Source organism: Phaseolus vulgaris, chromosome 9 (genome assembly GCF_051622355.1).
Source record: "Phaseolus vulgaris cultivar YP4 chromosome 9, ASM5162235v1, whole genome shotgun sequence".
NCBI lineage: Eukaryota > Viridiplantae > Streptophyta > Magnoliopsida > Fabales > Fabaceae > Phaseolus > Phaseolus vulgaris.
This window is the reverse complement of record NC_143506.1, coordinates 33,345,889-33,417,977: the sequence shown is the minus strand read 5'-3', so window position 1 is coordinate 33,417,977 and position 72,089 is coordinate 33,345,889. Positions and strand designations below refer to the sequence as shown.

Sequence of the window (72,089 nt, the reverse complement as noted above, 5' to 3'; positions counted from 1 at the left end):
TGCTCAACAGTTCTACGCTCAGAACTTGTCCGCGCTTCAGGTATTCTCTTCCGCATTTCCTTTCTTTTCGAATTTCTCTGTTTCCACGTCTTCAATGCAAATTCAACTCCTTTAATCTGCTATAAAGCCTCTTGAGCCGTGGTTCTCTACTTGTCTAGTACTGTCTGTGCCTTTTCCCTCTGACCCACCACCGTGTGGTTTTCATTTCCACTTCTGGAGAAACTGTTTCTTCGATCTGCTCTAGCTTGTGAGCACGAGAGGTGTTTGTGTGATTTTATATCCTAAGTAGGTTTTTCTTTAGTGTTCTTTCACCAAATTTTTAATGGTGGCATGGATGCTTGTGCTGTTAGAGTAAAAAGTAAGTTGCTTTTCATTTCTCTTGAGCTGCACTTGTGTTGCAATCAGTAATCTTTTGTTCCTTGCAGCATTTAGACAACGCTTTTTTTCCCATTTATGATTTATCTAGTTTTCATAAAAGCTTTTAAACTTTCTGAACGATGTTTGGGGTACCTCTACCTTTTTCATCTGATCTTTCTCTTTCAGTTTCTTTTCCATCAGAAATTTCACTTTTTGTTTCTACTTATACCTTCTTTCTCGTTCTGCACCAAAAAATAAGGTGTAAATAAACCATTTGTTTTTCTTTGTTGTGTATGATAAATTGAACTGTTACTTTCGTTTGTTTTGCCTTCTATTGAATTAAAAACTGAGAAAGTAACAAGCTCCTATGTTCACATTTGGCCTTTACTTTTGCACTATGGAGTATGAAGTCATCATCTTCGTGGTTTTTGAGCCAATATTGAATGAATTGGTCAAGTGATTCTGAACGGTTCTTCTTAGCAGGACTCATAATGAAAAGTAGGAACTGACCTATACTGAACATGATGACTACCCTTCTTGGAGACTAGTATTAGAATAAATGTTTCATACTGTATTTTGTTAATTTAACCTTTAATTACCACAACATGCAAAACTGTAGTTGATTGACGACCTTTACACGTTTGCTTTTGAATCTGAGTTGCTCAGCGCAGTATATGTTCTTGGCATGACTTAGAAATTTTAGGTCTCATGGTTTTGCACTTGTTGTTTTGTGCTTCAGTCCGGGTGTTGCAAGCCATCAGACAGCTGCAACTTTGAGTACCAGGGTCCATCTGTCTGGAATAAGCCTGAAGGTGCAAATTATACCAACTCTGACTGTAATGCTTGGGAGAATGATCCAAATGTTCTGTGCTTCAATTGCCAAACATGCAAGGCTGGGTTCCTACAGAACCTTAAGACTGACTGGAAGAAGGTGACAATTGTGAATGTCATATTCCTCGTCTTCCTCATTATTGTGTACTCTGTTGGTTGCTGTGCATTCCGGAATAACTTGAGAGATAATCGGAAGCACTAGATGCAGCGATGTATGTTAGAAGCATGTAAATGAGGCAAGTAATTTGTTTTTATTTTCCTGGATTCTGTGATAAGGTATGTTATTTGTGTAGTTAGCTTCTACAGTTAGTTTCTAAGCTATGTTCCTGCTCCCACCTTCTATTGCCGTTTCCTAGTTTGATCACCTTGGATTGCCGTTTGCCGAATACTTCTCAGCTATGGTTTGTTTATTATCTGAAGCATTTTGTCTACTGTGTTAGGCGTAACCATATGAATCAAGTATTGGAGTGGAGCTGTGGTTCCTTTTCCAATTGAATAAGATGATTCGTGATTTGTTGTTGAGGTGTGGAGATAAGATATCTGTTTGGAGAACGTGTCGAGAATGAGTGGTATGGGTCTGCCACTCGTTTTATCCTCCTTTTCCTCGTTGTATCATGACTAATCGTTTTGGTTTAGACCTCAAAATGTGGGGACACGTTAAGATAGACATAGATTGTTTGATTTGATTGTAGCAGCTGTTCTTGTCGCAACTCTATGAGGCATCTTTTTCACAACGTGGAATTGAAAAGAAATAAATGCTTTGAGGGTCAGTATTCTTGCCTCTATCACCACTATTCTTGTCGCTACTCAGCTACCTCTTTCTGTGCTAGAATATGGAATCGTAAAAATTTCAACTTTTTAAACATTGTGAAATGAGACACTACTTTACTTTCTGAGTTTCAGATTATTGGAATGGATGTTTTCAGTCTACTTTAATCGCATCATATTTATACTTTTTCTAATGATAAAGGAAAACGAAGGGCATGATCAACACCTCCTTTATCATATTTACACGAGTGAGAGAAAAGAGAGTGAGGTTTAAGGGTAAATGAAAATGAATTTATGGAGGCTGGGAATAATATGCTTCCAAAGTGGTAGTAACACCTCCTTTTACTTGCTAAACTCACACTCTCTAAATTCTCTGGAGGAGAAAAAGAGAACAAGTGAGCGAGAGAAGAGGAAATATGAGATTTGAAGGCGAAGGAAGATGAATCTTTGAAGGTCCACAAATATCTTAGAAGGCTGATCAGCAACATCATTGTTAGATGGTCCACAAATATCATGCTCTCACATTTTGTTCTTATCACTTATAGCTAGTTAAAGTGAGTCTCATCATCTCAAACAATTGTAGGGTTGATGTATCTGTTCTTCTTGATCTGCTAGCTCCTGTTATATGATGCTCCAACTGCACTTTTGATGCCTCTTTGATGAATCTACTTTGGCATACTTTTGCTTAGCCCTCACTTTGCCTTTTTTTAAATCTTCCTCTAATAATCTTATTAAGATTTTATTCCAGAAGAGAATCGATTACAGATTCCATAGAACTTTTAACCAGTACATCAACGAAGTTGGTCATATAATATCAAACTCTAACCATCTGGTTCTTTCCTTTATCAAATAAGTCCTTTTTCAATATTTTGATTTATGTCAGGTTTGAAGCTAAGCCATATCATGCAGGTGACTTCAAAATTATAGTTACAAAAATCCATGTGGGTATACTGATGTGTGTAAACAGAGAGTGATATGATGATTTAACATCATTATGAGTCCATCTAATTCATTTCACCCAAATTTGAAAACTATCCACCTCTGCTCTAGTATTTGCTTAACTGAAATGTAACTGAAGCTTAAATCATCCCATATTTATAGACTTTAATACTGTTATAATTGTATCACAGTGAGAATTAAGAATTCCATACAAACAACAATATTAGTATTATATATATAACTTCATATATTAGGAGTGAATACGAATTCATGCATATGATCCATCAAATTTCTTGAGAACTATCACCATCAATATCTATTGAAGCATATGAACCAATATCCACCCATAGCATTCAAACTATTGTATAAATCTAAGTATGCAATGTAACCGATATAAATTATAATTCATCATATCTAATTAATGATTGGTTATAATATGCAGCATGTCATCATCACCTAGTCAGAATGAATCGGCTCACACCAAATAATGACTTTTTTCAACTAATTCATTTTATAGACATTGAATTTAAAACACAGATTGGTTGGTGAGCAGAAATCACTATCTCTCCAAGAAATTTGAGATAGAATTAATCTTGTAAATAAAAAAATTAACTAAAGAGAATCAGTGAAACCATTTCCCAATAAAAATGAATTATATATTAAATCGATATTTATTTTATGTAGGGTGGTAAAACATATTATTACGATGCCTACCAAAAACACGATGATGCAATATGCTTTGAAATTAAGTAAGTTAATGGTTTTTTCACGAATGTAGTGTAATTCTTTTTGCAAATTATGATTTTAGGTAAAAAAAAAATTCTACGAAAACGGATACATCGTATCTATGACTTTAGAGTGGAAGTTGTATTCTATGGATACGACTTTAGGTTAGAAAAGACTCCACGTGAAAATCGTATTTCATCCTTACGACTTTGCCAATTTCGTTAAACAAAAGTCGTATGACATCCTGACGACTTTGATTAAATATGAAATTAACTTTAAGGGGTTGTTTGCTTCCAGGGGTGGTACTGTTGTCGACGACGGAAGTCACAACACCACCCCATTTGGATCCATGTATTGTTGCGGGTGAGGGTGGAAGGAAAGAGAAAGAGGAGTGAATTTCGGTTCTCCCCAAAGATGAAGAGAAAGTTGAGCTGAGGAGAGCGAGTGCCACATCATTCATAGTAAGTTACTTAGGTGCCCTTGCTTTTGTGCTGAACAGTGCCCCTGCATGCATGCCACATGAAAGCATCAGATTCCTGACTTGGCTCAGGAATCGTTTGACTGTGTGAAAGAGTGTGAAAGGTGAGTGAATGCAGTGGGTGAGGTAGGTGGGTGTGGAATGAAGCTGGCTATATAAAACGAAGCATGAAGGTGCTTCCTCCATTCACAGAAAAGCAAAGAAAGCGAAGCCATTAGAGTGTGTAGTGTAGTGTGGTTGGAGAGATTCGTAAGCCATCATAGTTTGTGGTAGGGGCTTGAGTTACGTATAGCTTGTTCATCTCACGTCCTGGGTTCATCTCTGTGGTTCATCTGTGGGTTCCTCTTAGGTGAGACCATGTCTCTAAAGGGTGCATAATCGATTATGGTTGAATTAGAACTGGTAACATAATCGATTATGGTGAAGATAATCGATTAAGTAAAGCTAGTAATCGATTATCTGTAAAAATTTCAACCCATAATCGATTATGTGAAGTGTGAAAAAAGGGAGATAATCGATTATGCATTGTCATAATCGATTATGCTTGTTTTTTGCCTACTAACATAATCAATTATCCATGGATAATCGATTATCCTATGTATATAACTGAAGGGATAATCGATTATGTTCTAAATTTTCTGAAATTTGTTTCTTAATTTGTTTTATGTGATTTTCAGGCACTCGTGGTGGTGTGTTCTTCATCCTATCAGTGATCCTATTGTGATGTTCTTGTTTATATTCAGGTTTTTAAATGTTTTATGTAAATTTATTTTTTTATTTATTTCTGTTTTATATTTATGTTTGGATGATTATGGTTTTGTAATATAATTTGTTTAGAATTTATTTTAGTTAATTATGTTAAGGAGTTAGTAAATTAATGTTGGTTGTAATATAATTTGTTTAGACTTTAGTTTAGTTAATTATGTTAAGGAGTAAATTAATTCCTTTATTTGATTTATTGTTTTAATTTTTGTAGATAGTTATAATTTTTATAAGATTTAAGAAAAATATTTATTTGTATGAAATGAATGATTTACAGAATGGAATTTTTTTTTTGTAAAGTTTAGGTTTTTGATTATAGTAAACATAAATTATTAATGTTATAATTAAATCAAATAAAAAATGTTGTGGTGATTAAAGAAAACTGAAAAAGTTTAGATAAATATTGTTTATAAGAGAATAACTTTATTTAAAATTAATAAGAAAAAAATTAATGTTTTTAAAAGGAATATTTTTACAATTGGAAATAGAAATTTGTAATTTGTAGGTTTTTTAAAAAGTAATTGATATTTTAGAAGTGGTATTTTGAATTGATATTTTAATAATAAATGTAGAAAGTAATTATTTATTTAAAAATGAATTTTTTATAAAAAAGATTTAATGAATTTAATTTAGACAGAATGGAATTCAAGATTTAATAAATATTTTTGTAGGATTTTAATTTTGTAGATTGAACATAATTTATTAATGTTATAATTAAAACATTATAAAAATGTTGTAGTAATTAAAAAAGACAGTAAAAGTTTATTAATGTTATAATTAAATCAAATAAAAAAATGTTGTAGTGATTAAAGAAAACTGAAAAAGTTTAGATAAATATTGTTTATAAGAGAATAAATTTATTTAAAATTAATAAGAAAAAAATTAATGTTTTTAAAATGAATATTTTTACAATTTGTAGGTTTTTTAAAAAGTAATTGATATTTTAGAAGTGGTATTTTGAATTGATATTTAATAATAAATGTAGAAATTAATTATTTATTTAAAAATGAATTGTTTATAAAAAAGATTTAATGAATTTAATTTATACAAAATGGAATTCAAGATTTAATAAATATTTTTATAGGATTTTATTTTTTAGATTGAACATAAATTTATTAATGTTATAATTAAAAACATTATAAAAATGTTGTAGTAATTAAAAAAAAAACAGTAAATATTGTAGTAATTTACTCAAGATTTGTTTATATTTATTTGTTGTTTGATTAAATTATGTTATTGAATGATATAGTACTTTTTATTAAAATTAATTAGAAGTACGTTTTAGGGTAATTGTATTGGTGTACTTTTACACTGATACGGTAACCGCGTTCGGTATGAATTCGGAAAGAAATTATGACGAGGTAGAGATGGTACACTTTGAGGAAACAATTGCAATTTATGACGATCTTGTTGTGGCGAACATGAATTTAATTTCACAAATCGAAGAATAAATAAAAAAAAATAATCAAGGTGCATCAGTCATGATTCTTTGTATGATTGCTTTTGGATTGAAATTGTTACGCACGGTGCCTACTACAAACAACTGTATCAGTGAGTCTCAACCATAAAACGAGCGTCACAGACAAGAATTGATGGAGTACTTGGTTCACACTGAACAATCTCGTCACATTATTCGCATGAGACCGGAAGCTTTCATTAAATTATGTGAACGAATACGGGGAACTGGACTTGTTAAAGATGCATATCGATCAACCGTGGAAGAACAAGTAGCGAAATTTTTGCACATTATTGGGCATAATGTGGATAATCGAAGTGTGTCATTCTTTTTCCATCGGTCTGGAGAAACAGTTTTTCGTCACTTTCATAATGTTTTGAGTGCAATTTTAAGGTTGGAGGGGGAATTCTTAATTCAACCAAATGGAACGGTTGTAGAACCACACATCCTTAACAACAGTCGATTTTTCCCCTACTTTAAGGTTTGTTGATAATAACATTACTTGAAATTATGTGTAATGTGTTTTTTAGTTTGTGTTTAATTAAAGTTATGAATTTTTGTTTACATTAGGATTGTTTAGGGGCCATAGATGAAAGTCATGTACATGCTAAGGTTGCACGTGCTGATGCGCCTCGTTTTCGAGGGAGAAAAGATTGACCAACCCAAAACATATTTGCAGCTTGTGACTTTGACATGAAGTTCACATATGTCTTAGCCGGTTGGGAAGGAACTGCCTCCGATTCAAGGATATTGAAAGATGCTTTGGTACGAGGCGATCCTTTGGTTATTCCAGAAGGTTAGTTATAGGGGATTGGATGTGCAGAAGAATTAAAAGGTTGTAGTAATATATACTAACCCAGCTTTCCACAATCTTTGTAAGAAAATACTATCTTGGTGATGCAGGTTTTATGTTAAAACGAAATATAATAATAGCTTATCGCGGGGTGAGATACCATTTGAAAGAATATTCGCGAAGAGGGCCACAAAATGCAAAAGAGTTGTTTAATCATCGACATTCATCACTTAGGAACGTAACTGAGAGAACCTTTGGGGTGCTGAAAAAACGTTTTCCAATTATAGTCAGTGGGACTGAGCCACATTTTGATGTGGATATTATGACAAAAATTGTTTTAGCTTGTTGTATTGTGCATAACTTTCTACGCGGGATCGACAATGATGAGTCTCTGCTTGAAGAAGTAGATAATGAATTGTTAGAACAAGATGTCCAACCAAGCACCACCCATGCTCGTGAACATGATTACAGGATAGGGTGTGATATTAGGGACGCTATAGCAAACGAAATGTGGCAAGATTATGTAAAAAATTGATTCATGAAATAATATATTTTCTACTATTTTTCAATGTTTGTCATCCTAACTTTATTTAAGTTAATTAGATGGATTGTGGAAAAAATGTGGCTTCAAATTCATCAGGTTCTTATCGAGAGTTCACCAAGTGGACGACGGAGATGGACCTAATTTTGCTGAATGCAATGATTGACGAGGTACGAAAAGGGTGTAGAATTGATGGTAGCTGGACCACTCAAGGATACACTAACATAGTTATGGCTTTAAATGAGGTTGGTTTATCGGGTCTTAAGAAAAATAATGTGAAGAACCGGCAGAAAAGCCTGAAGGACAGGTGGAGGGAAATCCATGATTTTTTTTGGTGGATTGAGTGGTTTCGCATGGAACCAGACCACCAAACTTTTTGAAGTCGAGGACGAAGTTTGGAGTGAGCTGATTAAGGTACAATGATAAGTACTTTTTTACGTAACAATTACATTTAACTTCACATTTCGCATCATATACTAATATGTGAAATGTATGTAGGCCAAACCATATGCGGCAAAATGGCGTTTCAATCCCATTCGCCATTATGACCTCATGGAGGAGTTGTGGTCTAATGATAGAGCCACGGGAAGTCGGGTCAGGACAGCCCATTACATCAATTCACCTCCTGACATGACCAATTTCAGTGTCAATCTTGGGGAGAATGATATGAATTATATCCCCAAATAACCGAACTTTGAGGAGGCAGATGACTACGTCCCACGATCACCTGCTCCTCAATTCCAATCTAGTGACACTTCTTCAGACACACCATCAAACACTCCTTCTATGCCATCTGCTGGCTTTGCGGGCACATCCTCATCTCGAGGATCAAAGAGAAAAGGCCCCACTATGGACGACATTGATGAACAATTTGCAATTTTGAATACTAATCTTCAACAATGCGTGTCATCAATGAAGGATGGAAATGAAAATGCCTCTTAGTTGGTGAATATTGCTCGTGCATAGGCAACGACAACTCAAGATATAACTGCCGAAATTAGACGAAGAAACGACCTATATGATGAGCATGCACATCACCGTCGACGCCATGCCTCATACCAGTACTCAGAGTCTGATATTTAGGCAATGCTCGTGGAGCTAAACATTCAAGATGAACAACTCACAGATCAATGCTACGAGTTTTTATGTGACCATCCCGGAAGAATTAAGCAACTATTTGGGATGCCATATGAGCGTCGAATGACAAAATTGTTTGGATTTATGACTAGGCATTGATTTCATATCTCTGTGTGGGGATTACCTTTAATTATTATTAATGTAATATTTGACTGGCTTTGTTAGTTACTGGACATGTAATATTTGATTGTCTTTGTTAGTTATTGGACATGTAATATTTTGCTTTGTGAACTTTTACTTTCATTAGCAATGTAATATTTTGCTTTCTGAACTTGCACTATTGCTTTATGATATTATGTTAACTTCTGTTTAGTTATTTATTGTAGTAATTGCATTATAGATGACATCATCATCCCACAAGCGTAACAGAACCCGTAAGGGTAAATCTCGAGTAGAAAATGTTGACGTTCCTCCTCCAGCAACGAGGATTCAAGAAGTTCTTGATTATTCAAGATACTTTAGTATCAGGCATCAAATGGTGGTTTTTGAAAAGAACTTTCACACAAGAGTAGTATTACCACCAAAAGTGATGCATACTCCATTTTTTGCTGGTCCAGGATTTGAATTCCAAAATCTTCTGAATTGGCAAGGTTTACAACCTTTCCTTGGAATTAATCTTCCGTATTATGAGGATTTGGTAAGAGTATTTTATACAAATGCAAAAATCACACCTTTTGGTCACCTTGCCATTGAGATTTGCGGAAGAATGATACACATTAAAGAAATGGATTGGATGACCATTGCTCATCTACAGTATGACGGTCTTAAGTTAACCCCTGGGACGATCCCTGAGGAACTGAATTTTGATCGAGCACTAGCATTATCGTCCATGATTCGTGAAGATGTTGAAGGTGAAAATCTCAAAAATGTCGGTAGTCTGAAAATGAATGACCGACTGTTGCATTACACATGGGTGCATATCTTGTGCCCTCGAGGAAGCAACTATGCACAACTACTGAATGAAGATATTTTCATGTTGTGGTTAATCAAGAATAATGTACGCATTAATTGGTCTCATTACATCATGCAACACATCGTCAAATGTCAGGATAACAAGATGCCTCTCCCATATGCAAATTTGATAACGAGGATCTTGCAGGTGTATGGCTTCGACTTGTCCAATGAACAAGAAATAATGCTAGGCTGGAATCATTACTTTGGCAAAAAAAGTATGAAAAAATTAAATATATTCCAGGTCAATGGCATATGGCAACTTGGTAGACCTCACCATGCACACAAAGAAGATGATGAAGAGGATGAATTGCCAGCACAAGATGTTCAAGGTGGTCAACCTGAGGAGGAAAACCCCACTCAAAGGGATTTGTTAACTCAAATTTTGTCCGGCATACAAAACATGAATACCGAATGGACAGAATTGAGGATACTCTGAGTGACATTCGACGTCATGAAGGCCATTGAGTGTGTTATCATTATGTTATTGTCATTTTTATTTTTATTTCTAATTTTCATGTTGAACATTAATGAATTGTTATTGTTATTTTTGACGTTGACATTGACATTGTTATTGTTATTGTTATTGTTAAGGTTTTATGTTACTTTCCATGCTACTTATTTACATAATCATATTGTTTTTAATGAAACTTTTTTACCATCTTATTACTTCGACAACATTGGTTAAGTGTCATTCAATGTCTGCGTATCACAACACGTCGTCATCTAGTTGTACTGGTTGTAGTGTGCAAAAACGTGGTACTTTTACCCATGCTACTGGGAGCACAAGTGCCTTCGTTGCTCCTATTTGTGAATGTGGACAATTTGCTATTTTGAGAATAGCGACAACACAAAAAAATGCTGGAAATTTTTTTTGGGGTTGTCCCAACTACAAGGTAAAATTTATTCAATTAGGTTTGAAACAAACTTAAGAATGTTATTTTAAACTTATTCATTGTTCAATTTTCTTCAAAACAGATTAGAAGTGGCATGATTCTAGGCTGTAAGTTTTCAAATGGTGCATTGAAGACGTTGCCGATGAAAAAGATGAAATTATTATCATACAACGGAATAAGATACGTCTTCTAGAAACCGTTTGAAGGTCTCCACAAGAAGGATTCAAATGTTATTACTGGGAATGTCTTTTCTTTTTCTAATTAACATTATTATGTTCTTCATGTAATGACTTTATATTATATATTTTGACACCTACTTAATATTCATGTTATATTCTAAATTTTTATTTTCTTTTTAAAATATATTTATTTTGCTATTCATAATAATAAAAATTATTATTAAAATTAATTTTATATATATTTGTATATATATAACATAACATAATTTAAAAAATCATTTATAATATTGAAATTATGTAAATAAATTAACTTAAATAAAAAATAATTTTTAATTAATAAAATGTTAAATAATAAAATTATACTTTAATTTAAAATTATAATTAACTAAAATATGAAATAGGATTAATCATTATTTTTTTATATATACAAGGGTAAAATTGTAATCTTACAAACTTTACTATTCAAAATAATTTATAATATTCTTACAACTATCATATCACTCACAAATTTCAATAAACTTTCCTCACACATCCACTCTAACATATCCCAATCCAAACAACCTCAACTTTTTTCACACTTCCACTCTCACTCACCCTCAACTTTCCACTCCCCCACACCCTCTAATCCAAACACACCCTAAGGCTCTGTTTGGATTAGGGAGGGGATGTGTAAGGATTTGAGGAAGTGGATGTGTGAGGATGTGTGAGGAAAGCGTGAAGAAAGTGAGAGTGTTTGGATTGGGGTATGTTAGGGTGGATGTGTGAGAAAAGTTTATGGGAGTTTGTGAGTTATGTGATGGTTATGAGAGAATTTTAATTTTTTTTTAAAGGTGTGAAATGTTACTTTACAGATTAACCCTTGCCTATTAAAAATATTAATAATAAAATTAGTTGTTTTTGTTTAAAAATAAAAAACTTTCACACATTTCGTAGATTTAAAACTAATATTTAAAAAAATATATGTTAAATGTAAATATGTATAATATAAAAACTATAATTAGAAAAAAAATATGTATTCAACAAATTAAACAAAAACAGAACTTCAAGTAATAAAATTGGAAAATAAATCAAATCTTATATAAATAAAAAGATATTATTTTTTAATATTAAAAATCCTCTAGAAATGAAAAATAAAAAATACTACAACAACCGTAATTAACAATAGAAAAAAAATTCATAAAAAATTATAATAAAATAAATTATAACTATATATAGAAATATATTAATATAAACATAACAAAAATAAAATAAAAACAGAATTTCAAATAATTTCTTTAAATATTAAACATATACTATAAAATAAAAAAATAAATCACATCTTATATAAATAAAAAATTACTATTTTTTAATATTAAAAAACCTCACAATAAAGCAATCTAAAAAATACAACAGTAACAAAACTATAACTTAATTAACCATAGAAAAGGATTCCATAAAAAATTATAATAAAAAATAAGGATAAAAACGTATTAATAGTATAATCCAATATAGTTCAATAATTAATTATTATTATTTTGTTTTATTAAATATTTTTGTTAGTTAAATTTATTTAATAACTAATATTTATAATAAACTGTAGTTTTTATTAATAAATTATGTAAAATAATTATATTTTCAGTTTCTAATGAATAATTTAAGTTAGAATAAAATTATTTTAAGTGATGGATTGTTTTTAGGGATTTTTTGTATTAAATAAATTAAATATTTAGTATAAAATAAAATGAAAAATGTTTAGTATAACCTTTTGGTGATGACCATGATCCAACCCAGGTAATATTTTCAATTTTAATTAGATATAGTATATTCTTTTCTTTAAAAAAAAACTAAATCCAATCACATTTAATAAAATATCTTATTAGAACTTGAAAAATAGGTATCATCTGATCTACTCTAATAACTAATATATAAATGGAAGATTTTATTTAACTATATTTTTTTTACACTGATTTATAATATTTTATAAAATAATAAACAAACTTAAAACTTCTTTCAAAATTTATTATGATTTGTTTCTTCATTTTAAATATTATATATATATATATATTTTAAACATTGTACAATAATTTTTTTAAAATACTAATACATTCAAATGAAACATTGTGATACATTCAAATGAGGGTAAATATGGAAATAAGGGATGCTGACATGGCTTTCCCTCAACATCTCTTCATTTTGAGGGGAGAGGATATTTACTGTTCACAGGTATATCCTCTCCTTCACTTCCCTGCACATCCCTTGATCCAAACCATGGATATCCACTCACATCCTTCCTCTTGAACAGTACATCCATAGAAGCAAACATGGGGTAAGTGAATTCGTAGAAGACCTGTATAACTTCAATGTAAAATAATACTAAAGTCATACAATTTATATACAACTTCAATGATATTATTTTACATTAAAATTGTACAAACCATGTCAACTTTCACTCTAAAGGCATTCACATTGTATATGACTTAACCATCTTTGTAAAAAAAATATTTAAAATTGTAATTTACAACAAAAATAGCACTACTTTTGTTCAAAAATTCAAGTTAACGGTTGACTTGTCTGCCAAAAAGTTTTGGTCCAACTCTAAGTTTTTTTTAATATTTTGTTGTTTATTATTTGAATATATATAATTAAAAAATAAATTTAATCATAGAAATATTTAGCTTTGTATTATTTTGAATTGGCATAGTGGGGTATGACGCAAAGTTTGAATCCAGTCCACAATTAGCTGAACATAAAAAGAAAAGACAGTGTTTTGGTGTAAAGAAAGAAAAAAAGGCGAAGGTGCAACGTTATTTAGTTGTATTATATTGGCCAACCTAAAAAGGACAAAAACAAAAAAGAGATCCATTGATTGTAGCCCCACTAGAGTTTTGGTTTTCAATTTTCCATCTTGAAGAATCAACACACGCTTTTATAATCAACTTTCATAGTCTCCTTCATTTCTGGCCATGCAATGAACCCTAACACCCTGAAAATCAAATTCATTGCACGTCTGAAAGCAACCCAGGAGATAAGTACCATTCTTAATTTCAATTTTTTCATGGGACCCCATTTTGAAAACATTTTTCACTAATCTTTTCTTTCTTTTCTCCTAAGTCAACCCAACTCAACCAATTTGTCTCGCACTTCATTCTGACCCCACCAGAATGCTAATGACTTTATAGAGTGAAAATTATGAAGCCTCGTTAGCTAGAAGGATGCCTTTTACCAAAGTTATTACTTGAGTATCAGCTGACCAAATGAAAAAGTACAAGAATGTACATGTGTTTCTTATACAATTTATAATATAGAATGAACAATTTAGATAGAAAGAATGATCTTCTTGTAAATCCTTTGAGTGTATGAAATTATAATTATCTCTTATGATAGGAGTGTTTGTATTTCATATCCATTTATTTGAGTGTGAAATCATTTTGTGTTTTTGTGTTGTATTGCTTGGAGAGACTTTGTATAATTTGTGTACTTTGTTTGAAGAGACTTTTTTTTCTCATGCTAAGGAGAAAAGATGTACATGTTCAAAGATGCTAAGGAGATGTTGGATACTTTGTTGGTAATGTATGTGGGTTCCATGCAAGTATAACGAAATAAGTTATTTTTTCTCACCTACCAATATTAGTTGTTCAATATGGAACCAAATGAAAACATACATAGTATCTTTAATAGATTTCACACCATATTAAATGAACTCGGGTCTCTTGGTAAGCATTACAATAATTAGAATCATATTGATAAAATATTGTAGCTTGCTTAGCTTTTAGAGACCACAAGTTCGTACCTTCAGAACCTTTAAGAGTTTGGATAACATATGCATGGAGGAACTCATTAGCATTCTAAAGGTGCGTGAGTTGAAGCAAGATAGAGTTATCAAAAAAAGAAAAATCCATAACACTTAGGCTCCCAACTTAAACTATATGTCCACCAAGGCACTAAATGTAAAAGAACGATAAGAAGCACCTTCAAACGAAGATGATTCTAAAATGGACAACCAGATTTTCTTCACCAAGAAAGAAAAAAAAGTCCAAATATGGAAAATAATGTAGGATACAGAGGAAGAAGCGTTCAAGCTTAGCAACGTAAGGGTAAAAAGACTCATGTTGTATGCTATAAATGTAAGAAACCTAGGCATTTCATATTAGAGTGTCTAAAGGCTACTAAGAGCCAAGAAAAACAATGAAAAGTATTTAATAAGAATGTTAGGAATTTTTTGATGTCTACATAGGAAGACTTAGATGACACAAAAAGTAAAGAAGAACAAGCAAAAAAAACTATTAATCTCTACCTTATGATTGACACCTTGTTTGATATCTCATCAGATAAGGATAAAAAAGATGTAAACTTCATTGATTTCCACTCTATTATAGAAGCATATCGTGAACTCCTCACATATTCCAATCTCTTATCCGAAGCCCATAGAAAATTGAAGAGATCAAGACATTAAAAAAGCAAGTTGAGTCGTTGAAAATTAAATCTATTATGATAAAAAAGTTATATTTTAAAAACCAAGCTTGCTGATTGAAATAAAAGACTAAACTCGGAGCTTAACAACTTGAAAGACAAATGAAAGACTAAACTATTGAGGTTCAATTTTTGAAATTAAGAGCATACATGCTAAATTGAGTTTTTTTTTTTTTTGATAATTTAATGTTATGAGTTTATTATTCTCTCCTCCAATTTCAGATTTGCACTTTATGATTGTAACTTGTGTTTCTGATTTTAGAAATTAAATTAGGAATTAATTGCATCTTGATTTGATCATATCATACAAATTATACTTAATGATATTTTGATGTAATTCATATTTATAGTTCAGAGACATTTTTTTATTGAAATAATTAGTTGAACCGAACAAAATTTCAAACTTGGATCTAAAATTTTCATAGAATTATGATAAAAAGATTATATAGATCTTGAATTTGTGAATTGTCCTTTCATCGTCTAGTTTTTCGTTTTTCAATTTGTGTTTTTCGTTTTCAATTCATTTTCATTAGAAAAAACACTAAAGTTATTTTGTATGGGAAGTATATTAAATATTGAATACAATCAATATGTCTCCTCTAAGAATCAACTTAGGTTGTACTTAATATTACAAAATTTTAGAGAAATTTTTTAGTTTGATTTCATTACGATAGTTAAAATCAGTAAGACGTCTAAAACTTGAGTCATTTAATGATTCTTGATGTAATCTTTACAATAATGAGAGGATCTTGATCAAGAGGTAATGGAAAACTCAAAACCCATGGAAGAACACATATTAATGGTGGAAGCAAAGAGATAACATATGGTTATGTTTTGGCAATTATAATACCAAAAGGAAAACATGACAAGTTGTACAAAAAATGGATTGAAGAGAGAAATGTTGTAAGAACACGCCACCTTCAAGATGATGCCCAAATGATAAGTTAAAGGAGGATTCACTACTTGAAATTTTTTTTGAAGATAATAATCAAAGCAAGAGAAGAGAACTCTCAAGATTCTCAAAGAGATATTAGAAAGTGATTTTCATATATTCTTCAAAAGTGATTTACAAGAGGAGATTTGACTCTCTTAAATAGAACATAGTCATGACCAAGAGCATGAAAAGGCATCTTTTTTTTTCACATAAGAACTGAATACATCATTCACGAAAAGGCATCTCACATGTGTCTAAAACAATTAGAATCCTATGTGTAATCATAAGATTACTTAACTTAAGTTGAGGCAAGCAGGAGGCTGGAATAATAATCTAGAGTGGATTTGGAATTTAGGATGGAGAAGGAGCCTGATTGATTGGGAAAAACATTTAAAGCAAGAGTTGGCTATGATGTTGGATACAAAAAGCATTTTTGAAGAAAAAAAGGATAAGTGGGTCTGGAAGGTAAGCGTTGCAACAGAGTTTACAGTCCAATCGGCTTACAAAGTTCTAAGAGGTGAAGGCCAGGAGGAAGAAGTTGCTATGTACGAGGAGTTTTGGAGGATTAAGGCTCAACCGTCAGTGCAATTAACAACATGGAGGATGTTAGAAGATAAAATAGCGTCTAAACGGAACCTGGTGAAAAGAGGGGATAAGCGTGGAAAGCAGTGTATGTAGTATGTGTGGGGAGGGTGAGGAAACCACGTTTCATCTCTTTTGTACATGCAGAGTTACCTGGCTGGTATGGTCTAAGTGCTACGAGTGGGTGGGAAAAAAATTTGTTGTACATCAGGAGTCGAAGATGTTTTTCTCACAGTTCAGGCTGATTGAGGAAATTATAGTTGTTAATCGGATTTGGTTGTGTGTGTGGATAACATTTATAGGAGAATTGTGGAAGTATAAAAATAAGGAGATCTTCAGGAACGGGCGCGTAGATCACTTGGAGATTTTCTCAATGGCACAGTTGAAGGTTTGGTCATGGGTGGCATCGAAGGTACGCCTAGCATGTTTTTCTTACTCAGATTAGTGTCTTGAACCTTTGGTTTGTATGAGGTCCATCAAAAAATTTAAAGGTTAGTGGAGAGGTAGGAATAGTAGTTTTGCTTATGGGTAGAGGATGTTACTAGTTTGTTTTGTCTACTCTTCCTGTATAAGGGTTGAAGTATTCATGAAATATCTCTATTTTTACTGGTAAAAAAAAGGATTACTTAACTTAATGATTAACTCAATTAATCATATATTTAAAACTCCTAATTAAACTATGTATATGGGTGGTTCTATAAATTAGGACAAAGAACATGTTAATTCCTAAATTTAAGGAGAAATTCATAATTACTCATCCAAAAAGCAAATGTGGTGCATGAAATAAGAAAAATTTATATGAAGATGTTACAACCATCATTGTACTTTGAAAGTGACATGTGTTAGTTAGAAACTCTCCATGTATCTTTTTCATATGTTCAATTCCCCAACATGTGTCCCTTGGTGTCTTTTGAATTGTAGAATATTCTAATAAAATCAATGAATATTTTGTGATTTGAGAGTTTTACAAAAAATGAGTGTTTTTTTATTTCTTCTTCTAATTCTTTTAATGTGCCTCTTGTGAATCTTCATTATAATTTTTTCTTGATTTCTTCTTCTTTATTTTTCTTTGTCATTCTTCTTGTATTTAATCTTATTTGTTCTTCTTCTCCATCCTTAGCATACTCTTCCTTATCTTTATTTACACCATCCCTTAGTGTAGGAGGGAATTCATCCACGAATTTGGAAGTCTTGAATCAAATAGAAAAATTTATGATACATTGAAGTTATGACTGATACTATATTCTTCGGGGATATCTAATAGATATACATTATTACTTATTTGTTTTATGACTAAGGTCATCACCCCTGTCCCGGAGTTTGGATTTCCTTGGATTAGGAAACCTATGTTTTTCAAATAACTTATTTTCTTTCTTTATTTGCATTACATGCATATTTTTCTACATTCCTTTCTATTTATTGTTTTACTTTAACATGTAGATCTTTTAAATGTTTCACTCTTTTAGAAACAACTACTCTATTGTATGCAAACTAAATATGAGTTATATGTTCTTCCCACTCCTTGAGATATTTAGTTATCATGCATCTTAAAAGTTGAGACAAAATTATATATCCACTTATGTTACCATCAGTTTGGGGATGAAAAGTAGATAAGAAAAATAAGTTGAGTGCCCAACTTGCACCTAAAGAGTCTTCCAAAAATGGATAAGGAACTTTATGTGTCCGCTTTAGATACAATGCTTCTAGGAAGTCCATGCAACCTAACTACTTTTTTGAAGAATAAATTAGTGGTAAGACATGTATCATCAACTTTGTGACATGATATAAAATGAGTCATTTTTTAGAATTTGTCATTAAACATGTCATGTTCATTCCTTATTCTTGGCATTTAAAGTAAAAAAATTCATTGAAATATCTTTCCAAGGAATGTTAGGTATTAAAAATGGTGTGTATAATTCATGATGTAAGACATTAATTTTAGCCCTTTTGCAAACATTACACTTTTAACAAAAGTTTGAAACATATTTTTGTGTGTAAATTAAGCGAATAAAATGTTCCTTTAAAATATATGAAGTCTTATTAATACTAAAGTACCACTTAAGTTCACCTTATGCTTTCTTTATTAGAAGTGCCATCAAGATTCTTCTACTACAAAAGGTCTTTATCTTTAATTTGACGACTTTATTCTTCATTTTCATAACAAAAACTAAGAAAAATTTAAAAATTCTTAAATTTCACCAAGTTTCTTAAGAAGCCTGGTTTGTTCCTCTTTCAATGAGGATTTCTTAAATAAGAACTTAAGGAGAAAGTACTCACGAAAGCAATTGTAAATCTTTTTCATTCAAAGGTGATTTTTATAAAGGGGTAAGAAAGTTTAATTATGATGACAAATTATCTTATGTGAGGGTTAGATTATATTAGGAAAAAATTACTTTAGAATTTTTTTGTCACAATTCAAAAAAAGCCTTGAAATTAACTGATGCGAGACTTCTATTTTCAAGCCTTCTCTTCAAGATTTGGGACATCATTTCCTAGACTTTGGACGTAACTTTCTTAACCCAAATAGAGGACCAAATGTATAAACATTGTAAAATGTAATTTAAATTGTCAAATAAATAAAGTATATTAGATTTAACATGTAAAATATCTATATTAACCCCTATCTATATCTTTGGTAAACGAGTTGATCTCAACTATACAATTTACAACAAAATTACAAAATAAAAAAAAAATACACTTAATATAAAAATAAAAATAATGACAACTTAAAGTGCTCTCACCTTAGAAGAAAAATAATCAGAAACATTAAAAGAAGTTTGTTCATCATAGTGTTTCAAATTTGAAGTTGAAGATGATGAAGAAGACATGTCAATCCTACTAAATATGAAGGCAATAAAAATGATTATTTTAGTATATTTGATTGATAAAAAGAGAAAATACTATGACAATTTTATTTTCAAAAGTTTTAAAATCTAAAAATGCAAGTTCAACAAAATAGACTCAAATTTAATTGAGACAACAAGCATGTAATGAAACAAGAATTTGAAAGTGGACAAGTTTGAACTCTAAAAAAGGTGCAAGGAATCTAATAGCAAGCCGAAAATAGTTTCAATATAGCAATAAGATTAGTAGGAGCATGAAGCCAAAAATTAGAGTTTCAACACTTCAACAGTAGGTGCAAGAATCTAACATGTCATTTCCAAGATTGTTGCAATGAGGAATTTGCATACTATAATTTAGATCCCATGCTTTAAAAGTTCTACTAAGATTTGTTTCTGATTTGCTATTTTATTGTAATTTCTAACTCTCTTTTTTTCTGAAGTATCTGAGTTGTTAAAACATTTCTAGATTGTTTTGCATATCTCAAAGTTTTATAATATCCTCTTTTTCTTCTATTAATCTTTACTTAAGCTTACATTTCTGTTTGATATTTGCAACAATATGATTTTGTATGTTATTTTATTTGATATTATCTTTAACCTAATTTTATCTAAAATGATTATATATGTTAATTATATGCCTAATATGATAATTATCAACTATTTTTGTACTGCTATTTCGTTAATTTACATATCTTTCGTTCTAGTATCAAGGAGTCAATTGTCTGAAAATTATATATGAATTATAAACTTTCTAAGTATTAGGGTTCTCTTTCTTTTTTTAGCAAAATACTATGGTGAATAAGTGACTCTAATTTTCCATTGATAAGAATGACTTATGTTCCAACATGGTAGCTTATTGTTAGGCAAAGGACAAAAAAATTTAAGACAATTTTTTTTAAGAATAAAGTCTATTTTTTTAGGTTTAGAAAGTGAATGATTGATTTGAAGTGATTTAAAGATAATAGAAATGTAAAGTAGGTGGTTTGATTTAATAGCTAACTTTTCAATTCGAGTACAAAGTTTATTGGTGTATATAATTGATTTGATTGAATTAATGGTCGGTAGATTATTTTTTTAGTGTAATATAAAAATTGTTGTTAGGTATTTTTTAAAATATAATCAATTTTATTAAAAAAAAATAAGTTGAGAAAATAAAAGAACTATTTCATAAAATATATTGTTTATTAATTAGTAATAATAAAAAAGAAAGGAAAATCTAATAAAGAGATTTTTTAAAAATTAAATTTTAAGCATAAGGATAAATTAATAATTTACCTAACAATTTCCACAAATTCATCCATTTTTTCTCCTTTGGCACTTTATTTACTCTTTTTAAAATTTTCCTTGAAAATCATCATAAATCATTTAAACAAAATAAAGACCATACTCACAATTCATCTCAAAGCAATCCCACAAATAGTAAATTATCCACACAATTTTATTTGTAAAAGTTTATATATAAAGTATTGAATATAACACGTAAAGTTATAGATGAGAAAGAAAAACATCATGTGGCTGTTCTTGAATTTTATTTTAAATAAATTGTTTTAGAAAAAAATAAAAAAATGTAATAAATTTGGATGGGAAATTGATTATCATGTGGAAACATAAAAAAATAGTTTTTAAGATAAAAAGGGATAAATAAAAAGTATACATAAATTCTGTACGCATATATAATTAAAAAAAAACTATTATAGGAAAACATCGATTCTCAAGAATATTTTCTACATTTCTTGTCAAAATATTTACATAATGAGGTGAGAATCTATCCATGGTATGAAAATGCCACAATAACCTTATTAACTCCCTTAACACACGTATATAAAATTTGAAATGTTTTTATTAAATATAATAGATTATTACATTTAAGAATAAAACACTAATAAATATTTTTAGTACATTTTCAATATTTTAAAAAATATTTTATTATATTCATAGTATTTGGAAGCTATAAAACTATAGTTTACCTTTTAATATATTGAATATTGTATTTTTTATATACTTTTTATTTTTCAAATCTTTAAAAAGTCATCAAAGATCCCATTAAAAACTTATTTAAGAATATTATCATTGCAAAACCCAAAACAATATTACAGTGAGGACTGTAAAGAAAAACCTTAACTAGAGAGAATGAAAAAATTTGTGATGCTCAAAACTGAGTAAAATAAAAATAATTGAGCAAACATATTGTATAATTTACATATTTACACAAAAGTAATGTCAACAATCCAAGCCCGTAATTTGATTAAATTAAAATTTTAAATTTTTCTTATTTTATGTGCTAGAAAATATTTTAATATATTATTTACAAATGTTATTATTTGTATAAATATTGTGTGCACAGTATGCATATAAATAATTGAGACAAAGTGAAAATAATTTGCATGAGATTATATAAGAAATGAAAATATAATTTTAAATTAATAAAACTCTTATAAACCGTTAAAAACATGTTCATAATTTTTATTATTTAAAATTTGTTTTAGAAGAAAAAAAGTGATACTGAAAAGGATTTTATCTGTTTGGATATGTTGAATATAGTTTCACGTTTTTTAGAATTTGAGATAAAAATAATTTATATATCTATGATGAAATTCTAAACTTCAAAATAATAATATTTCAAATATAATTATATGATAACTTTACCTTGTACCATTATCCAATCAAATATTGGAATAATAGTATTAAAAGTACAATTCTATCCATTTTGTAAGTAAAAAGAATTTAAAAAAGATAGCTAAAAGAAAACATAAACTAAGAAAGAAGATAGAGAAGAAAGTGGCTAGAAAACACGTGCCTAGTATTGAGTCGGAATAGGTAAGGCACATGTGGAAGTTGTTGGTGGGGTTGGTTTGGACTAGTATTAGAATGAGAGAGTGTATCTCTATGTTCTGGGAATGATTCATTGCACTTATAAAACTTCTTTGCACCTTCTTTTTCCATTATAAAACCATTTTTTCACAACACCTATATATTACATTGCACCCATCACTTCCCAAACACCATTGCTTTCATTCCATTCTCCCAAACACTCTTCCTTCTTCCTCATCTCATCATTTTTGCCCTGCCCTGTGGGGTTTCTTCTCTCAAATGCTCTTGACCCTTCTCTTCTCCATTCTTCTTCTTGCTCTTGCTCTTGCTGTGGATTTTCAACTGCTTCCATTCCTATTCCTGTGCTTCTGGACTCGCCTTCCCTACTCATCATGCCTGCCCTTGTCAATTATAGTGGTAAGTCTTGCAATATTTCTACTGTTTCATCTTTTTGATACTGCTGCAGGGCTTAAATTTCTTACATGTAAGATAAATAATGTTTACTTGGATCTTGGAAGTGGTGTTTGTTAATTTGGAATTTGGATTATAGAAGTTTGGATAGGAATTAGAGTTGGAAGAGGCTAATATCTAGTTGGTTGCATATGTATACACGTGGAAACTCATGGAGATTGTCTTTGTTCTAAGATAAATGTATTTGAAACTGGGATCACGGATTAATTTTGTCCGACTTTTGTTTTGGGTGGAAGTAATGTATGATTTTTTTATGATTTCCTGTTCTTAGATATAGGTTTTGTTAGTTTGGAACAGTTTTTGATGGAGATGTGTGAATGTGTTTTACAGGTGATGATGAACTCTATCCTGGAGCTTCCTTTGGTCAAAATCTCATTGATTTGGGTCGCATGTGTACTTTGGGTTCAAGTGTGGAAGGGTACTACTGCACTCCTAACAAACGAGCACGCATCAATGCCCCGGATATTTTTGAAACTCTACGGCTCAGGAAAGATCAAAAGCCTGCCATTGAAGTCCTTCCTAATGAATGTCTTTTTGAGATTTTCAGACGGCTCTCTAGTGGCAAAGAGAGGAGCTCTTGTTCCTGTGTATCTAAGCGGTGGCTCATGCTTATGAGCAGGATCTGCAAAGCTGAAATTTACAAGTCCGAGAATTTGACTGAGGGATCTGCTTCCTGTGATGTTGAAATGGCCTCAGTGGATGAGGATCTGGTTATTGAAGATGATGGTTACTTATCGCGGTGTTTAGAAGGGAAGAAGGCAACTGATGTGAGGCTTGCTGCAATTGCAGTTGGGACTAGTGCTCGTGGAGGACTGGGAAAACTATCTATCAGAGGAAACAATTCTGCTCGCGGTGTCACAGATGTTGGTCTCTCAGCAGTTGCTCATGGTTGCCCTTCTCTTAGATCCTTTTCTTTGTGGAATGTTTCCTCTGTAGGGGATGAGGGTCTGTCCGAGATAGCAAAAGGATGCCATATGTTGGAGAAGCTTGACATCTGCCAGGCTTCCTCCATTAGCAACAAAAGTCTAATTGCAATAGCTAAGGGCTGCCCCAATTTGACCACCTTAAATATTGAATCGTGTCCAGAGATTGGAAACGAGGGGTTGCAAGCTATTGCAAGGTCTTGCCCCAAGTTAAAGTGCATCTCTATCAAGGATTGTCCTCTTGTTGGGGATCATGGAGTATCAAGTCTATTATCATCAGCTAATAACCTTTCAAGGTTAAAGCTTCAGGATTTAAACATTACAGATTTCTCTCTGGCTGTCATTGGCCATTACGGAAAGGCAATTGTAAATTTAGTGCTCACTAGTCTTCAAAATGTCACTGAAAGGGGGTTTTGGGTCATGGGTGTTGCTCATGGTCTGCAGAAGCTCATGTCACTTACAGTTTCTTCATGTCGAGGGGTAACAGATGCAAGCATTGAAGCCATAGGTAAAGGCTGCATCCACCTGAAGCAGATGCTTATGCGAAGATGCTGTTTAGTGTCTGATAAGGGCTTGGTAGCATTTGGCAAAGCTGCAAGTTCTCTTGAGAGCCTGCAGTTGGAGGAGTGTAACAGCATCACCCAGTTTGGGATTATTGGTGCCCTTTCAAACTTCAAAACAACATTGAAGTATCTCACCCTTCTTAAGTGTAAAGGAGTTAAAGATATAGATGCAGAAGTATCAATGCTTTCTCCTTGTGAGTCTCTCCAACATTTATCCATTCGTAACTGCCCTGGTGTTGGAAATGCTAGCCTGACTATGGTTGGCAAATTGTGTCCCCAACTTCAGTGCGTTGATCTGACTGGACTTTATGGTGTAACTGATGCTGGCCTTCTCCCTCTTCTAGAGAATTCTGAGGCTGGGCTGGTCAAGGTGAACCTTGCTGGCTGCGGGAATTTGTCAGACAACATAGTTTCAGAATTGGCCCGGCTACACGGTGGAACCCTTGAATTGCTAAATCTTGATGGATGCAGGAAGATTACCGATGCAAGCTTGGTTGCAATTGCAGATTACTGCCATCTGCTTAAAGATCTAGACGTGTCAAAGTGTGGAATCACCGATGCTGGAATAGCTGTTCTTTCTAATGCCAGGCAGCTCACTTTGCAAGTGCTTTCTTTGTCGAACTGTTCTGGTGTAACTTGCAAAAGTGGACCTTCCCTAACAAATTTAGGCCAGACCTTGGTTGGTTTGAATCTTCAGTATTGCAATTCAATTGGCAGCAACACAGTTGAGTTGCTAGTGGAGAACTTGTGGAGATGTGACATTCTGGCTTAATCATATGATCTTAACCAATTCAATTGTCATGTCAGGGAAGGAGATATAATTGAAGTGGTTTAAGGACAGATAGTATCAAGCTTGTATAATGAACTCAGAGGCGGTGACATTCAGCGTGCTTTTTGGGCAGATTTCCCTACCTATCTATCAAGGGTAGATTGGGTGGTAGTTTGTTAACATAGTTGTTTTCCAGGGAACTTTGGTAGACCCTTTCTTCAGCCCTTTTTTTCAAGCATTTTCCATGAAGAAATGCTTGTAACAACCCTTTTGGCCTTGCTACTAGAGGCCACTTTATGCTATGGTTCCCTGAGAACGCGTTTACTATGTCCTGGTTGGTTGATGGCTTCCACTGAATAGATAGTGTACATTCTATATTCTCTTTTTGTCTTGCTGGTTGTTTTGTTCTAAGATGTTATAGTTTCTGATACTGATATATTCACAGTCAAACAAACTTTACAATCACAATTTTTTTAACTAAAGAAACTATCCTGCTACTTTCTTTCTACTCAATCCATTCTCATACATTTTTACTATCAAAAAAATTATCTTTTCATAGTTATGGTGGTTCCCAATTCTTAAGATATAATTTTCCTTTAGCTTCTTTGCTTAATTTTAGAGTAAAACATATTGCTCATATATCACATGTATACTCGATTTTTACTATTAATACAATAAAAAAAATCTGACTGATCTTTGTACAGTTGTGTTTGAGTTTTATTCACACCTTAATTGTCAATTATTGTTTGTATTAGAATTAGAAGGAAAAAAAATGATTGGTTCTAATATAATAATTATAATTTTGATTGGGTTTTACTCACCTATTACCTAGTCAGGTAAATGCTTATCTGGAATGTTTAAGGTGGAGAGAAAATGCTTTTACCTAGTCACCTCCTTCTTCAATTTAGTGCAATGAAAAATATGATTAAAAGGCGATGGACTCAACGATTAAGTTCTAAAAGAATGGGTTTATATAGAAATTGATTGGATATAACAATATCATTTGCATTTAAAGAAACTATTTTGGATCAAAGTAATACAAAATGGTCATGTGGTTTCATGTGAATAACTAACAATCACGTTTAATATTTAATTTTTTTAGACTTTTAAAATAAGTATGGATTAATATTTATAATATAAAGATTAAGTTCTTAATTAGGAAAATTCAATCTATGAAAAGAAACAAATGACTTTCTTTTCAAAGTTAACTTTAGTAAATTCTTTGAAACACTAAGAAGAAGAAAATGAAGAGTCTTACTTAACCTTGACTTTTACATTTTTAATAAACCTTAATTAGTAAAACACAATATATGACGAGCACAAATGGTATCTATCCCCGACATTTTAGAAAGTTGAATTTGGATCAATTCATTGACTTTTGATTATAATTAATTCAATTAGAACCTAATATTAATTTCACTAGCCAATTGGGATCTATTTTTTTCTAACGCTTAATTGAATAAAAATAATTATTAAAGATAAGATAAGATAGTTAATTAAGGAGTTAAAGCTTAATAATCAACCTAGGCATGAGAAGTTTATACTCTACTCTCTCCCATGTCCTCTCTCCCTCTCCCAAGAAAATGGATTTTCTTATCTCTGTTTATGTTGTGTTTCATGATTATTCTTGAATTTGTTTGTTGCACCTTTAATCATGCTTATCATGGCAAAGGGAAATTGTCTCCAATGTGTTCAAATAATCTCTTTCGTGCCATTGAAAATTCCATTTTACAAAGAGTTATGTTTTCCATTTTATTTGAATTTCTATACTTGTGTATAATTTTTTTCTAAAGCATCTCACTTAACAAAAAAACTTAAGAGACATAAGACTTGACCTTCATTTAATATTGGAAGGATTCTTACTAGGAATGGAGACTTGAATCATATAAACGAGGACTGAGTGGATTTAGAATGTTATTTTTTTTAAAAAAAACTTTGTTATGTTATAGGCAAATCACAACTTAGAATCACTGAAAAGATTTTTCTTGAAATAATTATTTTCTTAACGTCAGCAACACTAATTAATCAATAGTGTCGAATTTGTGTTTTATGTGTATGTGACTCTAAAATTGTTAACGCTAATTAGTGTCAACATTTGAAAATTGACTATAAGTAATATTGGTTTAACTAATTTTATTTTTTCACTAACTTTTAAATTAAAGTAATTTAACGTGAGTTTGATCGACACTAATGTTTTTATTTTAAAGCTAGCGCTAATATCTTTTATTTTAGAATTTATTTAATTTAGCGTTGGTTTGATCCACACTAACGTTTTTTACTTTAAATTTTATTTAATTTATCTTCAACTTGGTTCACGGTAATGTTTTTTTTTATTTTAAAGTTTATTTAATTTAGAATCAATTATTTTTAATATTAATTTAATTTGTTGGTTAATACCAATGAGAATAATTTAAAAAAAAGAGTTTTCTGTAAAACGCCTCATATTTAACAAAATAAAATATAAACAAAAAAAATTTAGTTGATGAAGGAGATAAGTGTTGAGGAAGAAGATGAATTTGAATAAAGTAGATGAATGTGAATGAAAGAATTAAGAGAAGAGTATGGATGAATGCGATATGTGTGGATGGAGGTGATAGATAGAGATATGAGTGTGAGTGAAGGAGATGATTGTAGATGAAGGAAATGAATATTGATGAAAGAAATGAGTGTGAGGAGATTTGAGTGTGAATAAATGAGATATATGTGAGGAAATTTATATAGAAAGTGAGAGAGAAAAATTGTGGATGAGAAAATTTATCATCTTTAAATTTGAGTCGTTAGATTAAAATAATTTACGACTCTTGTTTGTTGTCACAAAGACACACAAATTCATAACATATATAAACGAGTGTTGACTTAGCCGATACTATTTAAATAAATATAAATAGTAAAAATAAATAAAATTAGTATCCACTAAACCAACTATAACTTTATTTATTTTAGTTAGCGTCGTTTAAGCCAACACCAATATCTTTTATTATTAAAATTTATTTAATTTAGTGTCGGATTGACCCACACTCATATTTTTTATTTAAAATTTATTTAATTTAGTGTCGGTTTAGTTCATGCTAATGTTTCTTATTTTAAAATTTGTTTAATTTAGTTAACGTCAATTTAACTAGATAAATAATTTTACTTATCAAAATATTAAAAATATGTAGTGTCACCGTAGAGTTAGCTAAAGTAACTCCAACATTAAGTGTACTACTCTATTAAGATTGGCTAAGCTAACATTAATAATACACTAACACAAATAATTACTTATTCAAAATTTTAAAAATAATTTTATATTTTTTTATTTTAAAAAAACTTTTGTATTGCAACAAAGTCGGTTAGAGTTGCTAAACCGACCCTAACATAAATATTTATTTAATTAAAAAATAATTATTTGTTTACAATTTTTAATAATTTTTTTAAGAAAATTCATTTAGGTAACTAAAAAACAACCAAGCTTAAAAAATACACAAATAATTATAGAAAAAAATATTTTTTTAATGATATGCCATTTTCTCATAACATAATATACGTTTAAGGAAAAATATTATCTTTTGATAAAACCTTTATAATAAGACAACTTAATCGAAAAATTCGGTGAATTACAATAATATAAAATACACCTAGAAAAGTAAAATTATATAATTCTTTAGATTTTTTTTTAAAATTTCACCTTTCACTTACTCATCGAACAATATATTTTTGGATAAAAATGTCTACTATAGATTGCTATATATAAAAAAAAAAACTAATACAAACATGTTGATAATAACACTACAATAAAATATTAAATTAACTTTCAAATATTAGTATCATCCAAATTGTGACTCTATTATCGATTAAGCTAACTAACTCGAAACCAACCTTCTATGTCCCAACCACACCACCGTAATAACTATCAAATTTGTTTTTCAAGCCCCTATCAATAATAACGAGGTGGAGAAAATATTACACTTGAATTCTAGCATATAAAACGTTGTGTTTTGCATCATATACATTTTATAACAAAAAATCTTTACAAATTGGTGTTCATCTCACATTTTTCTCTATTTTTTCTTATAAGTGTTATTTATATACATTGGTATACCTTGATACAAATATTTTTTACATATATTTATTTTTACTTGCTCTTTTATTCAAAAACTCATAATATTTGTCATCATAAAAAAAGACTTTTTAGACCATACAATTTAATAATACAAACATGCAAAGGGATAAGTTCATTACTCTTCCAAGTATCCACCAAACAACTTATTAGGCCTTTGAAAATTATTGGTTTTGGTTAGCATGTTGATCCTTTGTTTGTGCAATCTAAATTTTCCTTCTTATCATGCTTTTTTTGTACTTGATTATCCATTTTTAGCATAGGAGTTTGACATTTTTTTACTGTAGGGAGATCATTGTGTCAGAATCATCTTCAACATTCGTGCAATAAACTCTGATTGCAAAAGGCAATCTGATGAATTTGAGTTTGTATCTTATATGTTGAATGTCTAACTTAGGTGTATTTGTCATTTTTGTATTCAAAGAAAATGTTAGCTTTAAAAATGAGGCTAGAATAATTGAAGATTTTTGCAAGTCTTCTTATTGGATGCTTAAAAATATCATCTAACGATTTTATAAAATGATTTTCCGGATATTTTTTTAAAAATGAGAATTTGATTTACCAAAATATTATATTATAATGAAGTTTAAATTTTGTTTAATATAATCTATTTAATTAAGTAACAATTTGATAATAAAATATGAAAATCCTTAATATCATTTTTAATGTATTTAAACTCCATTGATTTAAATTAAATCAAATTATCCTTTACATTTAATAAAGGTGGTAAAGTATTATATATATATATATTATTACTATAATAGATAGTAGATTTGGAATTGGGCTAGAACACAAAAGACACGTGTGGACGAGCCTTCAACACTGTAGTATATATACGTACGCGGCTACATGCTAGACCCAAGTAAGTGAGCGCAGTGTTTTGACATACGTCTCAGCTACAGTATATTTGCCTTTACCTCGGCTTTTCGTTTTTAACTTTTCCACAGTTGCCGATTCGGCCACTCTCATGGCCTCTGAACAAATCACGGCGTCGGCGCCTGAGGAGAGAGGGGCCGGAGGCAAGCTCCGAAAGCCGCCGCAGAGAAAGCCGCTTCCTAGCCCTTACGCACGTCCGCCGGAGACCACGAGCCACCGTTGGATTTCGAAGCTCGTCGATCCTGCCTTGCGCCTAATCGCCGGCGGAGCCACTCGTCTTCTCCCTTCCCTCTTCTCCCCCGCGACTCCTCCCTCTCCTCTCTTTTGCCCTACCTCTGCGGCTGAAGATCAAGGTTACATTCCTTTTTGTTTTTTTCTCTGTATTTCTCTCGTTTAATCTGTTGCTCTCTTTGTTTGTTTTAAATTCTTGATTGATTTGTTTCTGTTATCTGTATTAGCAAATTCACATTTGGCTTGTGGCAACATGCGTGACTGTTGTTTGAATATATGGTTATGTTTCTTTGCCATTAGTTTGAAATTAATCAATGAATAGACATTATTGTAAGCATGGACATTCGCTGTGTAGTGATTAGAAAGAAAATAAAATGTGAGTGTTTATAGTCGATTTAAATGGCGAATTTGGTTTGCTCCAGAGTTGCTGCGTATATATGTTACGGTTCCTAGAAGATGCAAATTCTGCTATTCTTTTCCTCGTCAGATAGACGTTGTTTGATGTCGGATGATAGAGTTTGGATTTAGAATTGTTAATTTGTTAGTCGTACTGTAGTTCTTTCTCTCCATTGTTCAACCCGTTAAACTATATCAGTTTTGTTTTAATTTTAGTGGCAAAAAGTGTATGAAGCCTACTTAATCACTTAAAAAGCTGTAGTAGTTAATAGTCTCAAGGAGCAGTTGCCCCAAAATAGCTAAAGTGGAATGGTCAAAAATAAAGAGAATTTCGTATTATTAAAAGCATATTCATAACGAAAAAACAAACAGAAGAAAGAGAGATGTGTCTTTGAACTCACTGAAGATTGGCCGGGAAACTCACTGGAAACTGGTGGGTTAGCACCAGAAAATGAAGAACCAACCTGTGGATATCAGAAAACTCACTGGAAAGTCGTCTGTGAGCAGCTGTAACAAGGCAGAAACAGAACAGACGAAGAAGTTGCAGGTGTTAGGGCAAGGAAAACAGAGAGTGACAAGAAGCAAGCAAGAATGAACACAAAATGCTTTAGATTTATCAGGCTGGGAGTTCTACAAGTTTGCCCCCTAAAAAACTCCTGATTACATTGGATTTAGGTGCAAATTTAACTTCCAGCATTTCCTTGCTGTTGCTCTAATTTTGGCTGCAATATGTGCTGCATCACAGCTGTGAAGGCCAGTAACACATGCGACTGCCCTTGGAGTAGTGGTAGGGTGTCTCTTCTCTAAACTCTATGAAATTGCAAAGCTATAGTGCACAGATGATAACAATGCTTAAAGCAAAGGGTAAGATGGTTGAATTAATGAGAGAATTGAATGTTTAATGTCTATCTCTATTGTTTTCACGAAAAGGATCGTTGAGTTTAACTTAAAGGACTGTTTGGTCGGTTAATAGGAGGGAGGTGATAGGGGTTTTACCATTTGATATACTTTTTTATCCTTTAATTTTAAATTTCAAAGCATTGATAGTGATATTTTAGTCATTATAGTTGAAATTAGACAGGGAGGGATTTTGCTAATCTCTGCTCTCCTCCTAAAAATTAAACCAAACAACTTTCCTGCCTTCCATTCCTTTCAACCAAATACTATGTAAGTGTCCATATCTGCGAAGCTACTAAGCTACTAAAAGTTATACTTTCTCATTTCTACCAAACATTTTTTTTTTATTGGAGTGACATTTATTGGAGCTACAATGTCGTTATTCCTAATCTTGGTTACTTCATGTTTCGTAAATGTCTAAAGTTTTGGAGATTGGTGAGTGAGTATCTATTATCTCATTCAGCTGTTCAACATGTTAATGAAAAAGTAAAATCTGGTGTTGGTATTTTAGCAACAGGAAGGGCTTTGTTTGAGCATTTACAATGCATTACAATGCATGGAAAAGAACATAGGTTGCATATTTCTTTATAGATGGCCTTTGGATGATTCAAGATTGTGAGATAGTGTTAGGAGCATGATAAGACATATGTTTTTCCAATCTTAAGATGGTGGATTTTGTGTTCCTTTTTCAGTTAGTTGTTTTTATGAGAGTTTTAGATATATATAGAAAATTATCACCATGTTGTACTACAATTAATTTTGTTATAGTATTTTGTGTAGTTCCTTGTATAGATGTAAACATGGTAGTCAAAATCGTGATCCAAGTCGTAACATCATACGACTCTACGATCTTCAACTCCATCTCCGATCTCCGATCACTTGGAAAGTGTGATTCCGGTGGATGGCGTCGTATTGACGTTGCAAATTGCAACTCACATGGGAGTGGTGAGTCTCGCGATGTTTCAAATTGCCTCTCTCAACAGTTCTCACAGCGGCACCTCTAGCGGCGCCTCTTGTTGTGGTTCTCGTGGCGGTGCCTCTTCTTGTGGTTCTCGCGGTGGCGCCTCTCGCTGCGTTCCTCACAACGTTGATTCTCGTGCCTTCTTACCATACCTTTCGACGATGCTTCTCACGTCAGCATGGTGGCGCCTTTGGCGACATTGTGGCACTTGCGGTGGGTGCTCCTCACACTCCTCTCTCGTGGTGCTCAACATCCTTTCTTTTTAGGGTTTATAAATAATAACTTTATTGGGTTGAGATGGGAGGCAGGAGTCATGCCGCGTGGCCAATTAAGTAAAGCCCAATTGGTATTTTTTAAAGCCAATTGCCACAATTTCCATTCCACATGACTCCTCCTTCTCTTCCAACTTCCAAGTTCAACTACTGCGTTGTGACTGGATTAAGAGAATCACAACTGATTTATTTCACGAATCCCTCTCTCCTACAATTGTGATTCACTCTCTTCCCCATAAGCCTATAATTATGACTCACTATATTCCCCATAAGCGCCTAAGAAACTGGGAATAATTGAGTTAGATATAATGATTTTATGTGTATATAATTTTTTATAAAATTTGTAGGATCTTACGAATCCGTGTTACAATCTCTCAATTTACAATTTATATTTCTCTTTCTGATCTTGTGTAAGATCTCTTTTTTGATTACCATGGCTCTAAAGGTTTTCTCCTCTCATTGTAAAATCAGAAAAGATTGACTGGTCACAAATTTTTCCTCTCTTGTATTCTATAATTTTCTCTTTTCTCCTGTCATAACTTGGTATGAGCTTTGACAATTGAGTAATAATATATTGAAAGAGATTATTCTCTAGTTCCCCTGAACCTTCTAAATTTTCAATTTCTCAAGCATATTATCCTTCATTATGTCTATATTTATGTTCTATATTATGTGTGATCAGTGTAAATCATCTTATGCTTGACAAGTGTTGAATATTTATTCGGTGCCCCTTGTGCTTTCAGCTTGTGGACATAATGAGCCCTTTTAATGGGGAATTAATTCTACTGCCTATTCTTCTTATCTGTTTCATATATAATATAATTTTCTGATTAATCTATAATATGGTGACTCACTCAACTTTCTGATAAACTTTTTCACTGACAATAGATATACGGGAAACTGGTGACAGTCATGGAGATGCTTCACGCAAAAGTGATATACATGTAAGAAATGTTTACGCTTCTCTGAAACTTGAAAAAATGCTTCTAATTTTTGCAGATTTACCCAATCTCTATAAATTTTTATGGAGTTCAACCACAAAATTTGCCAACCAACCAAAACTATATACTTTGTTTGCTTGGATATTTTTAAATCCTAAATTATATAAAGCTAAAGAAGTTGAAGCTACTACTTGTAAAGTTCTAAAATCCTAAATAAGTTTTAGTCTCTGTAAATAAGCAAAAGGAACTGAAACCAAATTCTAATTCAAAAACTTATCCATACCATTTTTAATCTGTGATTCATTTTAAATACTATTGGTTTTTGCATTGTGTTTGTTTGTGGAAAAAGTGAGAGGAATAGATTAAAGAAGAGAAAGAATATAAATAACTATACACTTTCTCTTATTTGGTTGATGATGATGTGGAAAAGAAGAGACAAGTTGACTTTAAGAAGCAGGCCTCAACTTTCTTTCCTCCTTCTATTTCTCTTCAATTTAAATTTCAAAATTTTTTATCCCCTAATTTTTTCTCCATTCAAACAAATGGTCTCTCTCTTTATTCCAAATCTGTACACCCTTTTATTCATTCCTGTCATGTGATTAATTGTTGATTATCTGAATTTTACCTTATATGTCCTTGTATGTATATAATCAATTTTCTTTTTCTCTTCATCATAAAACTTATATATGTTTATATGAATCTATTTTCAATTAAAATGATTAAACTATTTTATCTGTCTCAACTATTTCTGTACTGAGTGTCACTGTTCATAATGTTGGTTTTGTATCTTAAATATCCATCTTGCAGTGGTCATTTGCCTTGCGCAAATATATTTTTTGCATATTGCTTAGCTGCATTCTCCAACCTTTTCCTTGTTCTGTATAATCTAGTGGAGTAGGATGTTACTACATTTTATTTCTTTTTCTCATCTCCATATTTTTATAGTTTGAGTATGGTTATTCTTTTGAAGCTTTTGGCATCCAAATCATCTGAAATGGCTAGTGCTGATGACATCAGTGGTAAAGTGGAAAGCAGTTTAGACATGGCTGTTTCCAGACAACATGAAAAAGTAGAGAAGTCTGATAAAAATATTTCTGATATTGAGCAGATGGTCAAAGGGAAGAAATTCTCTAGGTACATTAGTTTATTTTTTATAAATTAAATTTCTTTTTCCTTGCTTGAATTACTCATTCCTTAATTCTACTGTGAAAGTTATTCATGTTGTACAAAAAATACTTTGCCCTAATATCCTGGGCCTTTATTTTCATCATTCTTCAACAGTAATAAGTGTTTTTGTTTGGCTGTTGAAGTAAAAAATGTTCATCGTTATCATTCTTTAGTTAATTAATTAATTTATATTTTTTATTTACACTTGATGTGTGAATGTCGTAGAGAACCAAAACATGTCACATTGCATTGGTATGTTATTAGCAATCATTTCTCCAATTTGGTGAAGCTAGGGATTATTAAGCATTTTGGGCCAATGAGTTAGGTTTAAATTTGTTACTAAATAAATTCTCTCATATATATATTATTTTGTTTAATGGTACTATAATTAGACAAAAAAGTCTTTCTTTTTCTTTTCACATCTTGCTTCCTAGTTGAAGTGGAGGTTTGATTTTTCACTTTTTAATTGAGTAGAGACTGTAGAGTATTGTAAAATGTTTATAAATAGTAATAAACATTACTTAGAAGGTTACATTGATAATCTTTCATTCTACCCCATTTTAGTTTTATTTTCAAACAAAAGAATATTTAATCAAAAAAAGGGAAAATTTACCCTTTCGTACTTTCCCTTCCAAGATTTCCCTTCGTGAAGAAAATATATTTTTTGTATTCTATTCTATGGACTATGGATGTACCATGTCTAACAATCTTTAATCTCCGCATGTAGAGATGAATTTGATCATTTAGTGGCAGTAATAAATTCAAGGGTAATGGACCTTTCTAATGTTAAACAAGGTAAGGAAAATACAAGTTTGACTTCTAGGAAAGATCCTGAGTTCCTTGCAATGGCGCATGGGCTTCCAAATGTTTCAAATGAACAAAGGCAGGAAGAGTCAACTGGAGCTATGTGGGGGACCTCAACACCTTTTGGTGTTTCAAAAGTGAGTAATGTAATATGATATCATTCATGGGGGTTAAACTTTCCTTATATTCTTCATCTCCATCACTGTTGTATCTTTCTGATACTGATCTAAGCATGGGGGAAGTATCAATAAAAAAACTTCTATTCATTGCTCTAATTCTGGTTCAGTCCCAATATGGAATTTGTTTGAGACAAATTAAAATTTTTTCGTAAACATTTGCAAGCATTGTTCTTTAAATTTCTGTCGTAAAAGTGAAGATGGAGTTTTAAATATTGAATCATCTTAGGATGTATTTGCATTGTAGAATATGCCTCTTTTGGGTCAGGCAATTTTACTTTTCTGAGATAGTCAAATTAACAAATCTCCAGGTTCAGGATCAAATTGCTGCTTCACCAATAGAGATTGCTAGAGCTTACATGGATTCTCGTGTATCAGAGGCAGGTCCCAGTTCTAAGGATATGATTCATGTTGTTGAAAACACGGTGTTGCATGGTGTTGATGGTGCAATAAAACCATATGATCCATCACCATCAAAGAAGTCGTCAACATGTTGGCCAGGTGCTGTGGTGCGGGATGCTTACATAACACCACAAAGTCAGAGAAGATATGGACTTCAAAATTTCCCCCGTACTCCTTATTCTAGAACTCTTTTAACAAAGTCTAAATCAAAGGTACTATTTTTGTTTTCTTGTACTTTAATCCTTCAAGTTGAATCCATACTTGTAATGTTTCTTTTTCTCTTTTTCTTTTTCACCAGTTCATTCACATACAAGGAGAAAATAACCACGTTTCATCAACTCCCATCTTTCAATCAAGGACTGCTATGTATCTACAGGTACCTTTCAGTATAATGATCCTTTCATGATTGCATATCACTTGTAATTTGTGTAGTACATCAATTCTTTTAACAATCTGTAAATTACTAAAAGTGTAAATCACTCTCTTGATGCTTTCATGTCCTGTGATTTTTTTTTTCATCCTGCTGTATCTTTGTACCTGTTCTTGCTCAATACTTAAAGATATTATGGATATAAACATGCATGCATACATTTAAATAATGATATTTGTTGAAAATATTAGTGATAATACAAGTCACGGAGGATGGTATTGCTTTTGTACCATGTTGAGAAGAGAGAAACCAAGAAGAAATATGATTAATTCTGTGTACTGTGTACAAACGAGTGTTCTTATTTATAATGAAGAAGAGACCAATAATACGAAACAAAGTCAATATATAATAATGAAAAATATTTGGCAAGATATTTCCCTATTAAATCGTATCATGTCTCACTATTTGATGTAATCAAATTATATCTCTAACATAATCAAATTATACTCTTAACACTCCCCTTCCAAATGTTATCAACACAAGACCCCTGAAGAGACTTTGTATACATGTCGGCCAATTGGTTGTTGAAGTTGAGAAAGTAAATTGACTTTCTATATGTTAAAGTAACCGTCAATCTCCAATATCCTTCTTTCTTTCTAATCATATCTTCAACATAATTGTTAACTATAGGACATAGAGAGTCATTGAGATGAAACCACGTGTTTTTGAGACAACATATATGGAGAAGACAAACTCAGTACAATCAATAGAAGAGATATGGTATCCTCTAATAATAATGATGTGATGCAGTAATAAATAAAAGCATTCCTAGATATTTCTGATTCTGAAAGATTATGAAAGATATTCTTGATTATAAAAGATTTGTCTTTTTTCTATCATTATAACACTTAACGTCCCTGTTTCTCCTAAAAGGTCATGATCATATTCTCTTTGAGAGATGACCAAACCATCCTTGGACTGTGCAACTTGTATACCAACGAAATAATTCAAGTGTCTTGAGATCTTTTGTCTGGAACTTTTGAGTGAAATATTCTTTTAGTTAGACAATACCTTATCACTACCTTTGATAACAATGTTGTCTGCATATAAAATGAAAGTAGGTGCATCTATGGAAAGAATCATGATGAAATAGAGTGATCAACATCACTTAGTATCATTCGAAACAGCTATATGACAGTTTGAAAATGCCCAAACCATGTACATTATGATTGCTTGAGGCTATATAGGGACTTATGAAGATGACATACTATATCGGGTAACTCCCTAAGAAAAAGATCTAGGAGATTTATCTATGTAGATCAATATCACCAAGTAGAAATGCATTCTTGAGGTCTAGTTGAAACACAGTTCATTGATGAATATATGCAATGGAGAAAAAAAGTATGATGTGTCATTTTGGCAACAAAAGAGAAAGTGTCGAAATAATCTTGTACTTAGATTTGTGTGTGTGTTTTGGCAACCAGACGGGCTTTATAATGATCAATTTTACCATCATCCTGTTTTAAGTGCGTAAAATCATCAACAACCAACAATTAATTTGCCAGTTGGAAAATGAACCAATTCCCAAGCACCACTACTTTGAAGTGTACACATTTCATCATTCATCACTTGTCGCCAATTTGGGTGAGATAAAGTTTCACCTGGAGATGTAGGAATAGAAACAGAAGATAACGAGGACAAACAAGTATAATGTATGGTAGAAATTGAAGATAGTGTCGGGGAAGGATCAGGCATGGCCTGAACTATATCATTATTTGTTGATGATGGGTTATGCATTGGAATGTCAATAGGTTGTGGGCAATGTTGATCAATGTTATCGATATCAAATAACGGAAAATATCGAGGACCCTAAAAATTCTTTATAAAGCTATAACGGAAACCATAACGAGTTATAGTGGAAGTATTGGCTGCTGTGTATAGAATATTACTAGGTTAACATTATAACTTTTCAATTGGACAGGGTATGGTATGACCGAATTCATTTTAGGTTTTGTTTTGCTGTAGGTTTTTTTTTTTCGCAAATCACTCTAAGTCATGCCTATAGGCTGCTGTTTATGGGTTATTATTAACATTTCAATTGGGTCAGGTATGGTGCGGCCCAATTCATTTTAGGTTTTGTTTTGCTGTAGTTTTTTAAAAAATATTAGAGTTCCTCACATGCCACTCTTGAGTTGCATCACATTGTTAAACATGGTGCTCATATTTCTGCTATCGCTGTCGCCGCACACCTTCATTGGAGATTGTGCTGCTGCTGCCCACCCACATCATATCTTGTATCGTCGCCACACAACCTCCTTCTCTCATTTTTCGTTATCCCAGTTCACTGCTAGCATACCGTGATGCAAAAAGCAGCCACCACAGGCCACCATGAAAAATTCGCCTTGCCACCGCTATGTTGTGGCAACAATTATTAAATCCGCCACCGGTTTCCATCATGTTGCCGTCATAATCGATTTTGGATAACATTGGTGTTGATCTACCATTAATGGTGCTGGAGAAGCATCTTGAGGTATGGTAGGGTCATTTGGTGATGAAGGAAGATTGACGAAGGTGGGAAATTGACTACATATATCTTGGTTAGAAGGAAACAAGTGAAATACGAGACAAACTCAAAGAAAGAGATATGAAAAAAAATATCAATTAAGTTTAGGAGAGAAACATCAATACCTTTTTTGAGAATGATGATATCCTAGAAAAGACATTTGAACAATTAGGGAATGCAATGCGAGCTGGCCTGTCCCGCATTTGGTCCGCAAAATGCGGGCTGGGTTGACCTGTCCCGCATAGAATATGTGAGTTGATTTTATTGGCTAGCTCCGCATAAAAAATGTTTTTTTAAAATTAATGAAAATAAATTTTTAAATATAAATTGTGAATAAATTTAATTTTTTTTTTCATTTAGATTAATTAGGTAGATGGTCTCACAATATTATTCTCACACATGCGTAATAAGATATTAGTAAAATTTTCGTGATGTGAAATTCAGAGACTTTCGGAGTTATAGAACTTGGAAGTTAAAATTTGTGTTTTGGATTGTACAATATCCCAGATTTCACAATCCAGAATACAAATTTGTATTTTAGATTGTAGAATTTGGAATGGATAATTTTAGAATTTTTAGAATGAGGTTGCATGAAGAAAATGGGGGTGTAGAATGAAATTTCTAAATTTTTAAGTATTGCATGTTATGCAGGTTAGCTCGCCTTTCCCCCCATGGGCTGCGGGTTATGCGGGCTTACATGGGCCAACGGGTTGGAATAGGCAGCCCGCCCCATGTTTTTCTAAGTGGGCCGCTGGTAGTCCCATCCCTAAGAACAATCGTGGAGAAAGTTTAGCTTGACCAACAGTAAAGTTATGTATAAAAACATGTGGAGAAAAAAACGCATGGATGAAGGTGGTATAGATTGGAATGAGGGAAAAGGATAGGGTGAAGTATCTTATCATTAAGGATGGATGATGACATTCAATTAACGAGATAACATGCTCTAAGGACAAAATTCTCCCAAAAGCAACATGGAGCGTAACTCTAAAGGACAAGGATTTGAGTAGTTTCTAAGATGTCCATTTTTGAGTTTAGTTACTTCATTTTGTTGAGGAGTATAAGAATACGAAGTTTGATGGAGAATATCATTGGATACCACGAATTGTTGGAATTTGTGAGATAGGTATTCATGTGATTTTTCACTTCAAAAAGGCAAACTAAATCTCTTAAATTAGTTTGTTAGGTGAAGTTTGCCCCCTTCTATACTATAATTTGATCATATTTATAGTCGATGTTGGATCTCCAACAATTATTAAATAATATCTTCAACAATTTTACAAGAATTCATTTATTTATTTTTTCACATTTTACCATCTATTTGTAACTCAAAATAGAAATTTTGATTATACTAGCCAACTTTCCAAAACTTTGCTTCTGTAACTTTTATATTTATAATTTTGTGTGGCTATAGAAGTAATGCATTCTATTATTTTTAGAGGTTGTGATTGCTTCCAAATATTTGGTTATAGCTTATAAAGCTTAAAATTATGGCTGTGTAGTGTAGGCTGATACCGATAATTGAAATAATCTCATATAGCAAGTTAAAGGCATTCAAAATAAGGAAAATATCTTATCATGCAAGTTGGATTTGATGTTTTCTTGCTTATTTTACTGTTTTAGACATAAGTTTTTTGACACTAAATTTCTTAATCTGTTGTTTAGCTTATTTTATTTGTTAATTTTCCTTCATTGGAATTATATCTCTTAAATTTATCTTTTGGATTTTTCTCTTTCTTTTGGATCCTAATTTAATTATGTTAAACACAGGATAAATCCACATCTGGAGCATCAGAAAGTGGATATGGATCTGTTGGACCTGTTCGTCGGACTAGGCATAAGTTTGGTGCACAATCTTCTTCAAGAAAACCAGCTTATTCATCTCTGAATGGTCCTTCACAGAGAGAAAGTTCTGGTTTTGTTGATGGTTTCACTCCTGTTGCAAAGAGCATGGAAACTATTGGGGCAGGCTCCACTAATAAGCCACTGGGCTTTCCGGCTGGTGTTCCAACAGTTCACTTGCATACTAGTTTGATGGCTAAGAAAATATTAGACCATATTGATAGAAACATTCCCACACCTAAAGAGAAATTTGCTGAGCTCAAGATGGCACCAAAATGGAGGAACTCTGAATCTTCTATTGAGTTCAGTACTACCTTTTCAAATGAAGATAACGACTTGCATAAATTAAATGATTTTAGCCCTTATAAATATGATGGGCTTGAAGGAAAGAAATCTACTTTATTGATTGAAGGCAAGGGAAACTACCATATTGATACGCAACTGAAGGATAGTACTGATAAATCTACCGAAGTTAGAAAAGAAGAAACCTTGGTGCCTGATGTGAATGCTTATAATAGCCGCAACCCCAGACTTGGAAATGATGTAAGCTCTATACAAATTTTTTATATTATTATATATTGGCTGTAAATGCTTCACATGTATTTTTGCTGTTTGACTATCTAAATTTGTGTTGATAATCTTATTGAAAAATGTGAGAAGGGGAAGTAGTGTCCAAGGCTGAGGTGGGTTTGAAATGCGAGAGAATGATGCATATGATTTGTTAGTGGAGAGATGTGAGGGCAGGCTGGAATTGGCTTGGGCATTTGAGAAAAGCTAGGCACGGGTTACTGCAAAGGATATTCTCTCTCTCTGTTACATTTTCTATCATCCTCAGTCTTCTATATTCAGGCACTGCGTTATCCTAATGAGTCAGATTTCAGCACTAATATACTGAATTTACTCTGGATTTCTTTCTTTTCTTTTCTTATCATCTGGTGTAGTGGTATCAGAACTCCTGATTTTGGGAGCTTTTGACTGTCAACGTGCTAGCTGGAATTGTGTCGTGGGTAGAAGAAACCTTGGAGAAGTGTTGCCACAAATGGAGGAACATAAGCTAAATTCTGTAGGGTGTGTGATAAGGTGATTGCTGAAAAGGAATCTTTGGGGATGTACCACACAGACTGGTTTTGGTGGTGGCATCAAATGTCTTTGAACTAGAAAGATGAGAATGACAGCCATGGTGAGGGGATGACAGTTGAGTTAGTGAGAAGAGTTAGAAATGAATTTTGGATTCTTGTTCTTGGATACATGAGTCTCTCACCTCCTTGTTAAAAAAAGGTATAGAGTTGGAGATACTGGTCTTCTCCACGGACAACATCTAAGGATGGATTGATAGGGTTGATTCTTATTTTAAAGGTGAATGCTGTGAAGCTGGAGGAAGAGTTGGGAGCTCTTAAAGAAAGGTTATTACTCTGGTTTCATTGGTTGGAGGAACAGAATCCATCTCCAAGTTGGGAGCAGTTCTAGGATGTTGATTTGACACTTCCAGCCAGGTTGGTGTTTGTTCCAAATCTGTTTGGGCCATTGTCAAATGGTTATGGAGTATCATCAGCAGTTTGTTATTTGAACTGATGTCTTCTCCACCGAAAGTGCAGATGGAGTGATTTTAAAAGAGGGATATTCCTTTCTGAAATGAAGGGGTTTTATTTAAAGTCAGCCATACTGTACAATTAAAAAAGGAGGGGCTTTGCTAAAGAACAGTTCAAATGAGTATTTTAAAAGGGATATGCCTTCCTCAACCGGTTGCTAGAGGAATTCATGGATAGAGCTCAGCTGTTTGAGGAAACAAATTTGGTGGCAGCAACGACAGAGGCATATCAAACAATCAAAAGAGAGAAGGGACTTTGTTTATAAACAGTTCAAATGGGGGACATGGGGGCTGGGGGGTGAAGTGCAGGACCAGCTAAGTTAATGGAAGGAGAAGAAAAGGTACTCGGACTGGAGCAAAAGGAGATGAAACTGGCTGATGAAGTGGTGCTTGAAGTACATGGTGTGTGGGGATTAAGAAAAAGTTTGTGGTTCAATTTGGGTGGTTGTGTTTGGAATAGATTGGTCTAGTTTGGGGACATGACTCGTGAAGCAAACTTCTGATACTTATAAATAGGAACCAGGAGAAAATAAGATAGCTTTGAAGGGAGATCCTTTTCCTTGTAATGCGCAAGCATCTTGGAAAGCTACGAACAAGGGTTTAGGTGAAGTGTTTATAGAATACCAACAGCTGTTTGATGTGAATGATCAACAGCTGTTCATTCAGAAATTAATGGGATTAAGAAGTTTGCTAGCAATATGTTGCGTCCAGGGATAATTAGAACAACTAATAGTCCTTATTCCAGTGTTGGGAGAACTGTAGATTGTTAATAAGCTGATTATAACCTGACAAGTTATCAATTTCGTTAATTGAGTTGTTGGATGTATTTGGGGAGGCGGGGATGATATTTCTAAAATATATCTTAAATTTGGTTGTCACCTGCTAAACTATAGGAAAGACAGAGATATTGAGATGAAACCATGTAGTTCTGAAACAACACAAATGCTTTGTTTATATTGAGAAAACGGAATCAATACAACACGAATGCCTCTGATATTAAAAATATAATATGAGAATAAATAAAAACATTCAGAATGATTATAATCTAGATACTCTTGATAATATAAGATCTTCGTCTTTTTTCTATAATTATAACACTCCCCAATTATTATTTATACACTAATTATTGTTGCAGGATGCTACGAAAATGACTCTCCCAATTGGAGGCCATCCTTATGGTGTAAATCAAGAAAAGCAGGCTTCCACTAACCCTGCGAGCATTAAACCAGTTTTACCTCCTATTTCTATTAAGAAGCCTGAATCAAAATGGACAGTAGCATCCGATAATGGCTCTGGATTTACCTTTCCTGTTTCAACTTCCTCTTCTGTATTCTCTGAGCCACCAACTCCATCCATCACGCCTTTGTTTTCTGCTGGGGATCAGCACCAATTAAAACAAGGATCTACTGAACTGTCTTATAGTTTTGGTTCGAAAAAGTCTCCGGCGGTAGTTTTTTGCTTCCCTTCCACAAGCAATTCTGCTGTTCAGAATGAAGCTGGAGACATGAAGTTCAACTTTGGTTCAAGTAAGAAGACAAATTTATCATTCTGCTTTGAAAAAAACGCTGTCCGCTGTTAAATATAATGGCGAAACTTCCAAAGTTGTCCAACTTTTTTCCTTTTTGATATTGTATTTTTTGCCTTTAACTCTGACTGTAGTGTACCTTTGCTTTTCTTTTGTTCTTGATGGGAAAATGAGTAAAATGAAAGCCGTTTTGAAACGGAAATTGTGTGGTTTATGCGGTCCTTTCCTCAGTCTTTTATGTACTTTTTTTTTTTCTGTCCTTATTTCAGTGTCAACTTATTGGAATACTGGGAAATTTTAGCTATCTGATTTCTCTATAATTGTAGAGGCTTCTTTTCACAGCTCATACAAATCTGGACCTGCACGCAATTCTTATCTGTTGTCTTGAATTTTCACCAGGAAGCTAAAGCCATAAATGGCGTTCTCGAATCTTGGTTTTAGAAGTTAGCTTCAATGATGGGTAGTAGGAGTGGTGATGCAACGCCCAAAAATATTTAATAAATAATATAATTTTAATTTTTTTTCTTTTATTTTTATTAATTTCTTTAAATGAGATAAATATAATTAATTAATAAAGTTTAAAAATAACTATTAGTTTTAAAAATTAACTTATTATAAATAAAAAAAAATTCAGAGTAGTGTATCTCCTAACAAAAGAAATATAACATCCTTTACTATATTGTCCATGTTAGTATGTGATTTGAGATATAAGGTAAGCCTTAATTGGGATTCCATATTTTCATAATGATGTTTTCTTAAGTGAAATATTTTCTAAATTACGTACATTTGTTGTATTTAAGGAATTGCAGAAGGAATTTCACAGGATTATTACGTCTCTGTTCCGGATATATGTAGTAGCAAATACGATTTTTTTTTTCTGGATTCACAGTGGAAAGGAATTTGGTAGACTATATGTATCTCAACAGGTACTTGAGAAGTAGGATGTACCTTTCTAGAAAATAGGGAAAACTTTAAGAAACAAAAATAATTTACTATCATAGCTTACAAACGTGGTATAATGCAATTCAACTAGACACGGACGCTTTTGTGGTCTCGTCATGCCATATCATATCTAGAAAATAATTGTAAGGATGAGTCTCATCCTTAGTACTAATCGTTTACTATTAATCCTTCTTGGTACAACTAGCTTTAAAAAGGTGAGTAGTTAGAATAAAATATTAAACTTTATTTTCAGCATATTAGACTACACCATATTGAATCAAGCAAAAAAAAAAACATAATGTTTCACTAAATACAAAAGTTGTGTTGAATTCTCTTTTAAACAATTAAGTTAGGAGATTTCACCAATCAATTGAATGATTAGAAAGCAAGTACGTAACTTTTAATTACAAATGAGTACACGAATTATTTTTTATTTCCACGAATGTATTAACCACTTCTTGTTAACTTTCTTAATCTCCATCAAAGATTAAAAACTATGAGTGAACTTTAATGTTTATCTTCAACACACTTGATTCATAAAATTTTTATTTAATTCTTCCATGTGCCCTTGCAATTTTTCTGCTTAAGGAAATAATTCAAATTGATTTGTATGTGATAATTAATTGTGATTAGGTATGACAATGCGAGTTTTGGTATGTCTCATATTTGGCTCATAAAAAGCGGATTAACGTGCTATCTTTCATCATCACAAAGAAAAATACAAATAATCTCTTTAGTAGTGATGTAAACCTTAGAAGGTTGGAAGGATCTTGATGAATGAAAAAGTTGTTTGAAAACTCAAAACTCAAAAAAAGTGTAACAATAATGGTAAAAGTATGAAGAACATGGATAGTAGCATGAGACATGTTTCAAACAATTAAGAAAGCAATACCAAATTGTAAAATGAAATAGAAAAGGGGTTGAAAAATAAAGTAAATAGATAAAATATACCTTCAAGAAAAATTCCAAAGGATAAATGCCTTTCAAAGATGACTCACAAGGATAAGACCAAAGCAGGGGAAAATAACTCTTAAGTTCTATTTATAAAAGGAATTCCATAACTTAAAATGTGAAAGAGACACTTTCATGTGAATTAAAAGTTTAGAATCTTAAGTAGATTAGATTAATTAAAAAGATTAACTATTTCTATTATTAGTTAACTTTTAACTAAACAAGACAATGAGTGACTTCTTAAATTAAGAAAAAGACACAAATTTTTTCTTGATGTTAAGAGTTAATTGTAGAATCACAAGAGTTACTCAAAATACAAAAATGATGTAGACATGATTGAAAATTCAAAGAGTTTCAACCATCACATGTAATTTGAAAATAACATGTATTGACCCAAAACTTTTTCATTGTCTCGTGATGAAATCATTCATTATATCTTGAGATCGATTATTTGATTATAAAATATTATGTGAATCAATAAATATTTTATAATTTAAATGTTTATAAAATCAAGTATTTATCTATTTTTTTTTAATTTCTTAAACATTCTTATTCTTATTGTGAATTTCCTTTAAAAATTATTATTTTTTCTTTATTTTTTTTATCATATTACATATATATATATATATTACTTTTCTTTTTGTGAGCAAGTTCTTCCTTTTCCGACGATGTGTTCCTAGATTTATTTTTTTAACATAAATATTTTATTTTATTAAAATAAATTGTATAAAAAAATTGGTGATATTGGCATGTTTTTGTGTTTTTAACTATTATTAATATGAAACATCAATTAACTTGTTTAATTACTAACGTTTATTAACAAATAATTGATTAACCTCCTTTTTAGTGGTATGTTGCCTCCCACTACATTTTTCAACTCTTAAGTCACCAGGAATGCTATATAACTAATTGTTTGCATAACTTAACATGTGCTTTCATAGCTCAGTTGGTTAGAGCACCTGTTTAGTAAGCGGGAGGTCTTGAGTTCGACTCTCAATGAAAGCATTTGTTAATTTTTGCATTTTATGCCCAACTATTTTGGGTATCTGACTATCACAATTACCCAGGAATCTCTTCACGCACCAACACCACATTTATACTTTGATGAATATGTTTTCATCATTTTTTTTTCTTATGGTTATCTGTTTTTACTTTTTTTCACTATTTATGTTTTTGACATTTGTGATTTATTGTCATTTATAATATGTTCATATGTTAATTCTATTGTTTATGATAAATATTTAAATCTATTGCCAATTCCCTATATTATTGTTAATATGTAGATATTTGTTTACCATATGTTATAGCACCACTTATACTAAATTTTCCAAATTTGGATGGCATATTGACAATGGAAACCAAAGTAAAGTTCCAAACGATGAACCTGTTAGATGAGGTGTGTTGTCTTCTAATTTTGTTTGGATTTCAGATTACCATTATAGAAAAAGTAACATGTTTTTCCTTTTGAAAATGATCATGGTTTAGTTGATCGTGCTTTTGCCATCGAGTTCGGGTCTGAATTTGGTCCAACTTGGTTTTTGGTGGATAACGAAGGGCATAGACATATTGTTAAGTATAATATGGACATGTATGTTCCTGAGATCATTAGAGGATGGTCTCAATTTCGCGAATTTTATGGCCTTCATGGCAATCATTTTGTATATTTTGATTATGTAGGAAATAACAGTTTTAAGATTACTTTGTTTTAGGGAAGATCGTCTTCTTCAACCGTGAATAAATTTTATGATCATATCGAGAGTCGTTGCCCTCTCATTAATGGTTCGTATCTTCATTTCACTATCACACTATCTGTGTCAATCAAGTTTATTTTACTGCATCATTTCTTAAGTTTTATTTTACTTTATATTACTTGATTACTGTGTTTATACACATGTTACTTGGCTTTTAGGATCTTCCTATTTCTTTTGCCCTATTTCATTCAGAAAAGCAGGCTAAAGTATACTGTCCTTCATGGACATAAGAGTGAAGTTAAGTGCAAAATCCTGGTATGGCCACTTCCAAAAGCTTCTGTTAATGTTACTTTTATTTCATTACAAGTTATGTTTTGTTTCATTATTACATGTTATGTGTTTGATTTTTTTTTTCAAGTTTATTTAATTTAACCATAATAGGAATAATTTAACCGAATAGTGTTCTAATTTGTCTCAGAATTGGAAATTCGAATTTGAATATTTTATAATGCAGTATTGTATAAAGCCCAATTTGAATATATTGCATGTCAGAATTGGAAAGTCCACTTTGAATATTGTATGTCAAACCAATAACTAGCTTCAAATAACAAAGACACAGAAGAGTATTTGCATGCAAAAATGTTAAGGACATACCAAATATACAAATCGAGAATACTGAGCAAACAAGATCGACAATGTTTGTGAATGTTGTTTTCCTTCTCAATAGCAATAGCCTGTTCATACAAGGAGAACACATCCTCCATTTTTCTCTGTAATATCAATATCAATGAATAGAAAAGCTGTAAACAAATCAACCTAAAATCAAGTCAAATGTAAAAACACTTAGACAAGCCAACATACCAATCTGTGTTCCATATTTGCAATCATATCTATAGAATTTGCCAAAGTCAAGTTCTTCAGAGGTATCATTTTGGATGAATCAAAGTATCTTATCTCTATTATTTGTTATTAGTCTAGATTTTTTATATTTCTTACATGTTATTTTTTTTATTATATAGACAACATCTATGTTCAGAACTGGATTGATTGCACAAAGTGGAATATAATGTATTGATTGAAGAAGCATTACTGTTGAAAAAGAGGTACTTTAAAAAATATCATTATTTGATATTGGTGAAAAGATTTTTTTAATGGATTCTAATTTTGTTTTAATGGTAAAGGATGTTAGAAACAATGGACTCTCCATCCCAGGACACACCCAACTGTGTGAATCTTCAAAGCAAACTTCTGAAGATGAGTTTCTTCAGACCACCGCCAGGAACACCATAGCAAGGTTGAAGGATTGTAGAGAAGTAAACGTCATTATATATTTAAAATTCTTATTTGTCTTTTGTTTCCACTTATTTTTTACATTTTATTGAAATAGGTCAACACATTCATAGTTCCTGCAACTATAAAACATGTTGTGGATGATGATGATTGGTGGTATATTGCCTGCATCTGTAATAAGGCAGTTTACCCCGACTCCAAAATGTTTTTTTTTTTGTGAAAAATGCAATAAACATGTAATGAAGGTCAAGTACACATTTTGAAATATGTGTTATTGATTTATTCTCGAATATTTATTATAGTACAGTACTAATGTGTTGCTTTGAACATATTGTATTTGTATGACAGGTATAAAGTGCAACTTCGTGTGATCGATGACACTGATTCTACAACCTTCATGCTTTTTGACACAGAAGCAAGTTCGCTGCTGAGTAAATCATGTGTTGAAATGTTTGAAAGTCATGATAAGGTTATTGTTGCACACCTTTAGATGTGAATTATATATATATATATATATAATTCAAAAATATATATATAAATTTATATATATATATATATATAACCTGTGCATTGATTAATTTGAATTTCATTTTTATTTTAGAACGAAAATCTTCCAAATGAATTTGCAGAAATATTGGAGAAAAATGTTTTGTTTAAGGTTAATTCAAAAATGGATAAAGGCTTCAGGTTTGAGCAAACCTTTAGAGTGAAAAAAAAATTGTGTGGATGAAGACATCATTCAACGTTTCATCAATGACAATAATAGTTCATTGGTAAGTTATGTTTTACTGTACAATGTCTGTAATATAAAATGTTTGTTATGTACTGATTTGTTTAAATCCTCATTTATTTGATAAGGAGATATATGACCAAGATGGAAAAAAAAGAAAAGGAAAGCTAGCATTAACTGATGCTTTCTATGAGAACATCACAGAGGTATAAATAAATTCTAATAGACAATAGCATTAGTTGAAAACATTTGTTATGAACGTGTGTATTGAAACAATATTTGTTGACAACGTTTGGGAGTGAATGCAATGAGTCGCAATCTCAAATTATGGATTTGAGTAATGACAGTGTTACAGTGACTTCATTCTTATTTAAACATGTATAATTCATTTGAGATTTGATTATTAATGTGAATAATCAAATGTGTTGTTTGTATCTTTCAAATGTGTTATGTCGTGCATAACTTTAACCGTGTAATGGATTTATTAATAGGTTGTAATAAATGAAATTTCAAGCGTAGTATTGGATTTGAGCTCAAATATTCTTTCTTTGGTGACATTACGATGAATAGATTGCCCAACTGTTGCTAAACTTTATTGATATTTGTGAATACAATTACACAAAAGAATTTGCATTAAGCCTTATGAATTTTGTGAATGAAAGTTATGACATTCAAATTCAAGTCAGCTAAGATGCAATTTTGTAAGAGTTGTTGAATTTTGACATTAATATCATGTTCAAAAGCTTCCAATAATTCTGAAAACAAATTGCATAAAAAACCATCTCCTTTTATTATTTTGTATAAATTTAGTATCTTTGTTATATTGTATAAATTTTTGTACTTACAAATGGTATGAGATTATTGTATTAGGAGAAAGTATATATGTTGTAAAATTTATTATTATTAAAACATTTCAATTTAAGGTCGTATAAAATTATTTATATAAGACACTTTAATATAATATATCTCTATGCATCTTTATTGCAACAAAAAAGTTAAAATATATACCTACATAAATTACAATTATTTAATTATTTATTAATATATTAATAATATTTCATAAATACAATCTTTCCCATTTTCATAGATAAAATCTTTCTCGAGCAAGTCACGGTTAATAACCTAGTATCTCCACAACCAAAACTTAATAGAATTTAACTATTTTTTTTAAATAAGGGTGTTTTTAGAATTAAATAAGTTACTGGGGTGCACAAGAAGGTATAGAGGTGCAGTAAGAAGCAGCCCTTAGCAGGGGCACCCCAGGCCTAGGCCCGTTAGCATCTAATTTTCCCGCCACATATAGATGTTGATCTTCCCGCCACTGCACTACTCTCACACATCAATCGGAGATTCCTTCCTTTCCCATTTCGCAAATTCAATTCTTCGTTCCACTTCACAATTTCGGTCGCTAAGCAAATGATCCCACAACAAGAACCCGATTTCAATCTCAATCACCTCAAGCTATATTACGGTTTGTTACTTTCGCTTCCCGTTTTTTCTTTTCATTTAATCTCCGTATCAAAGTATCATAATTTGTATTTTTTCGTACTGGGTTTGACCTCTTCAACGTTTTATCTTCTTGTTTCCTCAGGAAAGCTGTTTCCTTTTGCTGATTTAGTCAGATGGGTGTCTTATGGCAACGGTAATATCGCCAAATGCTTGCTTCTGACGAGTGTAGAATGACGGCACATTCTTAATTCTAAGCTCAAGAGTTACATGTGTTTATAGTCCTACAAATAAATGGATATCTGTTTTTAATCCATCTAAAATAATAGTCTCGTTTTTGTTCCGCAGTTATAGAAATATGTTAGGTTTTGTTGTCCTTGTTCTTTTCTAAAATCCGACTCTTTTTGCTTTTTCATTTGTGGAAATAGGATCCCACATGACACGTTTGGTAATTTTCATAAATGGACAAAGTGAACATCTCCTAATTTAGTGCCCTCAAGACATGATTCACTTTAGTTTTAAGTTATGTTTTTATATTTTTGTTTGTAGATGGGAAGCACCCAGGTTGTGATCAGTCCTACTTGGGGCGAAGAGAGTTTTCCTTCACTTTGGAGAATGATATTTATCTGCGTTTCCAATCTTTCAACAATACCCTTGAGCTCGAAAATTCAGTCAAAGAGAAGTCCCCTGTTAAGATAGATATTGGACCTGTCTACTCTGTTGATGTAATATGTCCCCCCTTCTTGTTATGCAACAAGTTCTTATAATTCATGCAAGAATTATGATGACGTTTTTTTTCTTCATTAATCTTTTTGTGATGATAGCTTTTATTCACTCACCTATTCTGTTCCTTGTATTTTATTTGGTTTAGCCTGCAAAAAGGTATGCCTATGCACAGGGTGAAAATAACGTCTTTGCCCCAGTTGAGAGAGAGTTGATTTTTGATATAGTAAGAATTTTCTTTCAGTCTCCAAGTGAAGCCTTTAGCTATTGTGGCCTCCTTCACGTTTGACACCCTTTATATTTTTTGGGTTTCTGTAGGATATGACAGACTATGATGATGTTAGATACTGCTGCTCAGGTGCTGATGTTTGTTTGGTTTGCTGGCCGTTGATGACTATAGCAATCAAAGTGATTGATACTGCCTTAAGAGGTACTAGTTTGCATCTTATTTCATATTAGAGAGACAGTGCAATTTTGGCATATACATTCATTGCATTGAAATAATAAGATAGCAGTACATATCTTAACATAGAAAGACCATGGGAGTGGGTGGAAATCCTACCAAATAACTAAAGTTTGCCTCATAATCACCAGGTGACTTTACTGGATGTGGTCATCCCTAATCATAATAGGTTTCTTTTTGCCGAAGAAGGAAGTGACAAGATTTCTACTTGAAAATTTATGGGTAGTTGTAGTCTAGATTATGTCTTGCACATTTCGTTATTGCTGGGGAATATATGGCTTCAACAGTGCCTGATATACCTTGTTAGAGGAGACTCGGTGCTTAATTAAGTTATTCCGTGATATTTCCTATTATTTGATGTTAATTACACAGATTGCATGTTATGAGGTTCATCCAGCATCTCTTTAGTATTGTTCTCATACCACTTCTGATCTTTCATTGTGGTAATCGTATCAAAGATTGCGATTTTCATTTCCTGATTCTTGTTGTCCTTCAGGTTCAGATCCTTGTTATATGAAAATAGTTAAAATACTATGGGGGAGGGGATATAGAATATCCAACATGCATTAAATTTATATACACTAGCTTTGTATGCGGCAACATGAAGTGGGTGTTATTTGGGTGCGTGTGCTCTTGTTGTAACTTTTGTGTTGACTTTGCTTTGGGGCTACTGTTTCAGATGACTTTGGTTTCAAACACGTTCTATGGGTATACAGTGGACGCAGAGGTGTTCATTGCTGGGTCTGTGACAGGAAGGCAAGAAGGTGAGACACTAAGCAATAAAAAGTTATCCTTTGTCTACTTCTGACCGTACACAGTCATAAATTCAAATACCACGTTTACTCATACAGGTTGTCTAATGAGCAGAGAGGTGCTATTGCTGACTATTTTCGAGTGTACAAGGTAAGTATACTGATGACAAGTGTGTTTTGAGTACACGTGGAGTGTTTGTTGATTTCGTATTCTCTCCAGGGCAATGAAAATAGTCATAAGAAGGTTTCTTTGACGGGTGCTGCCCTTCATCCTTTCTTGGCGTAAGTCTTAATGCGGATGATTAACTTTCCGAACCAGATCTCTTATTTCATATCCTAACCTGTATTTTATTATTCCAGGACATCATACACTAATGTTCTCAAGGACTATTTCGAGAAAAATCTGCTTACCGGACAAAATTTACTTGCTACTGAGGAGAGATATGAGAAGATCCTAAACATGATTCCTGATGAATGTACTTTTTTTTTCATGTCCTTCATATGAACATTGTTACTTCATTTCCTGTTATTATCTTATGCGATACACGGTTTACCTCTTGCAGCTATTGCTTCTGAACTTAGGGGAAGATGGCAAGATAGTAGGCGGTCTTCTAGTGCAAAAGAAGACATCAATGTTGTTCGATGGGAACAATTCAAACAGGTGCTGCAATCTGGAAAACATAAGGTATGTAAGCTTCCTTTTAGGAAATGCAGTCTGCTCTCTGCAATATTTGTTCGAACATTTTGATTGTAAATTGTATGCAATAATGTGGAATTTGCTAGAACTAGCATGATTTGTTGTTTCCATTTATTATTAATGTTTTGCTAATACTTTTTGAAGGCACAAGGGCTGCGCCGATGTGTTGAAGAGATTGTGTTCTCCTTTACATATCCCAGGCTAGATATGGAGGTTTGTCGATCAACTGCTTCCCTTTTTCCTATATTCTGTTATTTTTCATATTAGTACCGTTTCTGTAGTCGAAGTGCCGGCAATGTCTATATTACCAATAACACCTTTTGGCTAATTTTAAGTTCAGTCTTAATTTTTGTTCATTATGAATGTTTATGTAATAGGTTTCTAAACATATGAATCACTTGCTTAAAGCACCATTCTGTGTACATCCTAAAACAGGTCAGTATCTAAAATGCCCAACTTTTATTGACATAATAAGTTGAATTTTTTATTTGAGGCTTGAGAGTTCACCGATGACATTATAATCATATGGTTTTGTCTTGTGATTTTTAAAAGGAAATTTTGAACTATAAAGTTTTCTGCCTGTATAAATTGCTTGATACATTCACTAGCTTATTTAATTGTTTAGCATTGCATGGTATTCTTCTTTGTTCTAGGTCGTGTTTGTGTTCCTATTGATCCAAATCGGTGTGACGAATTTGATCCTACTACAGTACCCACCCTTTCACAGGTAAACATATTCTGCAATGACAATTTTATGACCTGCATTCAAGGGAGGGGAAAGCTTTCCACTGGTTCAGTTATTTGCGTAGTTTTCGTTAGGGATGTTCCTATTTATTACTTAGAGAGTATTTGGAACATGCATAATGAAACTTGCTCTCTTGTCCAACACATTCTCATGTGGAAAAGGGAAATATCACCTTTTGACATGGCTAAAGTGGGGGGTATAAAGTATGCCTGTATTCCACCGTTGCATTTGTAGTTTTGTACCATAAAAAAACTTTCTGAACACTGTGTCTGAATCTTGCTTGATTTTGTGAGTTGTGAGTTTGCAGCTGATAGAGGAGCTTAATTACGAGGGCTCAATATCTGATATTGATGGTGGTAAGTTAATTTTATACTCAAACAATCAAAATTTCCTTTTTGTAAAATCTTCACATTGCCATCACCACGTGTCTTGGACTCTTCGAGTTCAGGTTATGTACATTTATATGTTCCCTCCCTCTAATGCTAATTGCAACCTGGAGTCCAGTACAAGTGAAAGTGGTCTAATACCTTGTTTGATAGCAGAATTGAATAGAACTTCGATTGGAAATGCCATTACGCTCTTCAGATCGTCATTCTTACAGCCTTTACTAAAAGCCTGCAAGGTATATTTTTACTACTGCACTGAACTGCATTCAGTAAACCTCAGGAACGTGACTCATTTTCTGTTTTTCATTTATACGCATTTTTTGTGGCATTGCAACTCAAATTCATCAGAACATTGGTGTTGATGCTGTTAATCTTAATAACTTCACACCCTATTATTACAGATTCAGCATTCAAGTATATGTATCTTAACTACTTTAAATAACGAACATTGCAGGAAGAGATAGAAAATTCGTATAACTTAAAGTTGCAGCAGTCAAAGAATTCTCTTGGTTGGTAGAGCCAAGTATGCTTGATTGGTTAGATAGAGTTGTCAAGAGGTCATATTAGTGGACACAATCAGAAGATGAAATGTTGGTGGTAATTATAAAGAAGCATTTTAACTCCTTTATTTTTTCTACAACTACAACAGTTCTTTCTGCTTCTGGTGAGAGAAAGGCAATTTATTTGAACCTATGTCTTGTGTTACTAAGTGGGCAGATGGCAAAGTCTCTCACAAGGACTTTATATGTAATTACCAATAACATAATTCCTTTAACAATATATGTATTGATTTATTTAGTTTATTGTCACTAATAACATAATCTCTAATGTAATTACTTGAACAAATCTAATACCTTGATATTATTTACATTTATTATAAACAATTTTACTATAAAAGATGCTTTCAATTAAAAAAATAATAAAATAGTTTTAAATATTATTTAATATAGAGTGAACTATAAATAACTTAGAAAATTATAAAACTTACAAAATTAAATGAGTGTGAAATAAATAACTACTTTCAAGAGGGAAAGAACTTAGAAAAACAAAAGATGAAGCGTAAACAACCTTAGATATAAAGAGGAAAATTTTGCAAGAGATGTCGATCATTTTATAGACATTTTGAAAGAATTTTAATAGTAAAGACAAAGGAGTAGATTTTGATTTGTTTTAATAAAAATCTCACTAGAGAATGTAAGAGGAGTTTACTGTATTGTTGCTGTGTTGTGAATTGAGCATCAATTTCACTATGTTGTAAAATTTTATGAACTTATCAGTACCACATACAAGCAGAATTAGAATGGACTAAAAGATTCTGAATTCCACTATGTTGTAAAATTTTAGAAATTTTGTCCAGCTTATATTTGACAGCCATTTTAATACAGGTTGGTCATACATTACTCTTGAACCTAGTTCTTTTTTGGAGTGTCAAGAAACATGTTATTTATGAGCTAAATTGTTTGGAAAGAAAAAGTGACTCTAAGCTGTTAAGTTATATTAGCTGTTATTTACAAAGAAAATGTTTTCGCTTGAATAGTTGACTATTTTTTCATGCACTGACTTATATGAGCCTTAAATGATAAAGATGGTAATAATCAAAGTTAACATTTAAGATAAGAAGAGCCACAACTCTGACAAGTAAATGAAATGTGTTTCTTTACAAAGATATTTTATTTGATGCACCTCAGTAAATTTGCCATCCATATTCTGTGGACTGTAAAGGAGTGTTATTATACCTTCTGTCATACTGCAACAAAAAATATATACAGTTCCAAAGTAAAATTATTGGAAGACTACAAAACAACTTATAACTAAACAACAAGCAGGTTCCAGCACCAAGGGCTGCATGGTTTGAAATTTCAACAGAACTTTCTTTCAGAGTCCTCTGATCATGCTCACGAATCAGCAGAAGGGCTATTACCGGACAAAATCATTATTAGACTTAATTAGACTTAATTAGACTTAATTACAGGAATATAATCACTTCCCCAATCTCTTGGAAAACCCAGAAACAACAAAGGGTTTCTGTCTTCTGAGGCTGAATATCGATCAATGGCTAAGACCACCCGAGAATTAAAGTGGATTAAAGACATTCTCGCTTCTCTACATGTTCCTCATCCTGACCCAATTCGTCTTTATTGTGATAGTCAAGCAACACAACACATTGAAGTTGACTGCCACTTTGTTCGAGATGAAATCATTCACAAGCGCCTTCTTCCATCCTATGTGCCCACACATACACAACTAGCTGACCTTTTCACCAAAGCTCTCGGTGCTAAAAAGTTTGGAGCCATCTTGATCAAGTTGGGCATTCAAGACTTACATGCTCCAACTTGAGGGGGAATATTACCGAACAAAATCATTATTAGACTTAATTAGATTTAATTACAGGAATATAATCACTATTAATGAGTCTATAATTAGACTTAATTATAGGAATATAATAACTATTAATGGGTCTATAATTAGTCTTAATTACAGATGTTATGTTAGGAAAAGAATCTGTAAGGTTCTGTACGGTTCTAATACTATGGTTATATATATGTATCATTGCTATAGATGAAAGACAGATTGAATAAAACAGAAAATATTCGGGCTTTTCATCTTAATGTCAGATTCATGCTCTGCTGCAAATGCTAAAGTTGACAAGAGTGACTTTTGACCTGAGTTTGATGCATGCTTATGATAACCAGATTTTAGGTGTTCAGAAGACTGGATTGAAACAAAAGGCCTTGGTGTCGCTGAGGTTTTATCTGGAAATTTTGATTTCATTCTGAGACAGAATGATTTTTTCCTAAAATCTCATTTAAGAATATATCAGTCACTGATACACTTTGTTTTGTCCTGTGTTATGAGAAGAATTAACCTGCTCAGGCAAACCAAAATTGAGTAACTGAGGTAACTTGAGACCATTTTCTGTACTCACATTGGCACGAATATGACTTTTGAAGCCACAGACAGAGCTGTTGCCAAAAAGAAAGAAAGTTTACTCCCTTTGGTGTCACAGATGGCAATTTCTTAGCAATCTCCATCTTGTTTTGAGTTTTTTCAAATGCCAAAAATTCTAAAGTTGATTGTTATGTTAATTTTTACTACTAATAATTTCTGCAATTATATCTTTAATACACTTGAAAGAGTAACTTGCTAGGACTATGATCAATTTCTAAATTGGTGTTTTTTCATTTTTTTATTGATCTTTGTAAAAAGAACCTATGTAAAATGATTGTACAAATACAATTTTAATGGAACAAATTTCCAATTATGAGTGTTAGGGTGAGATAAATTCGCCTCAAGACTTGAGCAAAGACTGAAGTACGAAACATGAAAATCAAGAGGATCTGAAAGATCTGGTGGCAAACTTAAGAAATATGTAGTGCCCCAAGAAAGTGTTGGCTCAAGATTTTTTTGAAGAAAATGATGAAGCAGTTATTGGATTAAAAAGGATCGAGAAACGATTATAATGCAATTGTTGATTAGAAGAAAAAAATGTGGCACTGCTAACTATTTAGAATCCATTTTTCACTTCAAACAATTATTATATAAGAATCCATTTTCCACCTAATTAAAATAATGAGTTAAGAGAAAGTTTAAGTTCAGCACCTGCAACCATAATTAATATCAAACTTTGCTTATTAGTTAAAATATAATAATGTTTTTCAAACATGATAATCTCTCCAACTTCTTTAGCTAATTTTTGACGTAAGTAATGAATATTAGAAAAGCAGAAAAGTAGCTTTATCCAACAATAATGTAATTATTTCCGTTGCATTTTGAAAGAAGTGGGTCATTTCATTGATTAATTATTAGGGTGCATATATACAAGAAAAGGATAAGTACTGTATGTTTTGTACGTGCATGTTTGGCTATAAACAACTAAATTGAATCCACGAATATGTTTAAGGAAGTTCTATAAGAATTTTAATATAAAAAAAATCAGTTTTTAGAAATAAAAAGTAGTTTATACATAAATTATAAAATAGACCTTGAAGAAAATGATAATAATTCTTATGAAAAATAAATTATTTAATTTTTTTATTGCTATTCCATAAAAATGTTTATTAAGAAGTTTTGTTCAAACACGTATAATTTCTGGTAAAGAGACTTTGAAGTTGATAAAATATGAATACCTAGGTAGACTAATTATAGGTACTTGGTGAAGAAGAAGTGTCGTAAACTTTTTGGCTTTGCTATGTTACCATTCCCTAATGAATAGAAATGGATGTTGGGAAGAAAGTGGATATTGAGGATTAAATAAATTTCAGGTACTCCATCACTTTTATTATAAATAGAATAGAGATAGATAAAAGAAAGAAAAAACATAAAGATAAAAATATAAGAATAATATCTTTTCTATTCATTGAAATTAGAACTAATGATCTGAACATATACCAGCAGTATATTCATTCTAGGTCTAGGTAAATAAAAAGAATGAAAAACAAAGACTCAATCAATAAACACTAGAATCATAATAGACAAATAAAAGTTATACACCTCTATAAAAAAAAAAAACTAAAAATTAGAAAAGACATAATTAATATTATCCTCTATAACTCTTGTATTCATATCATTTAATATGTTTTAGAATATAATATTTAAAAAAAAATATTTGTTTTTTATCATATGGTGGTGTATTATGTCAATACTACACCGAATTATTTTTAATACAAATCATTACTTAAGACTACATATTTTGTGATAATTTAATAAATACATAATGTTTTTATAAGGATAAAGTCATATTCACTCTATCAATGAGGATATGTCTTCTTCCTCAACTTGATTGGCAAGAGAAAGTGTCCATCAAAATGTTCCCACACTCATGTTAAATAAGTTAATAAATACATAATAAATAAATAGTGCATATTTTAAAATTTTCATCTATTTACAACATTTTAAGAAAAATTATCTCTTAACATCGTTATTCATTAAATACATATATTTAATAATTGATTTTTTTAATAAAGTATTATATACCAATAATAATATACATAGTTGTAGAGCGAATGTAAAAAAGGAATAGTTGTGTAAATGTATTATGATTCATATTTTAATGGATTTTTACTTGTAAGTTCCTTGGTCTTGCGTTCAACTTGGAATTAATATTTGATTAACGTACAATAACTTGATTGGCGTAGACTCAATGAATGTTTGGGGTATGCATCTTTGTATGGAGTTGAAGTCCTTTGGATTTATCCACACACTACCCACGCACTTAAATTCTTACATGCATGTAAAAAGTTTGAAGAAAAATCATTTCTTCGATTAAGGTCTTCTCAACATTATTTGTACAATGACCCTAAACTTAAGGAGGGATGAGTGATGAAGAGTTATGACAATAATTCATTGGACATGCTTAGGCATCATGTTTCATGATGGTGGACGAGGCATAACATTTTTGGAAAAAGAGAAATTGCAGAATGATTTTTATACTAGTTTGAGTCAACTCAATTCTACATCTAATATCAATCTAATCAATCTTAAAGAGATTATTTTCACTATTTTGCAAACTCATATTATAACCACACTTCACAAACGACATATGTAATCACATAAGATGTGGAACTTAAACTCTTAAAAACTCTTAAGAGATGTAAAAACCTACCGTAGAACAAAGACTGAAGATATCAACATCCAAAATTCCTTATTGAAGTTATTATCAAAATATATTCAACGAGAGTTTCTCAACTTCTTGAATTGTTTCTTGAAAGCATGTAATGAGTAATATCAAAAGTAAGTTACATTTCAAGAGAACACTAAAACCAATTTCTATAAAATAGCCGTAAGAAAACCTTAATGATTATGTTTAAAGGTAATTGAATATTTTGTTCTTTGTAGTATTTGAAAACACAACACAAAAAAACATAATTGATCGTTCCATCCATTAATCGATTAAATATGCAATTTTTTTTAAAAAGATAATCAATCATATAAAAAATAATTGGTTAAATGTGCTTGTAATTTTTGAAATAAGTTACAATCTAATTTATTAATACTAAAGATAATTAATTACTTCACTAATGGTAATTGATTATGTTAGGTGCTAGTTGATTAATATGTTCTAAAAAGGCTCTAAGATGACTATGTTTCTAATTCTAAGATAAATTCATGATTCACACTCATTCAATCTTGAAAGTTATAAGCAATCAATAAGTTATATTATATTATATTTGAAATAAAAATGAGTTATATTATATTTGAAATATCTAAATACCAAGTTCAATAAGTAGTTTAATATATTTCTAGCAAGAAGTTTAGCAAAAAAATTAGCTAATTGATTTATTGTATCAATGAATTTTATTTCACACTTCCTTCTTAAGACATGATCTCTAATAAAGTGGTGTTTTATCTCAATGTGTTTGGTTCTACGTTGTTGAATGAGATTTTTGGTTAAATTGTTGGCGCTAGTATTATCACACATTAATGACACCTTATTTAACTTAATATCATAGTCGGGTAGTTGTTGTTGAGCCAAAGTATTTGAGCACAATGACTACTTGTAGCAATATATTCTGCTTCTAATGTTGGAAGAGCTACACATGTTTGTTTCTTATTATGCTAAGATATAGATTGTTGCCCAACATGTGACATGTTCCACTGGTTTTCTTCTTATCAAGCTTACTCCTTACAAAATTTTAGTTTGAAAATTCACCTAAGGTTAAAGGAATATCACATGGATACCACATAACATTGATTATTCCTTTAGGTACTTTAGAATTCTTTTAGTAGCAATATAGTGAGATTCATTTGGATTTGAGTGATATCTAGCACACATACAAACATCAAACGATGTCAGGACTTCTTGTTGTTAGATAAATTAGTGATCCAATAAGACCTTGCACTTGGTAGAGTCAACAATTGCTCCTTTTCATCACAATCTAAGTAGCAATTTGTGGACATTTCTTGTACAATATTTCTCTTTCTTTATCTTTTTATATTGTTGTTAACCAATCTTTTATAAATCTTGGTTTTCAAATTAATTCCATCCAGTTTCTCAAATTGAATTAATTTTAAAAGTACTTGAAGAAAGAGAAAATATTTTTAAAACCAAATCACCCTTTCTGTTTTTCTAAGCCATATATTCTTTTCTAACCGTACATATTATTAAGCCATTTTGAATTAGGAAAATTATAAATGTAGGTTTACAAATCAAGAATACAATTAGATTGTAAGATGAATGAGACACACACGGTTAATATAGGAGAAAAAAATTAAGGTAGGTTCCTTCATGATCACTTCAATTTAGAATTTAAATCAATTTAATGAAAATCAAAATTAGTGGACATGAGCAAAGATCAAGAACCGAAAAGAAAGTCAATGTCAATAGTTACAAAACCTACAATTTTTTTTTTATTAGGAATAAGTTTTTTAATCAAATAAATTAATCCAATGAAGATGGCAGCTGGAGAGATAGCCAATTACAGACAAACAACTTTCATTGTAAGTTTGGTAATGAAAGAATGAGTTAGCACAAGTTAAAGTTTATAGTTAAAAAAAAATCAAATGAAGGTATACATAAAGTTTTAATTGATTAAATTGTTAAATGAAAAAATTAAAACATTGAGAAATGAAGATAATATCAAATTATTGAACGCCATAAGTAATTTTAATCAACTAGGTCATGAATCTAATCAATTATAACATAAGAAAGTGACATGAAGGACAATAATGGAGTGTTTTTAATTGAATAAATCAATATAAGAATCAATTAAAATTGTTACTAAACATATCAAATCAATATCATATTTAGAGATTTTGGTATGGGTAGGTTGGTGGTGTATATGGGTGAATAAGATTTTGTATTTTAGGATGTCTTTGATAGCCTTCGTGGATGGAGGGGATATGAGGTGGAAAGCTTGACAATATCACAACAATATATGCAAGAAATGGAATGGAATAAAAGACAATAGATGAATACACAAATGAAAAATGAAAAATGGAAGAAGAGTAAGGAAGGGTGAAGATATTGATATGTTACAAATCTTCTAAAATGTATTTTTCTTAGTGGGGTATAGTTATTACAACATTCAAATGTTCTCTTTACATATGTTACATGTATGAATTAACTATCCATAAGCACAAGTTCAAAGTTGAATCACAACTAGTTTTCTATTTATGACAACATAAATTTGATAATATTTGCTTAAATCAAATTAATATTAACCAACAACTTCCAAAGCCCAAATTTTTTGTTAAAGGAAAAATATGACTCCTACAACATTCGTAAAAGGTTTTGAAGGAATAATTTGTTATTGAAAAAAATCAAGAAACTTAAAATAAAGTATATTTGAATGTAATCAATTATTTATTATATTAAAAGATTGTTGCATGTTTTTGTATTTACTGTTCAAATACTTAATAAGAAAAGTTAATTTTTTTATGCATGGATACTAATCCACAAGCAACACAATATCAAGCCTATAACTCTGGAAGGATTCAAGTAATTATATTATCAAGCTCAAATGGATATTATCTTAAAAGATCATACAAACACCAATTATTTTAATTAAGACCTATATCAATGACAAAGATTCTAAAGGTTCATCATCAATCAAGAAATGCATAGCATATGCAATGTATTCAATTATTTGTCAAAAAAATTCTTTGTAATATTGTATAATGGGAGTACGATAAACCTTTATATGCTTCCTTTCATGAAGTCATTCACATGTGAGGTAAATGTTACTATATTCTCTCTTTGAGAGGAATACTTCCTTTAATCTTTTTGTGTGTTTGTAGTCAGGAGTGACCACTAAGAATACTCTAGTTCTCAATCTTACGAGAGATTGAATGGATAATCAGGAGTGACTAATGAACTTGTTTGTAATCAAAGTTTTGATCAGTGGAACCCTTTAAGAGTCTCTTAAAGGAAAATTGAAGGAAACTTGAAGAGTTGTGCGTCATTCCGTATAAGCTACTAAGTTATTGTCCTTCTAAGTTCTTATTTGTTAAACATTCTAACAATTTTGTGAGAAAAATATGTAACTCTATTCAATCCTCCTTTTAGAGCATGCATACTACTTTAAACTATATTTCTAACCAATGTTTCTTTAGACTCGACTGATCTTATAGAATTGGTATCCACTACTTCTATAAGATTTTGTTTGTTCGTAATATATTGCGTTCAAAGCTTTAATACAACTTAAATCTATCTTTCTTTGTGTTCAACGTTTCTTGTTGTCTTCATTAAATTTTTCTTGTTGATATATTATCTTGTGCTACTTGTAATCTTGTATGTGACATTCTTGGCATTATCTTTAAGACATACATTTTGACCATACATACTTACCAATTTAAACAATTTGCTACATACCAAGTAACTTTGTTAGACAACTAAAACATTATATTATTTGTTATTATCAAACTATAAATGTCTTAGGTAAGATTCCTATATATAGACTTGTGTGTTACCCTCTCTGAAATTATCTTCAAGTGTATGGATCTTTTGCAATGGTACCATCTTTGTGATTGTAACTATTAAATTTACAATGCTCATTTAAAATTAGAGTATAAACAATATATTTATCTAATTAGTTTATGAAAGATTGATTTAGTATTATGGAGGCTATAGGACTTTAGACAACCCAAATGTTTATCTCAACAATTTGATATTGTATATGACAATATTTGATATTGTATATGACAATATGTGATGGATTATACAAATCAACCCATAACTCCCTGTAAAAATGTATAGGTGAGTTGGACATTTAAGTTTGCAAGTTCACGAGGCAAAGTGTGGGTCAACCCGCTTTGTCTCACAATTATATTATTTTAGATATACCTAATATTTTTATTCATTATTTCATCAATATCATATATTTACACGTGCAAATCTAATTTTTATTTCATGATCTTTAATATATTTTTTCATAATATACTCATTTATTTACTCATAAGAAAATAGTAAATAATTAATCTTCTAAGTTTTGTTATCTCTATATTAATCCTTTAACATAGCGTATTTATTTTTCATTTTTGTAACATACAAATTAACAATATTATCTATCTATAATCTACAATCAGAAGAGGAAAAAAAGAAATTATAAGTTGTAAAAGTGATTAATGTGGTTGGGGATTGTTTGAGTTATATAGTATTAATTAGTGATTGAGAAAGGAAGGTGGAAATAAACAGAATTGAATGCATACAGCTACTTGAGTATATTCAGAATTGAAGTGAATGGTATATTTAATTGTAGTGTGCTCCATGTTTATAAAATTGAAATGTTAAAATTGTTAGAGTTTTGAAACGTACTTGGTGGCTTCATACGAATCGACTCCGTCAAACTCGAAGCAAAATCAGCAATAATGCGAATAATTTAAGCGTTATTAGTAGTTTCTCACGGACAAGAATAATAATGAGATGCAGTGATGGAGAGAATATATTATAGCATGCGTTCCCTTATGCATTGAATTCATTTTATAAACCAAAGTTTCTTGTACATACAATAAACCAAATTCTTTTTAAATTTTAACACGACCTTTTCTAGGATTCCATGTTATGTGAAATGTGATCTAAATATTTTGATACAAAGAACTTGGCATGCTCAACAACTAAGATCCAATTTGAATCAGATATGATAGGTAAATCAATTCCAAGTTCATATGGATTAATGCTTTTCGTATAATTTCTACTCTAATCTTGTCCCACTTTCAAACAACAAAAGTATCAAAAGACATTTAAAAAAAAACTCACTAAAAAATGTAATCGTATCATATGCTTCCATTTAGGTCATTGTAATACATAGTCATGGTATGAAAACCAACTCAAATCTTAGATATGTTTTTATTTTTATTTTTTCCTTTCATTTTATCTTTCTTTTATATATATTAATGTTACTTCGACAATTATTGAAATATAATTTAAAAATTGTTTTATTTTAACAAAAAAATATTTTTCTTTTCATATATAATTTGGTGTATAAAGTTGTCAACATATCACTATATAATATGAAATTGATTTTTTTTTCTAGTTCAAACTTTAAACTTTTTTGGACACTTGTTAGTAAAAAAACTATTAGAATGTAGATGTTATAATATTATAATACCGCTGAAAAATTAGTTTTTTACCTAAAAACAACTGATAAAGACCTATTTCAATAATTTTCTTATTACAAATATTTAAGAGGTTTAAAGTTTAGACTAGGAACACATAAAAAAAATACAGATGAAAAAAAAATATATAAAAAAAAATAAAATAAATATATATATATATATATTTATAATTTGAAGAGAGTGTTGTGTAGCTTACCAAATGAATGATGGAGAGAGTATTATATATGGTATATGGTCAGCTGATACGAATTAATTTTTAAATTCAAGCTGTACTTTAGTTGGAAACCCAATTTTTCTTAACATTTAAATTAAGACATTGGAAATAAATCTACTCGTATTATTGTTTTGAATGAACTTGTCGGGGTTCCAAAATTTTATGACTGCAAATTGAACCTTTTTAGTATAGTAATCACGTTTTAACATTAAAGTTAATAAATAAATAATAAAAGTAAATATAAAGATTGAGTTGAAGTTCAAAGAGACTCCCTATGCTATGGACATGTTATTATATAAACTTTTGTGAGATTATGTTTTAATATGTTATGTGATATCATTCATTATATTAGTTCATACTCAATTATTAATATAATTCAGTAATATATTATAGATAAGAGTTTGTACGATTATAGACAAGAGTTTGTACGCAAAGCTTTGTCTCTTAGAGAGATTAAATAATTGATTTTTATAATTAATTAATTTATATAATAATAATCAAGTAATAACCACACAAGTCCCTTCAAAGTTAGAATATGAGTAAAATATAAAGTGAACGATTTGGAAGGATAAGAGTACCTTAAATCAAATAACTAAGTAGTAGTAGATAAGATAAAATTTTGGTAGCAAATAATATATCAATTTAAAAACTATTTTATAAAATTTTATTAATAATAAATTTTTATGTGTAATATAATTAGGAGATAATTATTTCATAATTAGTGTAAATTATTTCATAGTGTGTATTCCATTTTCTATTTACTAGGACAAATTTAATATTTTTTGAAGTTTTGATTTGTATAACTTTAATCACCTATCACATCTGCAAATAGGTTCAAAAAGTACATTCAACCTTTTGCTTTCAACTTGGTATCAAAACTTTCGATCTTAAGAGAATCTGCTTATGTTTTTTTCTGGGCAGTCTTCATTGGTGCAACTTTTTTGTTTTGTTGATTGTTGCCCACCACTGTTGACCATCATCGTTGTTGTTTACCGTTGACCATCGGTCGTCGCCATCGAAAAAACATTCCAATAAGTTTTGTAAGCGAGATCACTACCATTACAATCAGATTTCGCCGATCTGCAAAACCCAATCGATTTTGTCTCATTGCTACCAACTCTTACAAATGTTGGATGTAAAGATAACCTCTCTTAGCCCCAATGATCTCCAAGTGTTGCAAGGCAACTATCGTCTTGATGAACGCAACTACCTTCAATAAGCCCAGTTGATTCGTACTACCCTCAAGGGAAGGAAGAAATTGAATTCCCTAAAAAGAGACCCTCCAACCAAAACCAATCCTAAATAAGAAGTTTCGGGCGATGAAAACACTATTATCATGGCCTAATTATGACATTCTATAACACCAGAGATCAACAATAATTGTATGTTATTCTCCACTACTAACGAAACTTGGGAAAACCTTGGTTAGACGTACTATTTGAAAAAGGATATTGCATCATGTTACGAGATAGAAAACAAGATCTTCAATACCAACCAAGGGAGACTTTCAGTAACAAACTACTATAGGATGTTAAATGGTTTATGAATTGAATTAGATCGTTATCATAATTTGAAAATGTAATGCACAGTCGACTTTACCAGACTGGCAAAGTTCCTTGAAAGGGTACGCTTTCTAGACTGAACTCTGAATTTGATCTGATTCGGGTTTATATTTTGGGTAAGAAAAAACTCCTTTCTCTCGAATTTTTTTCACATTGTACGAGGGAAATAAACTTGGAGGTCAGTAATGTTAAACTAGGGTAACTTTGTTGATGGTTCAACTAGGGCTATTGAAAAGGCCCTATAAGAGGTCCATCCTCTTCATTTGGAAAGCTTCTCACAAAGCCTAATAGTGATGATCGTTGATGCAACTATTGTAGGAAGACAGGTCATACTAAGAAAATGTGCTTCAAACTTCATGGAAAGGAGAAGGTCTTGGAACGCTCCGGAGGATTCAAAGGTACCATATAAAGGCGTGCTAATCAAGCATCATCTGACTCTGAAAGTGCGAAAGCCCCACCTCTCCCTCAAGCAGCAAAGGAGGTCACACCTCTCAGCAAAGAAGAGTTGGAATGTTTACAAGCTCTCATGGACTGACTTAGTAAGACATCTAACTCTTGTTCCTTAACCATGATTGGTAAGACTTCTATCTTCTTATCCTTTAATGCTTTTAGTATTGAGAATATATGAATTATAGACTCTGGTGCTACTGACCATATGACACCTCATTGCTCTTATTTTTCAAACCTACATTGCTTTATCTAGTAACCAACATATTACTGTTGCTAATGATTCCAATAGCCTTATTACTGGTTGTGGTAACATCCACTTTCAACCTTCATTTATTTTAAAAGATGTGTTTCATGGTCCCAAACTATCTAATAACCTTTTGTTTATTCATAAGGTTACCCAAGATTTAAATTGTACAATAATATTTTTTCCTTCCCATTGTGTTTTCCCATGCTCTTGCCATGAGATTGTTTAACAATCTACTTAGTATGTAGTAAATTGTTCAAATTGATAAGTATGTATGGTCAAATGTAGGTCTTATACACAATATCATGAAAAAGTTTATCACATGCAACATTGGACGCAAGTAACTGAAGATGATATATCAACAAGACAATTGAAGACTACAAGAAGCGTTGGATACAAAAGAAGATAGGTGTAAGTTGTATTAAAGCTTTGGACATAATATATAACGAACAAACAAAATCTTATAGAATAACTAAATACAAGTTTTGTAAGATCAAACAAGTCTAAAGAAACATTTGTTAGGAGTGGCAATGCGGGGTAAGCTCTCCATTTTGGCCCACCCTACATTTAGGCTGCAAAAAGTAGGTTATGCCAGCCTGGTCAGCATAAGAGTTGTGAGTTGTTTTGTTAGCCCGCTCAACATAAGAAAAATCTTAAAAATAACCTACGTGCAAATGTTGCAACAATAAATTTATTTTAATGTCTTACATATATGTTGAATCCCATGAGTCTCTCATTGTCAATGAAATTTAAATAAGGTAAATAAACATAAGATTAACATCTATATTAAAAAAATATTTTAAAAAAGTTAAAATTGATTTTTCATAATTAATATGAAGTGCAAGGAGATGATATTGAGGTGGAGGGAGAATTTTACTTAGCAAAATATGTTAGTCACTTGAAAACAAAATTACTCTTTTCCTTATATTTTGTAAAAAAAATCAAGAAGCTTTTGGAAAATAAATAGTAAAAATGAGGCATTAATCTATCAGTTTTTGTTGCACACTAAATAAAGTATATTAAGCATACACAAATCGTTTTTTTGTGTGTGTTATAATCAAAACCTGAATGTCAAATGTCAGAGCCTAAAAATATTTAACACTTTTACTTTACAAGAATTTAACTCTTATTTACCTTAATAATGATTTTAAAAATTAAACATTTAAATATTTGACTATCTAGATTCATCAAAAAAATGATATGGCGTAGGAGTTATAGGCTTTGAACTTGGTATCTTTGTTCTGAAAATCTCCAAAAAAGTAACCTGAATATATTGATTTTTTTTTATCAATTAGTATATAATTTTCCAAAAACTAATTGAATATTTGGAAATTATATTTTTCAACCATACAAAAAGTTTATAATGTTTGGATATTATTGCTATTTTAAACAAATTTTTCCTTTGAATACTATAATACATCAAATTTTAGACTATAACAAACCTCTAATGTGTTTTGGTACCTCTTTCATATTTCACTTAATCAAATACTCTCGAGACCAATTTTTTTTAAAAAAACCCCTTTAAAGTCTTTAATTTAGACTTTTGAATCACTTAAAATAGTTTTGTCACAAAATTATAGCCGTTAAAAGTTGAAACTTCAATTATAAAAAGTTGAGACGAAATAATATGATTTAGTTGAATTTTTTTATATCAGTTGGTTAGTAATTTTTCAACATTAATTATATATGTTGGAACTAGACTTCGTAACCCTATCAAATTTATGTATCAATTAATAAATAAGATGTTGATATCGTTAATTCAAAAGTAATGGAGTAATTATTTTGACCAAATTAGTATGTTTATTAAATGTTGATTCGAAATCATTAAAAAAATTAGAAATACTAATTTCAATATAAAACAATTTTAGAAGTACCAAAAATTTATTTACGCTATTTCTTATATCAAAGATGTATCAGTGAACCCAAAGACTACAATATAGAAATAGAAATAAAAGACGTTCACAAGTTTTTTGGTACATGTATTCACAACATACATAATTTGTGTGCAGGTGATATACTAAAACAAAAGAATGAAAAAAATAATAATCATATCTGTTATAATAATTAAATTAAATATTATTTAAAAATAAATTTTAAATTAATTTCTATTATTAAATAATTTATAAATTTATATTTAATTAGTTATAAAAAAATTTCTATCAAATTTAAAATCTAAATAACTAATAATTAAAACTTTGATAGCTAATTAAATATTAATTTAAAAATTATTTAACAATAATAAAAATTAATTTAAAAATCAATTTTTTTTAATTTCGTAAAATAATGTTTAATTTAATCATTATAACAATTAATTATTTTTCTAAAATTAATTTCTATTTATTTTTTTAGTGCAAATTCACACCGTATAAATAAAAATACAATGAGTAGTTGATTATCTTCAACTCTTTATTATATTATAAAAGCAAAATTTGTTGGATATGAAATTAAATTAAATTTAAATCAAATCTAATAAAAACTCATCTATAAAAGATTTATATTTTATTTATTTATTGTAATTTGACTAGGTCTAATTCATGCTTTAACAATATGTTCCATCATCAAATATAATGAATCTAAATTCTTTCTCTAAAATAGGATTTTCTTGTTTACAATTTGATTCCACTAAAATATTATCTTTTGTCAATTGATTTATTACTTTACAACAATGATAAGTGACACAAACAACGAATTACACTTTATTTTTTAAACTTGATTTGTTGACTATAATAACACGTAACATGAACAATAAGTGTCGTGTCACACTGAGATTGTAACAACCTTAAGAAATTATATTCACTTTTTTTTATAAAAAAAGGTAGTACCAAATTAGTAATACCAAAATGATGAATAAAATTGAAAAAATCATCATAATATTGAAATAAAAAATTCTATTTCATTTGTAAAATAATATGATAGTCATTATCTGAATTTATCTTAATAAAATTTGTTATTTGCTATTAACTCTATGCATTTTCACACTCAAGATATTCAGTCATCTACATCAACTACAAATTATATTATATAAAAACGTGTAAATCTAATTTTCCAAATAATATTTAAGTTTAAAATTCACTGATAAATAGAATGTAAAGTATACTTCACAAATCTGTAAATTTAAATTAAGCTTAAATAATACGTTATAACAATAATAAGTCTACTTTTTTTTTTTTAATGTTTTCCAACTTAATTAACAAAATAAATTGTGTTTCTATTTGTGTTAATCAACTAAATACCATATCTCAACTACTTAGATCTCAACTATGGAACACTCTGATTGAAAATGATTTACACCTTGTGTACATTGAGTAAATTATGGGCACCAAAGTATGATGCTAATAGGTAATTTTTATATATATTCTAAATTTTTAACTAGTTTTTCATTTTCTAATACACTACTGATCTTTTAATTATTTATTATATATATAATTATTTTCTTCTCTTTTTCTTATATGTTAATGATCCGATGATAATATCTTCTTTTAAAT

The 72,089-nt window shown here is 31.1% G+C and overlaps 5 protein-coding genes and 1 non-coding gene across 11 annotated transcripts in view; all 6 read left to right on the top strand.

Moving 5' to 3' along the window:
- Positions 1-2,644, top strand: part of LOC137820573 (tetraspanin-7) — a 3,417-nt gene extending 773 nt beyond the window's left edge. Inside the window, exons 1-4 of one of the 5 annotated variants that reach the window (XR_011082651.1) lie at positions 1-40; positions 1,097-1,424; positions 1,629-1,954; positions 2,092-2,644. The exon at positions 1-40 is cut by the window's left edge and continues 754 nt beyond it. Coding sequence is in view for 2 of the 5 variants with exons in the window: in XM_068624719.2 (XP_068480820.1) it covers positions 1-40; positions 1,097-1,390 (334 nt within the window). In the remaining 3 variants the exon portion in view is untranslated. Of the gene's footprint in view, positions 41-1,096; positions 1,959-2,091 lie in introns of those variants that run through there. The other 4 variants (XR_011082650.1, XR_011082649.1, XM_068624719.2 and 1 more) reach the window with 4 other exon arrangements.
- A 3,809-nt stretch (positions 2,645-6,453) lies between these two features.
- On the top strand, positions 6,454-8,593 carry LOC137822393 (uncharacterized). The gene is made up of 8 exons (XM_068627280.1): positions 6,454-6,798; positions 6,888-6,951; positions 7,033-7,113; positions 7,221-7,633; positions 7,714-7,896; positions 8,015-8,065; positions 8,150-8,245; positions 8,354-8,593. Exons 1-8 carry the CDS (start codon positions 6,454-6,456, stop codon positions 8,591-8,593), a joined length of 1,473 nt encoding a protein of 490 aa, XP_068483381.1.
- A 13,855-nt stretch (positions 8,594-22,448) lies between these two features.
- On the top strand, positions 22,449-25,539 carry LOC137821407 (EIN3-binding F-box protein 1). The gene is made up of 2 exons (XM_068625991.1): positions 22,449-22,850; positions 23,235-25,539. The coding sequence occupies exons 1-2, from the start codon at positions 22,826-22,828 to the stop codon at positions 25,160-25,162; spliced, it is 1,953 nt and encodes a 650-aa protein (XP_068482092.1). The 5' UTR covers positions 22,449-22,825; the 3' UTR covers positions 25,163-25,539.
- Positions 25,540-30,116: 4,577 nt separating this feature from the next.
- Positions 30,117-44,478, top strand: LOC137820621 (nucleoporin-like protein). Of its 2 annotated transcripts, none has more exons than XM_068624788.2 (8): positions 30,117-30,487; positions 33,780-33,835; positions 34,803-34,966; positions 35,727-35,940; positions 36,297-36,593; positions 36,680-36,757; positions 41,082-41,696; positions 43,877-44,478. In XM_068624788.2, exons 1-8 carry the CDS (start codon positions 30,226-30,228, stop codon positions 44,318-44,320), a joined length of 2,130 nt encoding a protein of 709 aa, XP_068480889.1. In that variant the 5' UTR covers positions 30,117-30,225; the 3' UTR covers positions 44,321-44,478. The 2 variants fall into 2 exon arrangements, with proteins under 2 accessions (XP_068480889.1, XP_068480888.1); XM_068624787.2 differs by having other exon boundaries at positions 36,291-36,593.
- A 2,612-nt stretch (positions 44,479-47,090) lies between these two features.
- On the top strand, positions 47,091-47,164 carry TRNAT-AGU (transfer RNA threonine (anticodon AGU)). Its single transcript has one exon. It is a non-coding gene; the product is annotated as a tRNA-Thr (tRNA).
- A 4,020-nt stretch (positions 47,165-51,184) lies between these two features.
- On the top strand, positions 51,185-55,880 carry POLA3 (DNA primase POLA3). The gene is made up of 16 exons (XM_068627419.2): positions 51,185-51,341; positions 51,462-51,512; positions 51,866-52,041; positions 52,188-52,265; positions 52,358-52,469; positions 53,182-53,266; positions 53,354-53,405; positions 53,475-53,536; positions 53,615-53,730; positions 53,818-53,939; positions 54,096-54,164; positions 54,329-54,386; positions 54,605-54,678; positions 55,004-55,052; positions 55,239-55,318; positions 55,537-55,880. The coding sequence occupies exons 1-16, from the start codon at positions 51,287-51,289 to the stop codon at positions 55,597-55,599; spliced, it is 1,302 nt and encodes a 433-aa protein (XP_068483520.1). The 5' UTR covers positions 51,185-51,286; the 3' UTR covers positions 55,600-55,880.
- Positions 55,881-72,089: the final 16,209 nt, after the last annotated feature.

Excerpts from the sequence above, each read along its gene's own strand:
- LOC137822393 (XM_068627280.1), top strand. The coding sequence starts at position 6,454 with ATGGAGTACTTGGTTCACACTGAACAATCTCGTCACATTATTCGCATG. Across the intron at positions 6,799-6,887 it reads GATTTTTCCCCTACTTTAAG|GATTGTTTAGGGGCCATAGA; the intron begins GTTTGTTGATAA and ends TGTTTACATTAG. Across the intron at positions 8,066-8,149 it reads TTTGGAGTGAGCTGATTAAG|GCCAAACCATATGCGGCAAA; the intron begins GTACAATGATAA and ends AAATGTATGTAG.
- LOC137821407 (XM_068625991.1), top strand. The coding sequence starts at position 22,826 with ATGCCTGCCCTTGTCAATTATAGTG. Across the intron at positions 22,851-23,234 it reads TGCCCTTGTCAATTATAGTG|GTGATGATGAACTCTATCCT; the intron begins GTAAGTCTTGCA and ends TGTGTTTTACAG.
- POLA3 (XM_068627419.2), top strand. The coding sequence starts at position 51,287 with ATGATCCCACAACAAGAACCCGATTTCAATCTCAATCACCTCAAGCTA. Across the intron at positions 52,266-52,357 it reads GAGAGTTGATTTTTGATATA|GATATGACAGACTATGATGA; the intron begins GTAAGAATTTTC and ends GGGTTTCTGTAG. Across the intron at positions 54,679-55,003 it reads CAGTACCCACCCTTTCACAG|CTGATAGAGGAGCTTAATTA; the intron begins GTAAACATATTC and ends GTGAGTTTGCAG.
- LOC137820621 (XM_068624787.2), top strand. The coding sequence starts at position 30,226 with ATGGCCTCTGAACAAATCACGGCGTCGGCGCCTGAGGAGAGAGGGGCC. Across the intron at positions 30,488-33,779 it reads CTCTGCGGCTGAAGATCAAG|ATATACGGGAAACTGGTGAC; the intron begins GTTACATTCCTT and ends CACTGACAATAG. Across the intron at positions 34,967-35,726 it reads AAAGGGAAGAAATTCTCTAG|AGATGAATTTGATCATTTAG; the intron begins GTACATTAGTTT and ends CTCCGCATGTAG.